At 45.3% G+C, this 72089-nt stretch overlaps 1 protein-coding gene across 2 annotated transcripts; it reads right to left on the reverse strand.

The window, feature by feature from the left end:
• Positions 1–931: 931 nt before the first annotated feature.
• MTPAP (mitochondrial poly(A) polymerase) lies at positions 932–50282 on the reverse strand. 2 transcript variants are annotated; one of them, XM_078786039.1, is made up of 9 exons: positions 50108–50282; positions 44843–45447; positions 25785–26015; positions 20298–20522; positions 12938–13152; positions 9004–9230; positions 5771–5863; positions 2639–2712; positions 932–1944 (listed from the first exon to the last, which is right to left on the reverse strand). In XM_078786039.1, the coding sequence occupies exons 3-9, from the start codon at positions 26007–26009 to the stop codon at positions 1555–1557; spliced, it is 1449 nt and encodes a 482-aa protein (XP_078642165.1). In that variant the 5' UTR covers positions 26010–26015; positions 44843–45447; positions 50108–50282; the 3' UTR covers positions 932–1554. The 2 variants fall into 2 exon arrangements, with proteins under 2 accessions (XP_078642165.1, XP_067957587.1); XM_068101486.2 differs by having other exon boundaries at positions 44843–45006; positions 50108–50278.
• Positions 50283–72089: the final 21807 nt, after the last annotated feature.

The following is a 72089-nucleotide window of genomic DNA, read 5'->3' on the forward strand; positions in this document are numbered from 1 at the left end:
ATGAAACAACAACAACAACAACTACAACAACAGCGCGCGGGGAGTGTGCGTCCTCACTCCGGCTCGGTTAGCCGCCATTGCCCATGTGCTCCAGGTTACCTCCAGGTAACGGGGTTACCACGAAGGGGCTGGCTGTCAGCTCCTCGTCAAGGGCGGAGCCCGGTAACCCCCAGCACCCAATAAGAAGCGGCGGGCCGATTCCATCTGGGGCGGAGCTAACGAGCCGAGGGCGTGTCACTCCCCGCCGGATATACGCAGCCACTTACCGGACGTGAGGTCAGATGCGCCCCGAGCTTGAAGTGAAGAGAACCAGTCGCCACCTCCGAGCGCTGAGAGACCTCCCGCATCTCTGGACCGGACCGGGTCGATTCTGTCCCTGAGCACAAGGTGCACCTTGTGCTGACCACCGACTACCTGCCCTTCCTTGCCATCAATCCCGGTGTGAGTCAGTCTTGTCCTGTTTATCTGTGGTCTGTCGGGGTTACTATAAGACCGTGATTAAGTGCCTACCTTCCTATGCTGTCCCTCTTGTCCTTGTAATCTCAACGTTCCGAAATATTATAACCTCCTCCGGAGGTCTTGAGAACTGTACCCCTGGTGTCATGTCATTTAACCCAGCCGTTGTGTCCTTTCCTCAATTGATTTAGCGTAGCGCGACTCGGCCAACGTTCGAGTATAATCGGGTAAACTGTGCAGACGCGGTCATACCAAACCGCTCGGTAAACCAACATCCACAACCGCGTCTGTAACAATATATATATATATATCTGTGCAGTGTCTGTGTTGTCACTGAACTACTCCCTCAATCTTTTGTGAAATTGTACCAAACTTCCGGTATGCACCTACATCTCCCGTGTGCATGTCCGAAGGGAGTTATTTTTGAAATCTTTGATTTATTTAATTTATTTAAAAAAAAAAATTTAAACAAATCTTCAACTTAAATTTTTATAAAATATGTAATGTCACATATATTACAAATACATTTAAAAGGACAGTTTTCTTCCTTCACAGCACGCGCAGAGCCATTTGAACAGGAAGGCTCAACCGCTTGGGCTCATACATCAATAACGGTGCAGGCGTGTCGCTTTATCGTAATCCAAGCACAATTTTGCTGTTTCTCTCCAAAAACACTTCTCTCCAAGTATGGAAAACTCAATTAACCTAGATTCGAAAAAAGGTTATTTGTAAGAGAAAATAAGATTTAAAAAAAATCAAAACAACTGCTATATGATCGGGCCCATTACACACAGTCTGTTCAACAACCTTTATGATGTACACAAAATGAAAAGGTTTATATCCAAGTGTCAACGGGTGATATATAACATCCAGCGTGTCATTACTGGAATGCACGTAGCATGTGCCGTTTGCATGCAGACATTCCTCCAAAGTCTGTAAAACCATATTTGTCCAAAAAAGCGTTCGGCATTCATAATAATGCGTCTTTTCTGCAACAACCTGACGGCATGAAGATCAATCTGCCCGTTCCAATCAACATGTATTGCTGGTGTCCAATACATTTGCTGCCACTCCACATCGAATTCAAGCCGACTCTACTTACTCCGTCTGTCCTTTCACCTGTCTGTCTCCGTCTGTCTGAGGTGAAGAGTTTCTGGTTTGCTGCATCTCCTCGGAATTTCCATTCTTTTCGCTCCACAAGGACTGATAAAGGTCATTAAATCGCTCTGCCTTTGGCCTGGGGTGCAGAGATGTACCATCCGTCACACTACCCTGCTGGTTAGACCAGTGCTGGAGCAGGGTCATCAACCCCCAGGACTGATTGGACGAGGATTGGTGATGCTTCTCCAGCTTCCACGATGCATTCTGGGAAAGCTCTACGAAGTGGACCAGTTGTCTCACGTTAACGTTTTTGCTCACATTTAAGTTTTCTTCAAATGGGTTGATTATTTCCATTGGAAAGTTGTCACTCCTCCTCTGCATCTGGCCCTGTAAAATTACGTTAAAATTAATACACGTTGTTTTCTCCAAAATGTGACCACACAACAGCCAAGTAATACGGAATGCTGAGCTCTTACATTAACCAGGCCGAGAATAAAATAGTGCAGTCACAGAGTTGCATTTGGTATTCCACAGTCATTCAATAAATGGGACAGTATTTAAACTACCCATTGGTGGAAATCGTAATCTCTACTAAAAGTTGAGAAAAACAGTAAACTCTCATTTAGCCAGGCACAGGTGTTTCCTGAATAGTAGACCAGACGGATTTATGGAAAAAGGCCATGTATAAGCTTCTAGGTGCATTTTGGGGTAAAAGTTGTAAAGTTAGAATAAAAGAGCTACATGTATATATACATGATATATAAATGCTTGTTCAAATAAATTGTCCAAAAATGGCAATTTAGCGACCATTTTGTTTATGCTAATTAGGTCAAAAACTCAAAATTCGGCTTGGGAACCGGGTTAATCGAATTCAGCATACCCTAATTGTGTTAAAACGTGAGGTTCCCAAATTTTACCCATAAATGCACCTAACATTCACATTTCTCAGAAATCCGTCTAGTCTATAGGTACGAGAACGCTTCAGTTTTAATGTGTCCATTGCATGATGACTTATGAAACACACCACCCAAGAGTTGCTTTAAGAAGTTCACGAAAGAAACAAAGTCACAAGTTTGCATACCGTCCGTAAGTTGATAGACTTCTTTTGAAAAGGAAAAGATCCGTAGAAGTCGAAGAATCCGTGGAGGAGATCCTCTGTAAAACAACGGGCAGAGAATAATCCCCATTAGTGAGCTCGTACAAGATTCATTCAAGGACAGGTGAATCATACCCCTGCACCCATTGTGTTCATGTTACTTTAACGTCGGTGGGATGAGCTGAAACTGAGTATTCATCGATGTTATATAAACCGCTTTTTCTTCAGATTTCCTCCTTCACAGAACATTCTCCAGATGCTCCGTGTGTCTCACCAAGTGTGGAATATCATGTTAAAAGTTATATTTTGCACATTATAACTTCTACTGTCTTTCTTACTGTTACGTGCTCCTCCCCGACCCCCTGGTCACAGTGTACCTCCGAGCCCCGAGAGGAGTCACGGCAGAAAAATGTGTTATTCTGTATGTCCAAGATCAATGGTGAAACCACCCCAATTATTACTCACAAACACATATTGTATTAAGATCACACAAGAATAACAGTACAACAATAATAGTAATCAAAAGTACAATCAATATGTCCTATGATGGTACCATCAGTTTCGTAATATATAACTCACTGTGCTCCAAGTGAGTGAACCAAGAACATTCCCCAATGTCTCTTATTCCCGGCTTCAAGCCAACGTTGATTTGCTCCAGCGATCGCCAGAACGACGTCCAACCGAGACCAGAATTCCGTGCGGATGGCAAGTACAGTCACACAGCCGAAGCTGCACAAAGGCGCCCTCAAGGCGACTGGGAAATCCAAAGGCGCCCTCCAGGCGACTGAGAGATCACACCCTCGGGTATGGACTTTCACGGCTCACAGTCGGCGAACCGCAAATTAATCTTCAAAAGCCCCGGTGCACACACGCACACCAGATACGTCTGAAAGCGGTGGAAACGGCTAACGAAGCAAAGAAACCTTGCTCGACGCACGAAGCGCGCGAGTCAAAATGGCCGACGACCCGTTCTTGAGACGTAACGGCCCGGCGATAATTCTCCTCGGAATCCACCGCCAAAAACCTGACACGCAGGTTGATCGGTCACAACTCTGTCGCAGGAATCCCTCTCCTGGGAACCCAAAAGTTCACTCGTGACTCTTGCTTGCCAACGTTCGCTCCAGACCGCAAGTAGCTCGGCTCTTTCTTGTCCGACCCACTCGCTCCGCCCTCTTTTTCTCCTCTTCCTCTTCGTCATCCTGTTTCCTGTTTCATTTAAAACATTAACTTTTAACTTTTGAAAATAGAAATATCTATTCCCTTTAAATGACAACAATAATAATACATGGAATCAGAAATGTTTACAGTGGATGAAAACCACCACAACGGAAGTGACGAATCCGTAACATTACCTAACCCTTCACTTCACTGCTCAAATATAAACCACAAACATTTGATTTTGGTACCAATTGTATTTTTACATCCCCCAGCAAAGGTGGATGGAGGTTATGTTTTCACCCCTGTCTGTCTTGTCTGTCTGTCTGTCCATTTGTGAACATGATATCTCAAAAGGTTGTGGACGGATTCGGATGACATTTGGCACAGAGGTAGCATGTGTGACAAGGACGAAATGATTAAATTTTGGTGAAGATCCGGATTCGGATCCGACTAGTAGAATTTTTAAAGTGATTCTTCACCATTGGGAGATAGGGCCCAAAACGATACATAGCAGGATATCTCAAAAGGTTGTGGACAGATTTAGACAACACTCAGTGGACCCATTGGGTGTCTGCAACAATAACAACAACAACAGGCATTTTAAGGCCATTTTCCCTGCTAGAGCGGGGGTTAGACTTGCGGGCCCCATGACAATCTTCTCCATTTTGCCCTATTTTCTGCATCTCTCCTTGTTGACCCCCTTGCCCGCATTTATTCTTCCACCACCTTTAGCCAAGTCTTTCTCGGTCTTCCCCGTCCTCTACTTCCTTCTACATTCATTTCCATCACGCTTCTCGACCAGTCACTTTCATCCTTCCTCAACACATGACCAAACCATCTCAACCTGTTTCTCTTCAGAGCATCCGTCACAGGCTCTATTCCCATCATCTTTCACAATTCATAATTTGTCTTCCTCTCTCTCAACGATACTCCACACATCCACCAAACCATTCGCATGTTTTGGATATGAAAGCATGTGATGCGAACCATTTGCATGGTTGGGTGTCTGGCAAGGACAAATAGATTCGATTTTGGTGAAGATGTGAATATGGATTCGGATATGAGAATTATTTAATTTTTTAAGTGATTATTCACCTCAAAATCCCTGTTGTGTCCATTCTGTTTATCCCGTGTACTGTGCCCCAGCCCTCTCTCTTCCACACATCTCCCTATGTCCCTGTTCTCCACTGTTGTTGTGCTTCCCTCTCTCTCCCCCCTTATCTCCCGCTCAATTTATTATACGTTATTTGTGTTAGCTCTTACACCAGCCTTGACTTGGTATAAAAAAAAAAATCTCATGGATGCCCTAGGACCTGGCAGACAGAATCGCACCTGCTCTCAGAGTCCACGAGAAGGTTCCAGGTTCCCAGTCTCGACACACCATTCCACGGCCAGTGGTGGAGCAAAACGGACCACTTTGTGTAACATTTTCGTGGGTTGCAGGAGATGCAAAAATCCAACTGGAAAACAGCCCCTCCCGCGGAAAACGGCCGGGGTTCACAAAAAGATCCCGAGGTCCCAGACAGCCTGTCCCCAGGATCAGGAAGACTCCACGCAACGGGTCCAGGTTCCCCGCCAGTCAGCATGTTGCATCGCCGAAGTCCCACAAAAAAAATCCCACGAAGTGGTCTGTTTTGCCCCAAACGCATTATTTTTTCACCGGCCTCTTCCCGCAAAAAGGTGGGAAATTTCGCTGTAACTTCAATTTCACAAGCATAAACTCATAATAATCACATCCAAGATTCTTTTATATAAAACCACCATCCCCTCAAAAATGGATCCTGGTGAGATTCTTGTAGTTCCAAAAGCAATGCCGCATTTGGATTTCCACACTCAGCTGAATGACCTGACAGAGTAATCTGAATTTATCAACACATTCAAAGCTATAAAGTTCAACGGAAAGGGTTGAGACCCACTCAATCAGGCCTTACGGTGGGAAGGAAATAATGCTGAGCTCACCCACAGACTGTTCATTATTTGAAGGCGCGATCTTGGAAAGGTCGCTGACAATAGTGCAGTTCATTCCGTCGAGGACACGATGATCTCTACGATCTGCAGACATCAGACAAACAGGTATGGGGTGCATAAATGTAAGAATGCAAATAGCAGAATAAAATGGGAAAGCAACGATAGAAGCATGTGTTTTATTCTATCAAATATAATTAAAATACAAATATTGCAATAACTTTTGCTCAGATGGCAAGTTTGGTGAATATTAATAGACTACTTTGGATTAAGCAAATAATAAAGAAATTTACAGCTGATGAATGTTGTAACGCTGTTGCTCAACGAGAAGCAGAATTGCTGAGTTGTAAAAGGAGATTATTTTATAAAATAAGAAAACAAGTCGCAATGTACAGTTGAGTACCAATAAACTGCTCACAAGAAAGGGCTGACAGTATGGCCGAGAGGTACGCACATTCGCCCATCAGTTGTCTAGCCTGGGTTTGAATCCCGACACAGCTATAAACTGTCATCCCGGTGTTTCACAGGCAGGGTGGTTCATCAATGCGTGTGGTGTCCCTGGAATGGACGTTAAACTGGGCGGGGCGCCTCGTCTGCTGGAATTAGTTGGTGGATGTTAAAGATCGCATGATGTCCTTCGTGAAGAGTAGGTGAGTATTTGCTGACAACATGGCCAATAAGTTCCTGCCCTAACCAGTAAGGTGTACTGCATTAGTGGCACAGTCGCACTCCCAGCAATGACACAATTTCTAGAGTGTTTAAAATTCCCCAGAGCACAGTGAGCTCCATCATTAGGAAATGGAAAGAATATGGAATGACCCAGACTCTTCCTAGAGCTGGCTATCCGACCAAACTGAGCAACCGAGCAAGAAGGACCTTGGTCAGGAAGGTGACGAAGAACCCAATCACCACTCTGACAGAACTACAAAGTTCCTTGGCTGAGATGGGAGAACCTGCCGGAAAGGCAACAGTCTCTGCAGCACTTCACAAATCTAGGCTTTATGGGAGAGTGGCCATACGGAAGCCACTCCTGAGAAAAAGGTACATGACAGTATGCTTGAAGTTTGCAAAAAGGCACGTGAAAATCTCTCAGAGCATGAGGCAAAATTTTCTAGGGTCTGATGAGATGAAAATTGAACTATTTGGCCTGAATGCAAAGGGCTACGTCTAGCAGAAACCGAGCACAGCTCAACCCATCTAACACCATCCCTACAGTGAAGCAGGGTGGTGGCAGCATCATGCTATGGGGATGCTTTTCAGCAGCAGGGACTGAGAGGCTTGTAAAGCTCGAGGGAACAATGAATGGAGCCAAATACAGGCAAATCCTTGAGGAGAACCTGCTTTAGAGTGCAAAAGACCCGAGACTGCAGTGATGATTTACATTCCAACAAGACAATAACCCCAAGCATACAGCCAAAGAAACACTGGCATGACTTCAGAACAAGAACATGAAAGTCCTTGAGTGGCCCAGCCAAAGCACAGACTTAAATCCCATTGAGAATCTGTGAAAAGAGTTGAAAATTGCTGTTCACTGATGCTCCCCATCCAACTTGACAGAACTTGAGTAAATCTGCAAGGAAGAATGGGAGAAACTCCCCAAATTCAGATGTGCAAAACTGATAGACATACCAAAGAAGAGTCAAAGGTGTAATTCCTGACAAAGGCGCTGGTATTGACTCAGGGGGTTCAATACTTATGCAAATTAGATATTTCTGCATTTCGTTTTTAATTATGTTGTAAGAAATTCAAAAAAAAAAATCCACTTTGTTATGTGTAAATCAGTGACAAAAAAAAATCTCAATTAATCCATGTTTTATTCAGGCTGTAACACAACAAAATGAAAAAGTCAAGGGGTGAAATACTTTCTGAAGGCACTGTACCTGCATACTTATCCAAACCACATGTATCCATTTATTCTGATCACCTCTGGGATGAATTACAATTAGTAACAGTACTAGTCACCTGACAACAGTACAAGTCACCTTCGGAGCCTCTATTCCATCTATATATATATTCCTCTATACCATCATCATCATCATTATAATAGCCTCTATTCCATCACCTGACAACAGTACGCTGTAGTTTGAGTGAGACAGAAAGTAAGACCAACAATCCTGACACGGAGAGTGTAAGATGGTTCCGGGCACCACTTTAACACTCCGAAGTCAGGATGGCAGTACTACCCTGGGCAGTTGCTGTCTACAACCTACTACCTTTACTTATCTATTTTATTGGCTTCCTCCACATGCAGTAGTACCCAGTTAAATCAGCTCTCAGTATTCATTCGTAGCACCAGTTGTCCCACAACTTTGTAAGAAGTTACAGCCATTAATAGGAAAGAATGTAATGGGATGGTGATGACATAACTGGTCTAGTTCAAGGCTGGATTTGCCCCATAGTCTCAAATTAGCAGGTGTTGTAAGTTGGTCATGGATGGCATTTGAATGAAACGAAAGAAACTCAGGGCTCCATACATACAGAAGCTTCTTCCAAGATGAATCGACCTGTGTGAAGGAGTCCACTTTCTTCAGGTACATCTATATAGGGAGACTAACATAGCTTCCTCATCCATATCCCTTATCAGGCAGGTCATGCACTGTGTTCATGTGGCTTTATATTTACTCTGCCACCAGATATTCTTCATATTTGTTATGTTTTCACCCCTGTTTGTCTGTTGTCTGTGAGCAGGATATCTAAAAAAGTTGTGGCCGGATACGGACGAAACTTGGTGGACAGGTTGGTTGTATGACAAGGATGAATTGATTTGATTTTTATGAAGATCTGGATCCTACAATTTTTGAAGTGATTCTTTACCATTGAGAGATAGGGCCAAAACGATATTTAGCACAATATTCCAAAACGTTTCGGACGAGTTATGCCAAAACTTGGTGGATAGGTTAGGCAAGTGACGAGAACAATCCCATCAGATTTTAGTTCAGGCCCGGATGCAGATCTGACCTGTCAGTGGGATACAAAATGTAAGCTGTTCATCCTGGCGGAGGGAGGTGTGCACTCCACCGTGCACCGTTTTAGTTGTAATTAGTTTTTGTTGGTTTCTGAATCCCAGGCCTTTCTGAAATGTGAGTAGCAGTTTATTCAATTATTTTGTTAACCAATCAACTGCACTTCCTGGCAAACAACTGCACATCAAGTATCCCAAATGAAAATAAAAATTCAACACATTAACACAAGCATAATTTTGTTGAGAATTCAGAACTTGGCTGCACCTGCATGCTTCCGCAGGTCGCTTATAGTGGGAATGACTGAAGGACTGCGCTGCTGCAGGAAGAACAGGACGAGTAGTGTGAGTGAAAAGTTGGTGATCCACGTTCCGGACACACTGCTCGTCAAATTCTGAGCACGTGCCCAGCAGCGAATAGCGAACACGAGAGGTCGAACACGAGCATCTATTTGAGCAAAAGCTTTGAGTGTCTCAGACATGTATAGTGCAATGCTGGAGGGGAGGGGGTTGAGACAGAGAGAGAGAGAGGTGAGTTCATTGTACAAAGATATGCTGTGAAAAACAAAACCAAACAAATAAAACAAATCGAGCAAATATATGCACGATGTCTTAAACTACGTGTGACTTAAATAAGTCAGGGAAATTTGGGACTTTGTGAGATCAGCGTTCCTCATACACCAATGTCCTATACGAAGTAAAGATGACATTCCTAACATCCCAAATTTCTGCAGAGTTTATGATGAGCTCGATATTCATCATGCATTTTAATGGGCATTCAAAATCCTGATCTCAAACAAATAACACCACAGAATTCATGAAACACCTTACCTCACACAGTCTTGAGAAACAAGGACATGGGCTTTTATTTTTTTTTTTGTGTACTGAATCGAGGCTCGTGAAAGAGCTCACATTTACTTCACAAACAAATCAACCAGACAAACAAAATATATAAAAAGAGGGAGCGGAAGACAAGAGAATGGGAAGCACAAAAACACTTGAGAGCAAACAACATTTAAGAGCAGGGAGATGTGTGGGAGGGAGAGGGCTTGGGGGGAGGAGGCGTGGAATGGAGCGACAGAGAGTAGAGTCATCAGCAAAGAGATAGAGAGGATTTTCAAGAGAGTCGGAGAGATCATTGATGAAGACCAGAAAAAGCACAGGGCCCAGAACACTGCCTTGGGGAACTCCAGCCTGAACAGGAAGAGGAGATGAGAGAAACCCATTCAGGGCCACACGTTGACTACGACTAGAGAGGAAGTCCGCCAGCCATGCGTGGAGATTTCCATGGATACCAACAGAGGAGAGTTTGGTGAGCAGAGCGGGGTGCCAGACCATATCGAAGGCACGTGATATGTCAAGGGAGACAGCTCTAATTTCCTGTTTGGCATTGAGGACCTCCATCCATTGCTGAGAAAGCAGTAGCAGCATGTCCAGAGTAGAGTGACCAGGTCTGAAACCAAATTGATGATCAGAGATCAAGCCATTGGAGAAGAGGAAAGATTTCATATCTGAAGCAATGATGGATTCCATGACTTTACTGATAATTGAGAGAAGGCTGATTGGTCTGTAGTTGCTGGGATCTGTTTTTGCACCTTTTATGTGCAAAGCGGTGATGTTGGCAGATTTCCAAGCAGATGGCAGATGACCTTGAGCAAAAGAGAGTGTGAAGAGAACAGAGAGAGGGAGTGAAAGAGCGGAAGAACAAGATTTTAGGACCCGTGGGCTGATGCCGTCAGGTCCAGTTGCAGAATCAGAGTCGAGGGTTGACAGAAACTTTTCCACCTTGTCAGGAGGAAAGGACACAGAGTCCAGGAGCAGCTGGGTACGACTGGGTACGGTGGGTACAGAGAGGGATGGGTTTGGGACACAAGATTTAGAGGCAAACACAGAGTTGAGGCATTCAGCTTTTTCACGTGCGGAGTCAACCGTGTGGCCATTTGAGGTGAGCGGGGGGATGGAGGGGGAACAAACACCAGAAACAGATTTGACCAGACGCCACCAGGATTTGGAAGAGGGAGACAGATAAGAGAGTTCTGTCCTGAGAACGGAGAGATATTGTTTCCTGGTTCTCCTGAGGGTGGACACACACTTGTTTCGGGCTTTGTGAAAGGAAATGAGATTTCCTTCCGTTGGATTTGCTTTCCAGGAGACGAAAGCAAGTTGTTTCTGGGCAATAGCCTCACCACAAGATTCCGTGTACCATGGACGGGAGGAAGGGTATGACAACTGAAGACGAGATGGGATAAATCTGTGCATGAGAGAGAGCAGTTTACTTTGGAAGAATTCCCAGGATGAGTTGATGTCAGAGGCGGTAGAGATGGGAGACCAGTCCAGATGATTGATGGCTGCTTGAAGACCATGCCAGTTGGCCTGAGTGAAATGCCAGACTCGTCGACGCTGAGGAGGCTCTCTGAGAATGGTCAAGAATGGGCTGGATTTGCCTGCGAGCGGAAAATTTGATTGGTCGACATGATACAAACATGCCATAATATTTTGTCAAAGTACCGCGAAACTAAAGGGTTTTGAAAGTGCCAAAAGGACGATTTGGGTTCTCCAGTGTTCAAGTTCAGGTATATCATACAATTGAAATAAAATAACGATTTTATAAGTTGTCGGAAAATAAATTCAGAAGTTTACCGCTGTGAATGCAGCGTATTTTACACCACCTCATTTAACACATTACATTCGTTATTTGTGCCTGTTGTTTGTGTCCTTTATGATGTCCTTAAAAACAGTACGTTTCCTGTTTGGAATGATTTTCCATCGTGTTAGACTGACAGCCATTGATAATATTGTTACGTTTATGGGGGTAGGTTAGAGAATACAGTAGGAAAGGTAGGATTGAATAGGAATAGTATGAACCGTTTGACGTGTCGGAGTATTTCGATGTAATAAGTAGGGAAAATGTAGCTTACGGTTGTGTTTAAATGTGCATCAAACGAGGGGTGATGCCATCTTAATTAGTAGTAGGGATTGAGGATAATTTCCCCTGTTCGTAATACTCTCTGAGGCGATTCCTAACATTTATATCAGCCGGCCAAGTTATTCACGCTCCATGGACACGATAAGGCAAAGACCCGCCTAGGAGAGGCGGAGCTACAATGGTTAGATGGGCAGGAGACGGGACCACCAGTCCATGTCGGCTGGAGTGACGCGGCCGGATGACGTGGGCGGGGCGAGCGCGAAGCAAAGAAGGCTGGGAGGGAGAAGATTCAAGAGAGACGAGAGCGTTTTAGAGTGTGCCCGTGTGGAGATTGGTGCTGCTGTGCTGGTGTGCTGCAGGACGTAGCCGTGCTTCCCTTTACCTAAACGGAGGATTTTTATTATCACACGGAAGGATTGTGAAGCAGTGGACGCAGGAGAAGAGAATGAGGGCCGTGTTCCCTGCTCCCTCGATCCCGGGCGCCCTCGGCTTTTGGCTTTGCCACCATTTTCCAGGCTCCTCGCCTGTGTGGCTTCGGGCTTCAAAAGCTTCTGACTTTCGACAGGATCGATTTGGTCCAGCTGAGTGCTGGAGCATGCCTTTTTTTTTTTTTTTTTACCCTGTGTGTGTCTTTGTGTCTGTATGAGAGAATCATCACCATAGCATTTTACCTCAGCACTTCTTTTATTTATTCTCATTCCACTCCTTGCTTTGTTGGAAATAATTATTCTTACATTTTTGTTGTGTTGTTATTGGTGGGTGGTGGGTTCGGAATAAACCTGTGTTCATGAGAATAAACGCTGTGTGGTTCTTCGGTCCTGCGTGCGTCAGAACCGCCATAATTGGATCACCTCGGGGGTTAAAGCTTGTTCGACTCATCCGTCCACGGACAGGACAATATTATCTCGCTCCTCTCTGCGGATGTGTGATCGGGACGCATTGAGAGCCAAAGTACTACTAAACTAGAAGTGTGTTGTCCGATTCATGTTCAAAATACAACATTGAATTGAAATTAAGTTGTTCCTCGATCATAAACTGATGTTTGTATACCGACAGAAAGAAGTGAACCAACTGCTTGACACCACTTTTCGCATTGTGCACGCAGAGTAAAAAATGAAGTCTGGTAGGTATGGTTTTTGCTTCCGTCCTCCCGCTGTATTCAGTGGAGTGAATAAAACAAATATAATGCAGTGGCATTTCGTGCAAGACAGTAATGTTATACCACAAGGGCACACAAAACCACAAGTTCCATCAAAATGTACATCAAGTTCCTCACCGATTGCTTGCTGTGAGGTCACAGTTCAGGTTAGACGGCGAGTGGCAGAACCGTAAAACAGGGCAGCGGGCTTTAAGCACTTCCTGAATACTGTCAAAACTCGGCGATATGTGCCGCAACAGCTTTCCCACGAGAGAGAGGATTGTCTGTGTTGCCTGTCGTTCAGACTTAAACATCTTCACCTGGAACTCGAGTGGAGAGTCTTGCTGAACTCTCTGCTTCCACGTGCGAGAACAATAATGAGAGCCATGGTGAAGAAATACAAGAGAAATGTGAGAGATAATCAAAGAAATACATTATTTGGTTTTCTTACCAAAATGGTACATGACACTGCAGCTTATGTCAAGAGGAACCATTTATAAAATATGTACTGAAAAAAATGAAGAAATGCATGCAAATGCTATAAGATTATTATTATTATTATCTTTTTTTTTTTGTATGCAGAGTCGAGGCTCGTGAAAGAGCTAACATTTATCAAACAAACAAATCAAACAAACAAGCAAACAAAGTATATAAAAAGGGGAGCGGTCGACAAGATGGGGAGAGAAGGGAAGGAAGCACACAAACACAACATTTGAGAGCAGAGACATCGGGAGATGTGTGGGAGGGAGAGGGCCCGGGGTGAGGCAGGATAGGTATAAAACGCAAGGACAACAAGGACTTCCAGGAAAGAAGTCAAAAGTCCCCTCAAAAAAGTGGATTTGGGGTGAAATTAGGGGGGGTAGAAAAGATCAAGGTTTTGGATTGGGGAAGATAAGAGATGGTGGTGAACAGCCGTTTTAAAGACCTGGAGGGAGGAGTGGGATTGAAGAGAGTGAGGGAGTTTGTTCCAGAGGCGGGAGAAAAGAGGAATGAAGGAGTGAAGGTGTGCAGAGAGTATTGATTTTGGCAGTTTAACCATAAGAGGGTTGCAGGCAGATCTTGTGTGACCTGTAGGAATATTTGGGGGACAGAGCTCAGAGAGAGCTGGGGGAGCAAGGCCGGAGAGGAGTCGGTAGAAGACGGAAAGACCACCAACCTGCCTGCGGTGAGTAAGTGAAAGGCCCTCGGAGATAGCGTCATCGCGGGAGATTCCAATGATTCTGAACGCTTTGGTTTCAACAGCGTGAAGACGAGCTAGGTGTGAGGCAGGAGCACCAGCCCAGAGGGGAGAACAGTACTCCATTGAGCTGCGGATGAAAGCCTTGTATGTGGTGAGGAGCTCAGGTGAGCCAAGGAAGGACTTCGCACGACGGAGGATGCCAAGTCGGCGACTGGCTTTGGAGGCCAGCTTGGAGATGTGGTTTTCCCAGGAAAGATCATGGGAGATAGTGAGACCCAAAAGCTTGAGTGACAGAACTTCTTAGAGGATTATTCAGAAAGTGGATGGGAGGATTGTCCAGTCGGTCTTTTCGGAGAGACATCGTAAGAGTGAGGGATTTGTCAGGATTGAAAGACATGTTCCACTTGTTTGCCCAGTCTGTGATTTTGTCCAGGTCTGCAGAGAGTGAGGAGGCTGCAGACTGCCGATCTGAGGGATGAGGAATGGAGCGGCAGAGAGTGGAGTCATCAGCAAAGAGATAGAGAGGATTTTCAAGAGAGTCAGAGAGATCATTGATGAAGACCAGAAAAAGCACAGGGCCCAGAACACTGCCTTGGGGAACTCCAGCCTGAACAGGAAGAGGAGATGAGAGAAACCCAATCAGGGCCACACGTTGACTAGGACTGGAGAGGACGTCCGCCAACCATGCATGGAGATTTCCATGGATACCAAAGGAGGATAGTTTGGTGAGCAGAGCGGGGTGCCAGACCGTATCGAAGGCACGTGATATGTCGAGGGAGACAGCTCTAATTTCCTGTTTGGCATTGAGGACCTCCATCCATTGTTGAGACAGCAGAAGCAGCATGTCCAGAGTAGAGTGACCTGGTCTGAAACCAAATTGATGATCAGAGATCAAGCCATTGGAGAAGAGGAAAGGTTTCATATCCGAAGCGATGATGGATTCCATGACTTTGCTGATAATTGGGAGAAGGCTGATTGGTCTGTAGTTGCTAGGATCTGTTTTTGCACCTTTTTTGTGCAAAGCGGTGATGTTGGCCGATTTCCAAGCAGATGGCAGTTAACCTTGAGCAAAAGAGAGGGTGAAGAGAACAGAGAGAGGGAGTGAAAGAGCGGAAGAACAGGATTTTAGGACCCGTGGGCTGATGCCGTCAGGTCCAGTTGCAGAATCAGAGTCGAGGGTTGACAGAAACTTTTCCACCTTGTCAGGAGGAAAGGACACGAAGTCCAGGAGCAGCTGGGTACGACAGGGTATGGTGGGTACAGAGAGGGATGGGTTTGGGACATAAGATTTAGAGGCAAATACAGAGTTGAGGCATTCAGCTTTTTCACGTGCGGAGTCAGCTGTGTAGCCGTTTGAGGTAAGGGAGGGGATGGAGGGGGAACAAACACCAGAAACAGATTTGACCAGACGCCACCAGGATTTGGAAGAGGGAGACAGATAAGAGAGTCCGGTCTTGAGAACGGAGAGATATTGTTTCCTGGCTCTCCTGAGGGTGGACACACACTTGTTTCGGGCTTTGTGAAAGGAAATGAGATTTCATTCCGTTGGATTTGCTTTCCAGGAGACGAAGGCAGGTTGTTTCTGGGCAACAGCCTCACCACAAGATTCCATGTACCATGGACGGGAGGAAGGGTATGACAACTGAAGACGAGATGGGATAAATCTGTGCATGAGAGCTGATGATGGATGAAGATGATGAGATGCTGAAGATGAGGAAGAAAAGGAAAATTCTTTGGAAATAGATAGAAGGGAATGAAATAAAGATGCAAGGAGGAAACTGCTGGAAGCAGGGGATAACATTTTGTGCATTTGCGCATATCATATCATATATGTATATTATGTACCCAAAGGATTTGCCTTCTCCTCCAAGAAGTCAAACCCAATCGAAGGCAATCTCAGATAATTCCAAAAAGTCCGCAATAAGTGTGTGTTTGCTTCCAAATGTGACAACACTAACCCTTTGCTCTCGATACCCACTCTACCCAATCACACCCACCTGCTCCTGGACTCTGTCTTTTGCACTTGAGAAGGTGGACAAGGTTCTTCAACCCTCGACTCGGACAGTGCAACTGGACCGGACGGCATCAACTCACGTGTCCTAAAAGCCTGGTCTGCTGCTCTTGCACTTCCTCTCTTTTCACCCGGTCATTTACCCAAGGTCATCTTCCATCTGCTTGGAAATCTCCTAACATCACAGCATTACATAATCAAGGTGACAAAATAGATCCCCTTAACTACAGATATCCACCATCACAATTGATATGAAATACTTCCTCTTCTCCAACAATCTCATCTCAGATCAACAATTTGGTTTCAGAACAGGTCACTCCGCCTTTGACATACTGCTTCAACACACCTAACAATGGAGGCCCCCAATATCAGACATGAGTTCAGGGCCGTCTCTCTGGGTATATCTCATGCTTTTGATACAGTCTTGAATCCCGCCTTACTCTCCAAACTCTCTGCCGATGGCATCCAATGCCAACTTCCCACATGACTAACTGACCTCCTCTACCCTTGTAGTCAATGTGTATCTCTATGGATTCCCCTCATCTCTTCTCCTCTCCCTGTTAAGACTGATGTGCCCCAAAGCAGTGTTCTGGACCCAGTCCTATTTCTACTCTTCATCAATGATCTCTTTGGCTCTCTGGCAATCTGGAAAATCCCCTTCATCAATTTGTTGATGACTCCACCATGCAGCCTCTTCCCTCTCCACAGACCTTGACAAAAATCGCAAGTTGGTCAAACATTTCGAGTACGCCTTTCGATCATGACAAATCTCTGAAACTCACTATTTCTTGCCCTGAAAGGCAAACATTAAGGTCTGGCAAACCCTCCCATCTACTTTCTTAACAATCCTCTTCAAGAAGTTCATTCAAACTCCTCAGTCTCACTATCAGCCGTGATCTTTCTTGGGCAAAACACATTTCAACGTTGGCCTCCAAAGCCAGCCGCTGACTGGGCATTCTCCATCGTACAAAGTCCTTTCTTGGCACACGTGAGCTTTTATCTACCTACAAGGCCTTCATCCACAGCTTGATGGAGCACTGTTCTCCTCTCTGGACGTCGCTGACTTCCCTGCTTCAGAACCTTACTCAGCTTGACACCACGAAAACCAAGGCCTTGAAAATTATTGGAATCTCCCACGATGAAGCTGAGTCTATGGGGCGATCACTTCATCATCATAGACAGGTTGTTGTTGTCTGTCTTCTACCACCTCCTTTCTGGTCTTGCAACCTCTTCTTTTTCTGTGCTTTGTATCTCCCAGGTTTTTGCAGGGCACACGCGGTCCACAATCAACCCCCTTCTTGTGAAACTACCTAAATCCAGGATCACTGCTCACCTCCACTCATTTGTTCCTCTTTTGTTTCACCGTATGTGGAACCAATTCCACATTCTTTTCAATCTCATTGATCCCTCCAGGTATTCAAGACAGCTGTTAACCACCATCTTGGACCATACCCCATCCAAAACCAAGATCTTTTCAACCCCTGTCAAACTCCCTTCCCACAAAACCCATCTCTTTCCAAATTTCCATTTTTTCCTTCCTGAGAGTTTGCTTCTCCATCCATGTCATCCACCCCATGCATCCTCCCCTTTCTTCCCCACATCCCTCATTTGTCCAAGTCTCCCTCTATTTTGTTCCTCAATGTTGCTGATGGTGTGTTTCCCCTCTCTCTATCTGCTCTTCCTTTTGTTCTGTTACGTCATAATCCGTTCTATATTCCAGCTCTTCCATGAGCCCAGACTCTCATTCCAAAAATAAATAAACTCGAGCATGTCATTTTGGTGCCAGATACTATATATGCTTCTCTGGGTTGAAAGTGGGTAGTGGAAGAGGTGGGTTATTTTGTTGAGCAGATTTGGGATTTTTGCCATACCTTTTTGTGTCAGAAGGCATAAATTTGTCATTGGCATTAATATTATTTCATATGCAGCCTGTGGCTGCTGGTGGCATCATTACTGGGAGCGCAGCTGGGCCACTGATGTAGTCTCCCCCCCCCTTGTTTCCAGTAAGCTGGTACTCATTTTGCCGACCTCAGAAGGATGACAGGCTGAGTCATCCCACCTGGTGGTATTAGACGGCACAACAGTGGGTCAAACTCAAGACCTAAAGATCTTAAGCCAGCCACCTTAACCGTTTAGCCAACACCAAGCCAGTGATTGGTATTGAAGCCTGATCATCCACTTACATTTGTAATCTCTTTGCCATTTGCATTGTCAACTTGAACAATACATTTCAGATGAAGTTGGTTATGAAATCAAAAAGTACTGGAAATACGACAAGAGGTTCAAGAGGCCTGATGTTACCTGAGCCTTCAGGTAAGTATATCATCCTAACAAAGTAATGCACAGGTGTGCAGCCATTCAGTAGCTTGAAGGACTTTCCCGTACCCTAATCATATCCTGGATGCGCGACTCATGTTTGGCGGCAGTCTTCCCTTTCATAAAGACATTCTCCACTGTTGATATGGGGGTGCCTAGATTTGTTTAGATTGTTCCAATGGAAGTGCCCTCTCTCGACAACTGATTTATCATTCCTTGTTGAAACTCCATCAACTCCTTCATATACAGTGAGTGGCTTGCAAAAGTATTCACCCCCTACCAATAACACCACATTTAGATGATTTACGAATTAGATAGAAACAATTTTTCCAAATGAACTTTTTATTCATAACTGCAGAGATCAAACTAAACACTGTTATAGTTGGAGGTGGTTACATATCAGGAATACCTGTTGAAAAACATGTACAATTCAAAATTCACTGGTTGCAAAAGTATTCAGCCCCTTAGGTCAGTACTTGGTGGAAGCACCTTTTGCAACAATGACTACTGCTATGAGTACTTTTGGGTAGTATAAGTCTCCATCAGCTTTGAACAGTGAGATGGTGAAATCTTTGTCCATTCTTCACATGAAAATTGCTCTTGTTCTGCGAAGTTTGATGGGGATTGTCGATGGACTGCAATCTTCAAGTCTCGCAATAAATGTTCAATTGGGTTCAAGTCAGGACTTTGACCAGGCCACTCAAGAACATTTATGTTATTCTTATTCAGCCACTACAGTGTGGCTTTAGCTTTGTGCTTCGGATCATTCTCCTGCTGAAATATGAATTTCCTACCAGTTTCAGATTCATGGCCGACTCAAGCAGGTTTTCATCAATAATTCTCCCGTACTTTGCACCGTCCATTGTCCCTTCTATCTTGACAAGCTTGCCTGTCCCTGCTGATGAAAAGCAGCCCCATAACATGATGCTGCCACCACCATACTTGACAGTAGGGATGGTGTTGACCGAGTAATGTGTGGTGTTAGGCTTGTGCCAGACATAACGTTTAGATCAAAAAGTTCCATTTTTGTCTCGTCTGACCAAAACACTTTTCTCCAAATGCCTGCGGTATCATTAAGATGCTTTTTCGTAAACTCCATGTGAGCTTTTAGATGCATCTTTTTCAGCAACGGCTTCTTTCTTGCCACCTGTTCAGAGAGGCCTGCTTTGTGAAGGGACAGGATATTGTTGATTGATGAACACTGACCTCCATCTTGGGCATAGAGCTTTGCAGATCTTTCAAAATCATTGTTGGATTTACATTTGCATCCCAAACCAGTTTCCTGCTTGTCCGGCTGCTGAGTTTGATGGGCAACCTGATCTTGGTAGAGTATGGGTGGTATTGGTGCGATACGTCTTCCACTTCTTAATGATGGATTTCACCGTACCCAAAGGGATAATGAGCGACTTGACCAAGGTTGTTGGTTGACCTCATGAGTTGCATCTTAAAACTCCTTTGATAAGTGAGGGAACTTATCTTTTTTAAGTGAAACCACTGATTTTATAAACAGGTGAAACCTATTACACTTATTTTATAAGCTTTCAAACAAGCAATTTGCTTCTGAAGTGATTTAGGGTGAATTAGGTAAAGGGTTTGAATACTTGTGCAACTGAGAATCATCTGATTTTCTCTGTTAATCTAACGTATCCATATTTTATCTGCATTTTTCATCTTTATCACTTTAGAGTACTTTGTGAAGACTCTATATATTAAGTTTGATTCGAAAGAATCATGAAATAAGCTCAGGTGGCATCAAAATGTGAAAACTTTGGAGGGGCTGAATACATTTGCAGGCCACTGTATCTGGTGTTTGATCCTCTGAAGCTGGGCAATGAGAATGTTCCCTATTTATACAGGACTGGGATTTTTACAAACACACTTTATCGTGTTTACCCTGACATTTGACATTCCTGAGAATATTATTTTAAGAACAATCATGTAAAAAAATTTTTTTTATATTCAACCTATTATTGTGATGTGCATGGTCTCACCTTACTGTTTCTCTCAAAATTCAGGCTACCAATGTCCAGGAACATGTCGAGGTCACAGCCAACACGGCCAAACAGGTTTACCGAGGAGCCAAAGGGTTGTATCTGGATACTTGGCAGAATAGCAGTGCACAGGTCCTGTAGCAATGAACTCACAAGGAAGCGCAGTCGAATGTCTTCCTCTGTGAGCTGCATGTGTTGTACCAGCTCTTCGAGTTGGCCGTTTATCTGTAGGTGTGACACAGGCTTGGATGAACTTCAGCCAAAAAAAAAAAAACAAGAGCAAGAATTGCTTTGCAATACATGTCCCCAACGAGTGCAAATGAATGATTTTTAAAATTTTTAGCAAGTATTAAAAATTGATGAAACGCCCTGAAACTCAAACTTCCTCTGTAACTTATAATAAAGCCATGTACAAAGTTTCAATTGAATTTTTTTAAGGGTATGAAAAACATGCAGAAAACCACAGGTGGGACGGACAGATGGACAGAAAGCAAACCGATAGTCCTCTCCGTGTAGCACAAAAATGTTTATGTGTAATAATACCCCATTTATGTGTGGAACGGTAACAAAAAAAATCTCAATTAAAGCATTTTAAATTCAGGCTGGAACACAACAAAATGTGAAAAAGTCAAGGGGTATGAATACTTTCTGAAGGCACAAGTACAGAAAATTTTAAAATGCGGCTGTTCAGCCATGGAGCAAGGAAAGGATTGTTTGTAATCAATATGTTTGAATTTGTAGCGTATGGAAAGAATGTTAGATGACTTCATTCATTACAAGAACATTTACATTAATTATAAGGAAATACAGGATGTAGACAATCGTCAAATGAACATAATATTGCAGGAATCTTGTGAAAATGAACAGTCTTCGAGATTAACATGAAAAAGTCTTCAACACAAAAGTTTATTAAAATACAGTATCGATAAAATAAAAAATTAAGAATTAGTTTAACGAGTTTACATAAGGAGATAATATAAACTCTCAATTGGGATTTTAAAATATATACTCACAGAAGAATCCGATAAGAAAGGGGAAAAAGGTAACATACTGACTGTGGGGTCACAGGTAGTCACAAGAAGCAAGGGAATGAATAAAGAGATGAGGAGGGGAGGAAACACAGTAACCTGCAAGTAAGATGGTACGATCAAGTATGGCTAATGAGAGTGGGTCACATGCGATGCTGTGCCTCATCTGTTTGAAACCCTGGAGTGAAGAGTGCGATTGAACCAACTACCGAAGGCTGTAGTGTGCCAAGAACGGGAGAAAAGAGGCCCAAAAGAGCAGAAAGCCTAGATTTTGGGAGTTGAACCCAGAGAGGATTACACAGGGAATGTGAGTTCACTCGAGAAACTGGGGTGGGTTAAAGGGGTGACAGAGTAAAGAGTACAAGACCAGTGGAGGGGTTAGAAAAATAGAAGCCACCAACCTATCTGTGATGTGGGAGTAATGTGTGGGGCTTTGTGCTTTTGCCTCATCTTAGGAGATACCAATGATGGTGTCGGCTTTACATCACAGGCAGTGTGTGAGCTTGTCAAGCAGAGCCTAATGTCAAACAGCGTTGAATTACTGATATATATATATATAGACATACAGTATATGTATATATACAGTCATGTGAAAAAGTAAGTACACCCCATGTAAAGTTTTGACTTTTTCAACATATTTCAACATACAGCTATTTCATCTTCATTTCAACAATATTGAAAGATAAAGGTGATATAATATAACAAATATCATGAAACATTTACATTTTGTAGTCCATTGTATAATTCAAATAACATAAATGCAAATTTCACGTGTGGAAAAAGTAAGTACACCCCTACATTTATCACCACTTCAAATACCTAAAATTAGAATCAGGTGCACCAGCTCAGGTGCAAATGATTAGAACATCGTTAGAGAGGATCTTGGAGGAACCTGTCTTATTTAAACCTCAGACATTTAGTTTGATTTGCTCTTTGTTGTTGAAGTGTGTGGCGTCACCATGCCGAAATCAAAATAGCTCTCTGAGGCCTTCAGAAAGAAGGTTATAGATGCCTACGAGTCTGGGAAGGGATTTAAAAAGATCTCCAAACAATTTGAAATCAATCATTCGACTGTCTGGAAGATCATCTACAAGTGCAGAAGATTCCAAACAACTGCCAACTTGTTCAGGTGAGGCCGCCCCAGCAAGTTCAGCCCGAGAGCAGACCGCAAGCTGCTGAAAGAAGTCTCTAAGAACCCCAGAATGTCATCACGGGACCTACAGGTAGCTCTTGCCACTGTTGATGTCAAAGTGCACGAGTCTACCATTAGAAAGAGGCTGCACAAATTTGATCTACATGGGAGGTGTGCCAGGAGGAAACCTTTGCTGTCCAGAAAGAACATCGGAGCAAGATTAAAGTTTGCCAATGAACACCTAACCAAAGACCAGCACTTCTGGAACAATGTGCTCTGGACAGATGAGTCAAAGCTAGAGCTATTTGGCCACAGTACCAGAAGACATGTTTGGCGAAAACCAAAGACAGCATTTGACCACAAGAACCTGATACCAACAGAAAAGCATGGTGGTGGAAATATTATGGTTTGGGGCAGCTTTGCTGCATCAGGGCCTGGGCAGCTCACCATCATAGAATCCACTATGAATTCTTCATTGTACCAGAGGGTGCTTGAGGATAATTTGAGGCCATCTGTCGGAAAGGGGAAGCTCAACCGAAGGTGGACCTTGCAACATGACAATGACCCTAAACAAACCAGTAAATCCACCAAGGAATGGCTGAAAAGAAAGAAATGGAGGGTTCTGGAATGGCCAAGTCAAAGCCCGGATCCAAATCCCATCGAGATGTTGTGGGGGGGTTTGAAACGAGCTGTGCATGCAAGAAACCCCTCAAACATCGCAAGCTGAAAGAATTCTGCATGGAGGAGTGGGCAAAAATTTCTCCCAGTCGATGTCAGAGACTGGTAGACAGTTATAAGAAACGCCTACTTGAGGTTGTTTCTGCCAAAGGGGGCAATACCACCTATTAGAGCCAAGGGTGTACTTACTTTTTCCACATGCGAAATTTGCATTTATGTTTTGGAAACATGGACATGTTATGGAAATTTATTTAAATTATACAATGGACTACAAAATGTAAATGTTTCATGATATTTGTTATATTATATCACCTTCATCTATCAATATTGTTGAAATGAAGATCAATTAGCTGTATGTTGAAATATGTTGAAATATGTTGAAAAAGTCAAAACTTTACATGGGGTGTACTTACTTTTGTCAGAGTATATATATTTGTCAGAGTATATATATATGTCAGAGTATATATATATATGTCAGACTGTGAACTCCTCTTGTATGAGATTTTGGACTTCTAACAATTGTTGACAGAGAAGGAGCAGCACAGCACATCCAAAGTTGAGTGACTGAGATTGAATATAAACTGATGGTCGGGTATCAGCATGTGCATAAAGAGGAAATGGAACCAATGGTTTTCCTTGTATTTGGAAGTAAGCTTGCTGGGCTATCGTGAAAATGGACACTTTTTTCCACCCTTGTTGTGAATGAGAGTGATGCTGGCAGACTTCCATGGTCACCTCCACTCATTCTTTCCTCTTTTTCCCCACATGTGAAACCAACCTCCAAATTCTCTTCAATCTCATTCTTCCCTCCAGGTATTCAAGACAGCTCATGACCATCTCAGATAACCACCCCCATCCAAAACTATAATTGTTTTTTTCTACCCCATCAACTCTCCCCAAGCCTACCTCTGTCCAGGTTTCCAGTATTTACTTCCTGAAAGTTCGCTTCTGTATCCATCTTGTCCACCCAGTGCATTCTCCCCTACCCCTCATTCTTGCCCACATCCCATATTTATGCAAGTATCCCTCTATTTTGTCCCTAAACCCTGCTGTTGGTGTCTTGCCCCCTTTCTTTCTCATGTACCTTTTGTTATAGAATGTCCCGATTCCTCCACGAGGCTCGACTTTGTATAAAAAGGGAGGCAGCTAAAGGAGAAGGACAGGCAGAAGAGCACAGACAGAGAAGAAGCAAGAGCAGCAGAGCCGGATTTGAGAACACAGCAGTTATGCTGATGCAAGGCCAAGGCTGGACAGAACATTACATACCTTTTCCGGTGAGAAAGACACACACTGCATTAGATCGTGGATACGAGGGGGTTAATATGGCGACAAAGTAGATCAGGTTGGAAACACAAGACTTGGAGGCAAACAATGAGTTGCAACAGTCTGCCATACTTTCAGCATAATCCGTGGTGACGTCGTTTGAGGAAAGTGAGAGGATGGAGAGGAGAGCATACACCAGCGATGGACTTAACAAGGTGCCACCATGACTTTCAGGAAGGAGACTGGGTAATAATTTCAGCTTTGAGATTTGCAAAATGATGCTTTCCAGCTTGCGTAAAGATAGACAAGCCCTTGTTAGGAGCTTTACAGAGTGAACGTAATTTGCCCTCAGTTGGATTAGCCTTCAATGTTGAGGAAGCATGCTGCTTGACTGCAACTACCTTGTTACAGGATTCAGAGTACCAAGGCCAAAAGCATGGATAGAATAGCTGCAGACAGAGTGGGATCAACAGGTGCATGAGAGATAGTATGTAGTTGAGACAATATTGTCAGGATGAGTCAATGTAAGATGTTGTGGAGATGACAACCCAAACCTTTTGTGAGTGGGCAGATTGAAGGCCCAGACAGTTGGCCTGCACAAACGGTCATATTTTGTGGCATTGAGGTTGCTCTCTAGTAATAACCAGAGATATGGGCCTCAACAAAAACCTGATCAGAGGAGCCAAGATGAGCAGAGGAGGAACACGGGAAGTTGGATGGAAAGGTTGTCATTAATAGGTCTAAAAGGGAGGCAATGCCATTACCAGAGAAGCAGGTTGGGGAGTTAACACATTGGGAAGTTAACACATTGGGTCAGACTGACATATTTGCAAAAAGCTAAAACTGCAATACCATAGTTACCATAGACCCACCGCCACCGATTAAGAACAACGAGTTGGAATCCATGGTTACGAGTTGATCCATATTAGCGGAAAGAGGCATATTCGGCAGACAATACACCACACAAACATTAAATGGGTGTGGAGAGGAATGTGCAGCCAGAGGCATTCCAGTGGGCTAGGAACACGGACAATGGATTGGAGATATCGCCACAGACAGCAACAGCACCTCCAGGATGGGTAAGGGCCCCGTTTGAACCTGGGACCGCAGCATCACAAGTTGTGTTCACAAGAGAATTCCAAACAGACCAGTTACCTATTACAATATATGGTTTTGGTTTAAATTATACCGACATTTTAAAACATCCGGGATAAACAAACAATGGATCACAACTCATTCAGACAAGCACCTATTTGGGCCGAGACAAGCATATTTGTAGCTATACTTTATTCCTGGAGCATGTTTTTATTTTCCATCAAAGATGCTTTCATCTGATTCCTTCAGGAGAAAGAATTGCTCAGGAAGATTCTACGAGGGTGAACTCACATTGGAGTGGTGCCTCAGCATCTCTAACAGGTCCTGGAACCTCTCGTTCTCAGGTGATCTCCTATCTGGAAGGTCAGCCTTGCCCACTGTGGGTTCATTGTGCCTGGTCATCAAAATCACCCGGGACCTGGCAGGGAAAGGGAACGCCTTTCCTGGTCTTGGCATGCTGCAGCTTTGTTTCACAGAGAGGATTCCATCCCGCCTTTCAAACTGCAGCAGCAGCATTGTTTCCTACAGAAGGAACACGCATAATATCACTGACTACTGTCACATGTAGGATATCTATGTATGATGGAGCAGATGCGTACATGGCTATACACTACAGTATACTGCATTAAAAAGCGTTTTGAAGAAATTATTAGCAGTTCATGATATGTGTATATACAATCACGTGAAAAAGTAAGTACACCCCATGTAAAGTTTTGACTTTTTCAACATATTTCAACATACAGCTATTTGATCTTCATTTCAACAATATTGATAGATAAAGGTGATATAATATAACAAACATCATGAAACAATTACATTTTGTAGTCCATTGTATAATTTAAAAAAACACAAATGCAAATTTCACGTGTGGAAAAAGTAAGTACACCCCTACATTTATCACTACTTCAAATACCTAAAATTAGAATCAGGTGCACCAGCTCAGGTGCAAATGATTAGAACATCGTTAGAGAGGATCTTGGAGGAATCTGTCTTATTTAAACCTCAGACATTTCGTTTGGTTTGCTCGTTGTTGTTGAAGTGTGCAGCGTCACCATGCCTAGATCAAAAGAGCTCTCTGAGGCCTTCAGAAAGAAGGTTATAGATGCCTACGAGTCTGGAAAGGGATTTAAAAAGATCTCCAAACAATTTGAAATCAATCATTCGACTGTGCGGAAGATCATCTACAAGTGGAGAAGATTCCAAACAACTGCCAACTTGTTCAGGCCAGGCCGCCCCAGCAAGTTCAGCCCGAGAGCAGACCGCAAGATACTGAAAGAAGTCTCTAAGAACCCCAGAATGTCATCACAGGACCTACAGGTAGCTCTTGCCACTGTTGATGTCAAAGTGCACGAGTCTACCATTAGAAAGAGGCTGCACAAATTTGATCTACATGGGAGGTGTGCCAGGAGGAAACCTTTGCTGTCCAGAAAGAACATCAGGGCAAGACGAAAGTTTGCCAATGAACACCTAGGCAAAGACCAGCACTTCTGGAACAATGTGCTCTGGACAGATGAGTCAAAGGTAGAGCTATTTGGCCACAGTACCAGAAGACATGTTTGGCGAAAACCAAAGACAGCATTTGACCACAAGAACCTGATACCAACTGTAAAGCATGGTGGTGGAAATATTATGGTTTGGGGCAGCTTTGCTGCATCAGGGCCTGGACAGCTCACCATCATAGAATCCATTATGAATTCTTCATTGTACCAGAGGGTGCTTGAGGATAATGTGAGGCCATCTGTCGGAAAGTTGAAGCTCAACCGAAGGTGGACCTTGCAACATGACAATGACCCTAAACACACCAGTAAATCCACCAAGGAATGGCTGAAAAGAAAGAAATGGAGGGTTCTGGAATGGAAAAGTCAAAGCCCGGATCTAAATCCCATCGAGATGTTGTGGGGGGATTTGAAAAGAGCTGTGCATGCAAGAAACCCCTCAAACATCGCACAGCTGAAAGAATTCTGCATGGAGGAGTGGGCAAAAATTTCTCCCAGTCGATGTCAGAGACTGGTAGACAGTTATAATAAACGCCTACTTGAGGTTGTTTCTGCCAAGGGAGCAATACCACCTATGAGAGCCAAGGGTGTACTTACTTTTTCCACATGAGAAATTTGCATTTATGTTTATTTAAATTATACAATGGACTACAAAATGTAAATGTTTCATGATATTTGTTATATTATATCACCTTTATCTATCAATATTGTTGAAATGAAGATCAAATAGCTGTACGTTGAAATATGTTGAAAAAGTCCAAACTTTACATGGGGTGTACTTACTTTTTCACGTGAATATATATATATATATATATAATCTTGGTTGGAAATCCAGTGTAGACAAACATTGGTTAGTTGGACGTGGAGGCCACATGACCATTTGCGTGTTTTATTTGAAACCAACCAATCAGATTGCTCAGTTTCATCCTGGGGCAACACTACCCAGCTTGACTAGTCTGGGCCCATACATGTTACAATATTCCAAAACTAAATTATTTAGTAAGTTTATTCAATTTTACTCATTTACATTTTAAATATTTACATAATTGATTTACGAAAAAATATTCCATCCTTAATGATTTTGAAGGTATTACTGTATTTCAATTCCATGTCGTTTCACTTACTAGTTCAAGGAATATTTTAATCCACTCATTGTAGCTCCTTGCCTTAGCATTAAGACTACAACAAACACAACAGGCATTTTAAGGCCATTTTCCCTGCTAGAGCGGGGATGAGCCTTGCGGTCCCCATGACGATCTTCTCCATTTTGCCCTATTTTCTGCATCTCCCCTTGTTAACCCCCTTGCCCGCATTTCTTCTTCGACCATCTTTAGCCAAGTCTTTCTCGGTCTTCCCCGTCTTCTACTTCCTTATACATTCATTTCCATCACTCTTCTCAACCAGTCACTTTCATCCTTCCTCAACACATGAGCAAACCATCTCAACCTGTTCCTCTTCACAGCATCAATCACAGGCTCTATTCCCATCATCTTTCGCAATTCATCATTTGTCTTCCTCTCTCTCAACGACACTCCACACATACACCGAACCATTCACATTTCCACCCTTTCCAGCCTTCATTGCTGCTCTACGTTCATTACCCATGTCTCGCTCCCATAAATCATAACACTTCTCACACATGCAGCATACACCTTTCCCTTCAGCTTCAACGACACTCCCCTCCTCGTCAGCACGCCACTCAATTCCCGAAACTTCTTCCATGCACATCTCACTCTCGCAACCGTTACCGAGTCTGATCCACCTTCTCCATTCAGCATGTCTCCGAGGTAACAAAATGTTTTCACACCTTCCAGCTTCACGCCGTCTCTAAGATCCAACTCAACATTTCCTCCATCTGCAGCTCCCTCTGTGCACACCTTACACTTGAATGTAGCTGCCACACTGGTTAATGACCCTCTCAAACCACTACATTTTTGATGAACCCACTCAGCGCACATAGTACATTGAATGGAATTCACTCCGACACACTTCCTGCACACAGCACACGCCCACTTCCCAGTTCTTTCCACCTCACCACATGCTTTACCACTTGCCATCACCTTCGTTTTTCTGATATTCGCCTTCAGACCTTTTGTCTCCATACATTCCTTCCACTTGTTCATCTTCTCCTTCAGTCCATCCATACTTTCTGCAATCAACACCAGATCATCTGCATTCAACAACTCCCACGGTAAACCCTCCTTTACGTTCCGAGCCAACACCTCCATCACAGCTACAAATAGTAGTGGACTTAGTACCGACCCCCGATGCACTCCCACCTTCACCTCAAACTCACCACTGTTCCCGTCCTTCGTCCTTACAGCTGTGTGCGCTCTTTTGTACATTGCCATCACTACTCTGATCAACCATTCCTCCACTCCTAACTTCCTCAATGCCCATGTCACTACTTCACGTGGAACCCTATCGAATGCTTTCTCCAGATCAACAAACCCAAGAAACAACTTCTTCCTCTTCTCCATGTACTTCTCCTGCAACTGCCTTAGAATAAAAAGTGCGTCTGTCGTTCCTCTTCCTGGCATAAATCCAAACTGCATTTCGTCAATCTTCACTTTCTTCCTTATCCTCCTCTCCAACACCCTTTCCAATACCTTCATTCCATGCTCCAATAACTTCATCGCTCGATACGAGCCACAGTCCAGAGGGTCACCTTTCCCCTTGTATAGAGGGACGAGGGTACTCAGTTCCCAATCCACTGGAATGTGGCCTTCTATCACTACCAGATGGCAGATCTCTGTCATTCTCTTCACACCCCAATTTCCCGCTGCCTTAAACATATCTCCCACAACTCCCGTCGGCTCTCCCGCTTTTCTCCTCTTCATGGCTTTTATCGCTTCCTCAACTTCCTTCTCGGTTATTTTCTCTGCCGGTCCTAAAACTGGGTTACTCTCTATGTTGCCATCCCATTCATTCTCTGCATTCAACAGTATTTCCATATATCTCTTCCATCTTCCTTTAATTCCATCTGGGTCCATAACAATTTGTCCCACTTCATCCTTCAAGCAACTCACCCCCATCACATCACACCTCTCTTTCGCTATCTGCTTTGCAATCCTGAATACCGCTCTCTGACCCTCTTCCAAATCCAAGCGTTCTCCGAACATTTTCCTACATGCCTCCTGCGCCTTTGCTACCTCTTTCTTTGCAGCCTTCTTGGCTGCCTTATAACTTTCATGCTCTGCCTTTTCTGCCCCCATACCCTTCGCCTTCTGCCACTCCTTGAACTTCTTCCTCTTCTCGTCAATCTTCTTTCCAACTTCATCATCTCACCACCATGTTTCCGAGTGCCTCGGTGATCATTTTGTCCATCCACATACCTCACCAACGGCTCCCAACAGACTATCTTTCATTGACATCCAACCACTTTCAAGCTCAACCACATCATCCTCTACCACACTCAGCCTCTCTTTTAATGCCTCCCTCACTGTCACCTCTTTCAACCTCCACACCTTCATTCTCGGTTGGTACTTCATCCGCTGAGCTCTCCTCGCACCTTTCACCCTTATGTCACAGACAACCAAGTGGTGCTGTGAAACAGCCTCCTCCCCCGGGATCAGCTTTGTGTCCTGGAGGTGCCCCCTATCTCGCCTATGCACCAGCAGGTAGTCAACGGTTGTCGTCAACCCACCTGACGTGTATGTAACAAGCTTATTATCCTCTTTCTGGAACTGAGAATTACAAATCAACAAATCAGCTCCATCAGCAAACTCCAAAATCCTTTCACCTTCACCATTTCTCACACCATATCCATAACCCCCATGAACTCCCTCAAAACCGTCCATACTCCTTCCCACATGTCCATTTAGGTCTCCTCCGACCACAACAACTTCCTCATCTTTCACATTTTCCATCAGCTTCTCTATCGCACACCAGAACTTGTCCTTCTCTTCATCGCTCCGACCAACCTGCGGAGCATATCCCGAGATGACGTTCACCAAGAGCTTTCCAATCATCATTTTCATCATAATCAACTTTTCACTAACTCTAGTCACACTCACCACACTGTCGACAAACTCCTCAGAAAACAAGACACTAACAACATTCACGCCTTCCGGGCACCCTTGCCACACAAACTTGTATTTCTGTCCCTGCCTACCCTTCACCATTCTCACACCACTTCCCTTCCATCTTGTCTCCTGCACACAACATATGTCCACTCTTCTTCTGACCAATACTTCCACCACTTCTCCTGATCTCCCTGTCATTGTCCCTACATTCCATGTCCCAAACCTCAGAAAACGATCTCCACGTCGGGTATCAGACGTTTCGTCGTCATAAATGGAGTGATTTCCACCCTTGCTTCGATTGGGTTCCTCACCTTGAGTTTTGACGAGAGGGAGTGGGGTCCCCCACGGGGTACTTCGGGCTGTACCCTGCCCATATGTAGTTGTAATTGTCATGGTTCTCTTTTTGAGGGAATGTTTTTATGGCCGGATGCCCTTCCTGACGCCAACCCTTTTAGTCGCCTCTTACGACACGCAGGGATACGGTGTACCTATTCTAAACCGGGGTACACACCGGGTTATTAGACTATCTTACTATTATTCACCAAATGTCCATCTGTCTGTCCGTTCGTAGGTACCGTAAAAACTGCTGAACCGATCACAAAGATATTTTCGGTGGATAATCCTGGGATCCCCAGGAGTAAAATAGGCTATTTCGTTTTCCCAATTTCAGCTTTAGTCTCCAGCATTCTCAGGTTTGGACTCCCGCATAACATTCGCGTTCGCATGACGTTCATTGTTCTCATTGTGACGACGCACAAATGGCTGCACCCGGGAAAGCAACATGTCTCCATCGATCGCTAACAGATCGCTGTCTCCATCGATCTTGCCAAGGCCGTAACAGCTGTCGGCTCAAAATCCTTTTCACTGTTGATTTGGTAGAGTTACACGTATCCGGAATTTGGTACACGTATCGGGAGTACATACGATGTAATGATTGTGAACATGATTCTCGATCACAATTCACGATCACGATCATCACGATCATAGTGTATCGATCACGATTTGAAACACGATGGAACAATATTTACCGATATGAACAGTGATATGGCTTTTATTGAAATTCTAAAGATACTGTTTAGATTTTGATGATTTGCGTGTGATATGATTCAACCGATGTTTATATTAATCGTTTAAAATAAAAAAAACCTTCAATTTCTCAGATTTTGCCATCGCCATATGCAGATTCGCCACTGTCCCATGATCGATGTTTCTATACGTGAACGTACCCGTTTGTTTGCGAACGGGTACGTTTTTCATGGAAGTCCTTCACGAACTTGCTGTCCATGTCTGATGTGCGACTGAAGGTGCCACAGGAATGTGGGATTTATTGGTTTCATGCTTTAGCATTCGCCGTGTCTGCATTGCCTGTTTGCTGCTGGCCTCCCACCCGTGCGTAGCACGGGTATTTCTCTCGTCAGTTTAATTCCACTGATAAACGCCGTTGTGTGTGTGTGTGTGTGTGTGTGTGTGTGTGTGTGTGTGTGTGTGTGTGTGTGTGTGTGTGTGTGTGTGTGTGTGCGTGCGCACATGCATTTGACGAATATGCACTTGTAAACTGCTGGCCGGAATGAGTTGAAGTTCGGTGGTTGTACTTGGGGTATACCCGGGAGGGCTTTAGGCATTAACAAGTAAATGAAAAAACATGTTTTAGGGTTCCACACTTTTATTTTATTTTTTGAGTTTAAAAATTTTTTTTTTAAATTTAATTAAATTTTGATAGATGAAATTGCACCAGAAAAGAGGGCCGTGGGCCAAATTTCAGCTCTCTAGGACGTATGGAACCTAGAAAACGAACGGCTCAAATATTTGAAATGGGACAAACAAACAAAGTTCAGATGAAGTTAAATAAAAGGGTGTAATAATAATAAAAATCAGAGTCATGAGTGTTCAGGAGTGGGGTGAAGGGAGGGATGCACATACTCTATGTAAATATTTTATCGTGTAGCTCCACTCCCAGTGAAAGTGTATTGCAATTCTCAGTGGTTTACCGTATTATAATAATAGTATCTCTGTATGATGTATGTATGATGTATGTGTGATGTATGTATGATGCTGTATGATGCTGTATGATGTATGCTGCATGTGTGAGAAATGTTATGATTTATGGGAGCGAGACATGGGTATTGGGTAATGAACGTAGAGCAGCAACGAAGGTTGGAAAGGGTGGAAATGCGAATGGTTCGACGGATGTGCGGAGTATTGTTGAGAGAGAGGAAGACAAATGATGAATTGCGAAAGATGATGGGAATAGAGCCTGTGATTGATGCTGTGAAGAGGAACAGGTTGAGATGGTTTGGTCATGTGTTGAGGAAGGATGAAAGTGACCATTCACGCCTTCCGGGCACCCTTGCCACACAAACTCGTATTTCTGTCCCTGCCTACCCTTCACCATTCTCACACCACTTCCCTTCCATCTCGTCTCTTGCACACAACATATGTCCACTCTTCTTCTGACCAATACTTCCACCACTTCTCCTGATCTCCCTGTCATTGACCCTACATTCCATGTCCCAAACCTCAGAAACCGATCTCCACTTCGGGCTGTACCCTGCCCATCTGTAGTTGTAATTGTCATGGTTCTCTTTTTGAGGCAATGTTTTTTTTTTATGGCCGGATGCCCTTCCTGACGCCAACCCTCTTAGTCGCCTCTTACGACACGCAGGGATACGGCGTACCTATTCTTATCCAGGGTACACACCGGGCCAGGGTACACACCGGGCCAGGGTACACACTGGGATACACACCGGGCCAGGGTACACACCGGGATTGAATAACAATCATTCATTGCTAGCAAATGAACAATGAATCTTACACCCCCTCAGTCATCACAGATATGTTCTTACTCATGATCTGGGCCAAAGCAATCTCGTACAAGTCCAAGATCAAATTTACACAGAAAGGAACCAGATATGAACCAATTATATGTATTCCTAGTGTCTGCCAGAGAGAGTATCCTGTTGACTAATGTAAAGTCGGCATTGTTACCCCACGCATGTGAAGTGAAAAGCAGGGGTTGGTTAAGCAATTGGTTCACTTTGTCTGTCTGTCTGTCTGTCTACCTGTCTACAAACATTACTTTATGATCGAGGAACAATTTAATTAAAATTTAATGTTAGATTTTGAACATGAATCGGAAGTCAAACCTGTAGTTTAACAGTACTTTGGCTCTGAATTCGTCCCGATCGCACATGCGCAGAGGACTGAGAATTTTTTATTTTTACTCTGTCTGCATGTCTGGCAGTCAAACAAAATTGAAAATTATTCCAAACAGAAAACTTACTGTTTTTAAGGACGTTATGAAAGACACAATCAACAGGCTTGACTAACTAATGCAACGTGTTAGGGGTAAGGTGTTCTATGAACTCTAGTTTAATAAATAGCACCGAAAAACGGGCGTAACCCCTCAGCCCATGCATGGTGGAAACCAATTTCAAGATGGCTGCCGTGGCGGCCATATTGAAAATCGCAGCATGCCCATTTTCGAAAGAAATCTTCCTCTACTCAACCCCAACACACACTGCAAAAATGGATTTAATCGGACAAGCCGTTCTGCTTGAAATTGATGGAAACCAATTTCAAGATGGCTGCCGTGGCGGCCATATTGAAAATCGCAGCGCGCCCATGAACCTTCCTCTACTCAACTCAACCCCAAAACACACTGCAACTAGAGCTTCCAGGGAAGCAGAACTCAACTGAACTGACTGGACAACTTTAAAGTAGGTCAGTTGTCTGTACTAGATTTGACTTGAATGAAAAGCCAACAACCTTGTGTAATAATTTTAAGGTCCTTGTATCCTTATACTTGGCCTTGTTTTACAATTGATACAATGTTACACTTTGCAACAATGTTGCAGAAATATAGTTGTGTAGATAAAAGGAAACGGGTGTACCGGTGTAATTCGCTTTCAGAGTCACCCACCCCAACATCTTGTCCCAGTGAACATGCCCATAAAACGTCGCAAGTGCATATTTAAGTGACGTCAGAAGAAATTGTGGGGAATCCTCGTCATGAAAGTTATAGGGAAAATGTATATGGACATTTCATATACATGCTAATCATTGAGAAAAATGTTACCTGACTGCCAGAAACTACGGCTGCAAACGTGACGATGCATCTTTAAGCTTTGCAACAACATTGCAGAAATAGAATTGAGTAGGAGTAAATGTTTCATGATATTTATATACTAGCGGGGTCACCCGTGGGAATCCCACGGGCATGGATGTGTGTGACATTTCGACATATTGAGTTCGATGCTGCACCTGCACATTCAGTTATATAAAATGGTTTAAAAAACTTTCTTCTGATATTTGTGATTTATTTCAAACAAACTGTATTTCCCATCTACACGGGCATGTATTCCTATTAACGTTATGTAAAGTACATAAATTGTGTGGATTACATCATTTGTGGATGTGATCAATTGCCAGTAACCATCTTATATAACTGAATGTGCAGGCGCAGCATGTAACTCAATATGTCGAAATGTCACACACATCCATGCCCGTGGGATTCCCGCATGGATGTGTATGGCGAATTTTAAATATATGTCGACTGTTATTTTAGGCGGTGTATTTTCGTTTATCATCATGGCGCGATTTAAAAATATATATCTCTGCATTTTCCTCTCCAATACCTCCTCACACTTTACACACACACCGGCCCATGTTTACATATACACACACACACACATATACAACCACACACATATACACATACACACACACGTACATCGACACACATGCACACACACACACACACACACACACACACACGTACAGACACATATACACATATGCACATATGCAAATATGTATACACATATGTATCCACATATACACATATATACACATATATACATCTCCATACATCTCCACACACACACACACACACACACACACACACACACACACACACACACACACACACACACACACACACACACACACACACACACACACACACACACGTACACACAAACACACACACACAGACATGTATATACACATACAACAACATGCATTTTAAGGCCATTTTCCCTGCTAGAGCGGGGGTTAGCCTACATACACATACACACACATATATACACACACACACATATTCACGCGCACACACACACACACACACGTACACATGTCCCACATGTATATATCCCACATCCCACATGTATATACATGTTTAAAGTGTACGTGCCCTTCCCCCCTCCCCCGCCCGGCAACGCTGGGTACTTCTGCTGGTAACGAATAAAATAAAAACGAAGAAATAGGTGGAATTGGCTGAAATTCGCTCGGTGAATTCACGCGGTGTATTCGGTTCGGCTCGGTTCACTCGGTTTAAAGAAAAAGCGATAATGTCGACATGTTGCTGTCTGTGTCATGTTGGGCGGTGTATGATACTCGTTGGCTGTTGGGCGGTGTATGATACTTGTTGGCTGTTGGGCGGTGTTGTGCGGTGATATGGTGTATTTTAAAAAATATATCTCTGCATTTTCCCGCGTTGGTGACACCGAGTCGTTCTTCATCGATCGTCTCATTCATTTTGGAAATGGAAGTTTCCACGCAACGCATGAATTGTCACGATCCTCAAGAGGAATTTGTCTCGTAATCATCAAATGATAAATGGCAAGTAAATTATATTGTGGAAAATTAAAGATTTCAAATAAACCTATTTAAAGTGTATGCGCACATAACTAATAAAAAAAACGAAGAAATATCTCTCGGTAATTTCCTGAAACATATTTTACTTCCGGCTAATATGTTGAATGAAATAAAAACGAAGAAATATATGTCGGCATCATTGTTGACGTTTTTGTGACGACTATCATCAAACGAAATAGTAATATATCATAACGGAAAAGCAAAAGCGAATTTTTAATATATATCGACACATTGCCGGCGGTGTCATGTTGGGCGGTGTATGATACACCATGACGCGATTTTAAAAAATATATCTCTGCATTTTCCCGCGTGTGTGGATTGTTCTCAATTATTGCTGACACCGAGTCTAAAAGTAAAACCATCGATAAAAATGAAATCATATGGTGAGTTAGATTGGAGATAAAGGCGTGAGAGAGACTCAATGGCCTTGAAGTTACAGGCCTTTGAGAATTCATTTCGTTCTATAAACGGCAACTTTCATCGGATTTTCTTCCCGTTTTTTTTCAACCGAGTCTAAAACTATGTTAGCGACTGTGAAAAATGAAATGATTTATCGAATTTGATTTGAAATAAAACTGGGGGAGAGCAAGACACCACGGGCCTACAAAACAGGACTCAAAGCTATGCGAGTTAATAAAATGGTGGATATTTGTTTATAGCCACTCCCAGAATGGGTGGAGCTATGGGTGGAGCTACTCTGCAAACCGAGTAAGCCACACCCCGGACAGACACCCAACAGATAGACAGACAGACAGACAGACAGAATCATCTACGGCTATTATAATATAGATGTCAAATGAATACAAAATATATAACGTCGTTTCGGAGCTGAAAACAATATGGAGGCCGATGGCGGCCATTTTGTGACGGATCGGGTTGGAATGCAATAGCAACCTACCTTGTGTGGTAAGGGTTAAACATTCTAGGTTTGATCAAAATCTGTTAATATTTGTGGACGCCAGAGTGTTAACATCGTTTTCATGACCAAAAACAAAATGGTCGCCTAAGTCCGCCATTTTTCAACGGATCGGGCTGAAATGTAATACCAACCTGGTCCTTGGGGTAAGGATGCTGCATGTCAAGTTTGATCAGAATCAGTCGATATTTGTGGACGCCTTTTTTTTTCTTTTTCTTTTTTGTATACAAGATCGAGGCTCGTGAAAGAGCGAACATTAATCACACATAAAGACAAACCGACACATAAAACATATAACATCGGGAGCGGTAGACAAGATGGGGAGAGAGGGGGAAGGACACAAACACAACATTTAAGAGCAGGGACCGAGAGACATGGAGACATCGAGAGATCTGAGAGAGGGCGAGGGCTTTGGGGGGGGGGCGCATGGGAAGGGGGCGGTGGGAGAGGTATAAAACATATGGACACTGCCAGGACTTCCAGGAAAGAAGTTGGAATTTCAAACAAGGTGGATCTGGGGTGAATTAGCGGGGGTAGAAAAGATCAAGGTTTTGGATGGGGGAAGATAAGAGATGGTGGTGAACAGCTGTTTTAAAGACCTGGAGGGAGGAGTGGGATTGAAGGGAGTGAGGGAGTTTGTTCCAGAGGCGGGAGAAAAGAGGATTGAAAGAGTGAAGGTGAGCAGAGAGCCGAGATTTCGGCAGTTTAACCATCAGAGGGTTGCTGGCAGATCTTGTGCGACCTGTAGGAATATTTGGGGGACAGAGCACAGAGAGAGCTGTGGGTGCAAGGCCGGAGAGGAGTCGGTAGAAGACAGAAAGACCACCTACCTGCCTGCGGTGAGTGAGTGAAAGGCCCTCAGAGATAGCTTCATCGCGGGAGATTCCAATAATTCTGAAAGCTTTGGTTTCAACAGCGTGAAGCCGAGCTAGGTGTGAGGCAGGAGCACCGGCCCATAGGGGAGAACAGTATTCCATTGAGCTGCGGATGAAAGCCTTGTATGTGGTGAGGAGCTCAGGTGTGCCAAGGAAGGACTTCGCACGACGGAGGATGCCCAGTCGGCGACTGGCTTTGGAGGCCAGCTTGGAAATGTGGTTTTCCCAAGAAAGATCATGGCAGATAGTGAGACCCAAAAGCTTGAGCGACAGAACTTCTTGGAGAGGATTGTTGAGAAAGTAGATGGGAGGGTTGTCCAGTCGATCTTTTCGGAGAGACATAGTAAGAGTGTGAGATTTGTCAGGATTGAAAGACATGTTCCACTTGTTTGACCAGTCTGTGATTTTGTCCAAGTCTTCAGAGAGTGAGGAGGCTGCAGACTGCCGATCTGAGGGAAGAGGAATGGAGCGGCAGAGTGGAGTCATCAGCAAAGAGATAGAGAGGATTTTCAAGAGAGTCAGAGAGATCATTGATGAAGACCAGAAAAAGCACGGGGCCCAGAACACTGCCTTGCGGAACTCCAGCCTGAACAGGAAGAGGAGATGAGAGAAACCCATTCAGGGCCACACGTTGACGACGACTAGAGAGGAAGTCCACCAGCCATGCGTGGAGATTTCCATGGATACCAAAGGAGGAGAGTTTGGTGAGCAGAGCGGGGTGCCAGACCGTGTCGAAGGCACGTGATATGTCGAGGGAGACAGCTCTAATTTCCTGTTTGGCATTGAGGACCTCCATCCGTTGTTGAGACAGCAGAAGCAGCATGTCCAGAGTAGAGTGACCTGGTCTGAAACCAAATTGATGATCAGAGATCAAGCCATTGGAGAAGAGGAAAGATTTCATATCCGAAGCAATGATGGATTCCATGACTTTGCTGATAATTGGGAGAAGGCTGATTGGTCTGTAGTTGCTAGGATCTGTTTTTGCACCTTTTTTGTGCAAAGCGGTGATGTTGGCTGATTTCCAAGCAGATGGCAGTTGACCTTGAGCAAAAGAGAGGGTGAAGAGAACAGAGAGAGGGTGAGATAGAGCGGCAGAGCAGGATTTTAGGACCCGTGGGCTGATGCCGTCGGGTCCAGTTGTAGAATCAGAGTCGAGGGTTGACAGAAACTTTTCCACCTTGTCAGGAGGAAAGGACACGGAGTCCAGGAGCAGCAGGGTACGACTGGGTATGGTGGGTACAGAGAGGGATGGGTTTGGGACACAAGATTTAGAGGCAAACACAGAGTTGAGGCATTCAGCTTTTTCACGTGCGGAGTCAGCTGTGTAGCCGTTTGAGGTAAGGGAGGGGATGGAAGGGGAACAAACACCAGAAACGGATTTGACCAGACGCCACCAGGATTTGGAAGAGGGAGACAGATAAGAGAGTTCGGTCTTGAGAACGGAGAGATATTGTTTCCTGGCTCTCCTGAGGGTGGACACACACTTGTTTCGGGCTTTGTGAAAGGAAATGAGATTTCCTTCCGTTGGATTTGCTTTCCAGGAGACGAAGGCAAGTTGTTTCTGGGCAACAGCCTCACCACAAGATTCCGTGTACCATGGACGGGAGGAAGGGTATGACAACTGAAGACGAGATGGGATAAATCTGTGCATGAGAGAGAGCAATTTACTTTGGAAGAATTCCCAGGATGAGTTGATGTCAGAGGTGGTAGAGATGGGAGACCAGTCCAGATGATTGATGGCTGCTTGAAGACCGTGCCAGTTGGCCTGAGTGAAATGCCAGACTCGTCGACGCTGAGCAGGCTCCCTGAGGATGGTCAGAGAGATGTCCACTTTAACAAGGACATGATCAGATGATCCGATTGGAGCAGAAGAAGAGCAGCAGACATTTTCAGGGAAGTTAGTCATAACCAAGTCCAGAAGAGAAGATGTTCCGTTGACTGAGATCCGGGTCGGGAAATTGACAGATTGTGTCAGTCCCAGTGAGTCGCAGAAGTCCTTTGCTGAGGAGCCATGGCTGGTGAGAGAGGTACCCACACCCAGCCAACTGGCATGATGACAGTTGAAATCACCACATATGAGGAAGAGAGAGTTGGGATGAGTCGATAGAAGTTGGTCCATATTATCAGACAGCGAGATGTAGATGGAGTCATCACTGTTTGGTGGACGGTACAACACACATATGAACAAGAGGTGGGAGCGAAGGGGAAGCCGTAGCCAGAGGTATTCCTGGGGGTGAGGTGGAGAGAGTGCAGTGCAGGGCGAGTGACGAAGAGAGTTTTTGATAAAGATAGCAACCCCGCCTCCAGGACGAGGCTCAGGTCTATCATACCGGAGGAGGGAGTAGCCCGGGAGAGATACTAAGGAATCAGAGACATCATAAAGGAGGAAAGTTTCTGTTAAGCAGATCACGTATGGTTTGACAGAAGCAACCTGTATGGAGAGATCAGTTAAGTTTGAACGAAGGCCCCGGATGTTTGAGGTCCATACCGTTAATGAAGAGGAAGGGGGAGCATCAGATACAGAACAGGGGGGAGGAGGGGTAGGGTAAGATGTGGAAGAGGTGGAAGAGGTAGGGAGAGCTGTTGAAGGTGCGTCAGAGATTTCAGAATAGCTCGGAGAAAGGGAAGGATGGGCCGGACAAAAGGTTTGATGGTGATTGGGTGAGGCACAATGAGGTGTTATTTGAGGAGGGGGAAGAGCGAGGCAGAAGGTTGGGGGAGATGGAGGTGAGAGTTGGAAGGGGGAAGAAGCGGGGAGGACGCTTTGAGGAGGGGGAGTGAGAGGAGGGAAATTGAGAAGCAATGAGGGTGGGGAGATTTGAAGGGGAGGGGTGAGGGGGGAGTTTGGGAGGGAAGGGACAAGGGGAGGGATTTGAAAGGGATGGGATATGGGGGAGATTTGGAGGGGAGGGGTGAGGGAGGAGTCTAGGAGGGGAGGAGCGAGGGGGCGTCTTGGCGGGGAGGGGTGAGGGGGTAGTTTAGGAGGGAGGGGGCAAGGGGGGAGATTTGAAAGGGATGGGTGATGGGGAAGATTTGGAGGGGAGGGGTGATGGGGAAGATTTGGAGGGGAGGGGTTATGGGGAAGATTTGGAGGGGAGGGGTTATGGGGAAGATTTGGAGGGGAGGGGTGAGATTGGATTTTAGAAAGTGTACGATTTATGGGAAACGAACATTTATTGCAAAATGAGTTTCTTGTGACCTTCGAGTTAAAAATACGTTTAAGGACGCTGGATGGAGGATGGAGTGCAGGAGAGTTTAGGGAATGTAGAAAAAAGGCACTATAGGAGATGGATATTTTTTTTGGGATGAATTGATTTGGTGAGCAAGTCGAAAGCAGCCTTTTAAAGAAGAAGAAGAAAAAGGTGTTATAAAATATGACGGAATACATAACTTGAGGGGAAAGTGTAAACATTGAAGGTTAATAACAGTGAAAACTATCTGGGGAAATGGGGGAGAAACACGTGGTCGAAGAACGAACGAACGAATAAGAATGAATAAACGAATGAGAACAGAGAAGGAAATGTTGTTTTTTTTGTTTTTTTTTTAGTTGAGATTTACACAAGGAAGTAGGCTATGGGTGAAAAGACTGGGAATACAGAGAACGAAAGTTATTGGATCACAAACGACGGACCGCTGAGAGAAAAACAAAGCCTCAAGGTTGTACAGTGTACACTGTACAAGGCCTCAAGACACGACACGAATTAACACGATTTTCAATACAGGTATGAAAGATTTGCACCGAAAAATCTTCGTCGGGACACAATATACGTACAACACCATAAATAAATACAGTTTTAACGAAAATACAAATGGGAACAATCACTTAACTTCGATTTCAAATCGTTCGCGACGCGGCAAAGGCCTTGCTCGCGACACGGCAAACAGACGATCAATTTATGAAAGATAAACACCGAGAAACAACCAAGGTTGCACACAATAAAAGTTGCACACACCGAAGGATAAATACAGTTTCGACAAAATACAATTGTGAACAGACTTAACTTCGAAAAACGTGGAGACCGTGTGGAGCTTCGAAAATCCCTCCCACCGTCTCCGAGATCTCGCGAGACTGAGATTTGGAGGGGAGGGGAGTGTTAACGTCGAAAAGTTAACAGACGACGACAGACGACGGACGCCGGAGGGTGCAGTATGTGATGAACTCAACTGGACTGTAGTCCAGTTGAGTTAAAAGTGGATTTAATCGGACAAGCCGTTCTGCTCGAAATTGACGGAAACCAATTTCAAGATGGCTACTGTGGCGGCCATATTGAAAATCTCAGCATGCCCATTTTCGAAAGGAAGTGTGCTGGGCCCTGTGCTTTTTCTGGTCTTTATCAATGATCTCTCTGACTCTCTGGAAAATCCTCTCTATCTCTTTGCTGATGACTCCACTCTCTGCCGCTCCATTCCTCTTCCCTCAGATCGGCAGTCTGCAGCCTCCTCACTCTCTGAAGACCTGGACAAAATCACAGACTGGTCAAACAAGTGGAACATGTCTTTCAATCCTGCCAAATCTCACTCTCTTACTATGTCTCTCCGAAAAGATCGACTGGACAACCCTCCCATCTACTTTCTCAACAATCCTCTCCAAGAAGTTCTGTCACTCAAGCTTTTGGGTCTCACTATCTGCCATGATCTTTCTTGGGAAAACCACATTTCCAAGCTGGCCTCCAAAGCCAGTCGCCGACTGGGCATCCTCCGTCGTGCGAAGTCCTTCCTCGGCACACCTGAGCTCCTCACCACTTACAAGGCTTTCATCCGCAGCTCAATGGAATACTGTTCTCCCCTATGGGCTGGTGCTCCTGCCTCACACCTGGCTCGGCTTCACGCTGTTGAATCCAAAGCTTTCAAAATCATTGGAATCTCCCGCGATGAAGCTATCTCTGAGGGCCTTTCACTCACTCACCGCAGGCAGGTAGGTGGTCTTTCTGTCTTCTACCGACTCCTCTCCGGCCTTGCTCCCCCAGCTCTCTCTGTGCTCTGTCCCCCAAATATTCCTACAGGTCGCACAAGATCTGCCAGCAACCCTCTGATGGTTAAACTGCCGAAATCTCGGCTCTCTGCTCACCTTCACTCTTTCATTCCTCTTTTCTCCCGCCTGTGGAACAAACTCCCACACTCCCTTCAATCCCTCTCCTCCCTCCAGGTCTTTAAAACAGCTGTTCACCACCATCTCTTATCTTCCCCCATCCATAACCTTGATCTTTTCTACCCCCACTAATTCACCCCAGATCCACCTTGTTTGAAATTCCAACTTATTTCCTGGAAATCCTGGCAGTGTCCATATGTTTATACCTCTCCCACCCCCCCCCCCCCCCTTCACATGCCTCCCCCCCTTCACATGCCTCCCCCCCAAAGCCCTCTCCCTCCCACAGATCTCTCGATGTCTCCATGTCTCTCGGTCCCTGCTCTCAAATGTTGTGTTTGTGTCCTTCCCGCTCTCTCCCCATCTTGTCTACCGCTCCCGATGTTATTTGTTTTATGTGTCTGTTTGTCTTTCTGTGTGATTAATGTTCGCTCTTTCACGAGCCTCGATCTTGTATACAAAAAAAAAAAAAAAAAAAAAAAAAAAAAAAAAAAAAACCTTCCTCTACTCAACCCCAACACACACTGCAAAAATGAATTTCATCGGACAAGCCATTCTGCTCGAAATTGACGGAAACCAATTTCAAGATGGCTGCCGTGGCGGCCATATTGAAAATCGCAGCGCGCCCATTTTCGAAAGGAACCTTCCGCTACTCAACCCCAACAAACACTGCAAAAATGGATTTAATCGGACAAGCCATTCTCACTGAAATTGACGGAAACCAAAAGTTGACGGATGCCCGGACGCCCGGACGATGCCCGTGACGACAATACCCCTTAGCCCAATTTGGGCTGAGGGGTGAAAAGGAATCAGATCCTTTCTTTAAGTTTATCTTTTGACAAACTCCATGAAGATTGATTTTCCTTTACAGACATGTGTGCTCTTTTTTTTGTTCATCTGTAATGTAAACTTCAGTATGTACGTGGCTACGTGTTTGTGACGTGGATTGTTAGTGCACAACGGGTAAGAATCATAGGTTGACAGATATTTAGTTTTACCTATGTTGTGAATGTTGTTGATATTTTCGAATGAAGGCTTGCGATCATGTGTACAATCCAGAGGATGATTACAATCAAAAAAATTGAGGCAAAGAAGCAGAAATCAAACGGCTGAAGGAAGTCTGACACATCTGTAAAACAGCTACAGGGGGCAATTCAACACGATCTTATGAAAGTAACTGAAAAAAGAAACAATAGTCGTGACAACAAACATCAGTTCCACACAGATGTGCTTCAGGGTGGCAGAATAAGTAAATAAAAAGCAACACTTTCAAAACGTTGTGCCTTCTATACTCACATAAGACCCAAAGAAGTGGTGGTGGGCAATGTTGCCATGCTTTGCTAATGACTTGAGCAGCTGGGGCTTGTTGACCTTTTGAGGGCACTTTATGAGGATACTCCTGTGAGCTTGTTCCAGGCGATCTGCTTGTTCCTGAGCAAACGTCTTCCTTCGGCAGGTCTCTGTCAAGCACACACATGAAGAGGGGAGTGGGGGGAAGAGCCAAGAGCGCTTACCTTCACGGGTCCACCGGCAGTCTTCGAACCTGCAACAATCAACTCAAACCGACACGGAATTAAAATGTACAAAAATACCGGTTTTATTGAAGAAAGGCCGGTAACAAAATAAAACACGGCAAAATAAGATTCCTAAACGGTACATCTTCATACAGACTCAAATACACACAAAGGGAAAAATAAAGGTGAAAATAAATGCGTGTCATTTTTGTGGGCACTTAGCTCCGAGCTGCTCTTGAACCTCATCAGGAATCATCGGGGACCCGAGCGGGCAATCCGGACGCGGCACCAGCCCTGGCGGGAAAAAGGCCTTGGCGTGCCCTCATTCACTCAGCCGCACTCGTCCTCCCGATCGTCTTGACTTCCAATGTCCCCGGTGCAAGAGCGCTACAAAATGTTCACGTGCTCGTCAATGAATTCTCCTCGCGCAGGAGCGCTATGAACTCCGACCGCTCACCGTGAAATCCCAAAGCAGAGAGATATGAAATCTTAACCGTTCACCACCAAAGCCAGAAGATGAGAGAATGTCAGGGAGAGCGTTCTTTCATACTCAAGGCTCTGACGTCATCTGTGCCTGCTCCACCGATAGTCCCATCTTAGCAGTCCTTGCTCCAATCAATCTCGGACAAATCACTCTTCTTTGGGGCATGGCCTTACGGCCCTGCCTGCCTGATGTGGCGATGTCGCGGCTAGCAGTGCCAGCGGTATTGTTCAATGTCCTGGTTCCGGTCACTTTTATTTAGTGTTATAAATGTGCGATTGCCTGGCTTTGTATGTGTGCTGCTGGTGTCATAAGGAACAGAGGAAAAATAACAGAGGCCATTACATACAGGGGATTAATTACCCATAATCCCTAACTAATTAACATAACCCCGAACTAATTAAAATAACCCCACCCCTCGTGATGGGAACAAAGATACGCGCTTACATGACATCCAGTCTAAACAAATTTCTGACGTATGTACATGGGGGTTCTTCTTCTTCACGACAATCGGAGCACACCACCGATGCAATTCTACCTGGACTAAGGTATTGCCTACCCCCCACAAACGTAACAATATTATGTGCAAGTAATAATTATGGAGGCTGACAGGATGGCCGAGACCATGGGTTCCCAATCAGTGGGCCATGGCCCACAGCACGTTTTCTAGGTGGGCCACAGAGACTGCCCAATATTTGCCAATTAACATAACCCCACCCCTCGTGATGGGACCAAAGATACGCGCTTACACGACATCCAGTCTAAACAAATTTCCGACGTATGTACATGGGGATTCTTCTTCTTCAAGACAATCGGAACACACCACCTATGCAATTCTACCTGGACTAAGGTATTGCCTACCCCCCACAAACGTAACAATATTATGTGCAAGTAATAATTATGGAGGCTGACAGGATGGCCCAGACCATGGGTTCCCAATAAGTGGGCCATGGCCCACAGCACGTTTTCGAGGTGGGCTACAGAGACTACCCAATATTTGCCCAAATAATATAATCTTTTCACGCACAAGGCCTAAAACAAGAGTTCAATTCTGTGTGTGTTGCTGGTGGTGGCCAGTGGTAGCCACCCACTATTCCCTGCATATTTTTTTAGTCTTGTTTTTTAAATATTTTTCCTTCTTTTTTTTCTCCAGAACCCCTTCTGAAATGACAAAACGAGGATATGATGAGCAATATATAAAGTTTGGATTCACATCCTTACATGAGCGTGGAGAATTAAAGGGACAATGTGTCCTGTGCCAGAAAGTTCTCGGAAATCAATCTTTGCGGGCATCGAAGTTGAAGCTCCATTTGGAGAAGATTCATCCACATCATCAACATAAGGATGTGACTTCTTCAAGCAAATGGAAGAGAACGTGAAGCGCCAGCACTTGGATTTGGAAACTGGTGCAGAAAATTCATGAGAACATCTCTCATTAAAGTAGCTTTATGTCAAACTTTTTTGAGTTTTTTTTCAATTGGCAGATACTGCAATGTTTTGTGTTACAGCCCACAAGCAAAGCACCCTGGAGATGAGTTTTCAAATATTTTTTCTTTTCCTGGTTATTATTGCAATGTGTTAATAGAGTTTCATTTCTTAATTTAAAATAAATATTTGTTTTTTTATGGAAAAGCCTTGAAGTGTGAATTGTTCATTTGCCTTTTCAATTGATTTTCTTGATGTTCTGTTCTAAAAATTTCTCGCAAGACCCTTTGTCACAAATAAATTTGCTTTACTTCACTCACATTAATGCATTTCACAAACAAATTGTTCAAATGAGAAATATTGTTCCATTAAATACTCTAAAAGTCTAAATTGAATTAAGTTGTGGTTCTTATTGACAATTCTTTGGTTTCAAAAAATTGCTATGATCCCCACTGGGCCATGACATGTCAGGTCAAAAGCCAGTTGGGCCACTTAGCGAAAAAAGTTGGGAAACACTGGCCGAGACGTATGCACACTCATCTCTAAGCTGTTTAGCCTAAATCCCATTCGTTACTCTTTTTCCCACCTCAGATCCATCAGTGTTGTCACCAAGGGTGGTTTGAGGAAGACAAGAATGAAGTTACACATCTTCCATGGGCCTCCCAAACAACGCACCTCAATCCCACAGAACATTTGTGGAATTGCCAGGAGAAGTGCCCAAAGACAGCGGTTTCCACCTACATCAAATCGACGTGAACTGGAGGACTTCCTTCTGGGAGAATTGTACCAATTTCCTGCAGAACTGTTCCTGACCCTTATTGACTCCATTGCCACGTCGTATCCATGCCATCCTGGATGCACATAGTGGGCCACACCCTACTAAGAGACATTCTGTGGGTGTTTCCATTATTGTTGTCCATGACCTGTATGATATCCCAACTCCTTTTTCTTGTTTTAGTATTATACTAGCCGAAACCCGTGGAACATCCACGGAAGGGAGGATGTGGTGTATGGATAGAGTGTACCATTATGGATGGCATAGGGGATTTGCTTGTCCGAGTAAGAGTTAGGAAGAAAGATGAGAATGAAGAGTGCGTATATGAACAACGATCGCCGACACCGGCACAAATGCATGCTCTGGATTGTCCACTCAGTGGACGGCTTGCTTTCGCCTTCGCCTGTCCAATCAGTGGACGGCTCGCTTCGCCTTCGCCCAGCAGACGCCAATACGATGGCGTCGTAAGATGGCGTCGTATCGGCAGTTAATCGGATGCTTTTGGGCCCCAACGTCGGCTAATTCAGATTTTTCGAGTATGGCTGTACGTGATAAACAAAGAGCACGGTTCGTAGATTGTAAATCCATTAGTGCCGTGGGCATCGGGTCACTGGGTGCGGCGTAAAAGGGATAACAAAGTCGAGTTCTTACGCTATTATTATATAGATTAGGCACCATATATTTATTACATAAGTATACATGGTGGGTTTTTACCCCCAACCCCCTCCCTTTTTCCTACTCCTCAGCCATCCTCTTTTCAACTCATAATACCCTTTCACACCCCACCCCACCCCCCCTCCCACACCCTTCCCATTATCCATCTACCACCCACTCCCATAGCCATCTCCCATCCCCTTCTTTTTTCAACATATACAACACACCTTAATTACTCTCCAACCAATCTCCCATATCCATCCGCAACCCCCTCCCCTAATGATTCCTCCACCCCTCCCCTAATCTGTCTCCCCTTCCCTCCACAAATCATTCCTCCATCCCGTCCTATAATCCGTCTCCCCTCCCCTCCCCTAATGATTTCTCCACCCCCGCCCCTCCCATAATGATTCCTCCACCCCTCCCCTAATGATTCCTCCACCCCTCCCCTAATGATTCCTCCACCCCTCCCCTAATGATTCCTCCACCCCTCCCATAATGATTCCTCCACCCACGCCCCTCCCCATAATGATTCCTCCACCCCCCTCCCATAATGATTCCTCCACCCCTCTCATAATGATTCCTCCACCCAAGCCCCTCCCCATAATGATTCCTCCACCCCCTCCCCTAATGATTCCTCCACCCTCTCCCCTAATGATTACTCCACCCTCTCCCCTAATGATTACTCCACCCTCTCCCCAAATAATTTCCTCCACCCCAGCACCTCCCCTAATGATTCCTCCACCCTCTCCCCTAATGATTCCTCCACCCTCTCCCCTAATAATTCCTCCACCCCAGCACCTCCCTAATGATTCCGCCACCCTCTCCCCTAATAATTCCTCCACCCCAGCACCTCCCTAATGATTCCTCCAACCCCGCCCCTCCCCTAATGATTCCTCCACCCCCACTCCTCCTCTAATGATTCCTCCACACCATCACCAAGTGATTCCTCCACCTCCTCTCCTAGTGATTCCTTCACCATCTCCCCTCCACTAATGATTCCTCCACCATCACCCCTCCCCTAATGATTCCTCCACCCCCACTCCTCCTCTAATGATTCCTCCACCCTCTCCCCTAATAATTCCTCCACCCCTGCACCTCCCCTAATGATTCCTCCAACCCCACCCCTCCCCTAATGATTCCTCCACCCCCACTCCTCCTCTAATGATTCCTCCACCATCACCCCTCCCTAATGATTCCTCCACCCCCGCCCCTCCTCTAATGATTCCTCCACCCCCACCCCTCCTCTAATGATTCCTCCACACCTTCACCTAGTGATTCCTCCATCATCACCCCTCCACTAATGATTCCTCCACCATCACCCCTCCCCGAGTGATTCCTCCACCACCGATTCGGCCACCATCTCCACTAATGATTCCTTCACCACCTCCCCTTATGATACCTTCACCACCTCCCCTTATGATACCTTCACCACCTCCCTTATGATACCTTCACCACCTCCACTAATGCTTCATCCACCACCTCCACTAATCAATCTCCCAACCTCTCTACTAATAATTATTTTAAAAATTGTCGTTTGTAGTGAAACGTTGGAAATGATGAAACATGGGAGTTTAACTCCAGTATAAGGAACCAATGACAGTGGGTTTGAATAAGTTTGATAAACGCTTATTACGACGTTCAACAGACAACACGTCACATGACATGTATGTACCAACGATGGTTCAAGTTACAGTGGACTTGTTAAACTCTACCTTGCAGTTTTCTCTCCATCAGCACATCTGGTTGTGTGACCGCCTTGGATGTGAAACAGCGCTTTCCATCCGAGAAAACCCGAAATCTTAACCCACAGGCTCCACAGCGGAGCCGGCCCAAATACCGCATGTACATCGCCATGTTAACCGTGACCTCTCACACCGGAGGACAGCCCATTGAGGGTTGTTGTTGTTTTACGGTTAGTCTAAATCGCCCGAAATCCTAAAATCCACTCCAAATTAGTGGCATGTCGCACTTATCCTTTAGTTTTCTCTTGATCCCCTACTACCAATACCCTAAATATGATGTTAGCTCGTTCACCTCAGAGGTTTCGACTGTTTTCTTTTTTTCCCCACCTTTGACACTTCCGCTAATAAAACTACAACTACTCCCCGGAGTTTCTCTCAGGACTTCATGAAAATTTCATGCAATTAATCATTTTCTGCAAACTTTCCTCAAAAGATGGACGTCCTCCCACCAATAACGTTTTCCTTCGTTTATTCTGGATGAATGTATTTAATACGTACGCAAATATGGCGCAAGCCCCTCCCAAACCATTCACGAACCCTTCCCCCTCCATATAATTTTTTCACTATTACCCTCTCAAATCTCTCAATTTCGCCTTCCCTGCTTAAATAATAAATATACGAAGTAATTATATTTACATGGAATGACGGTTTTATATAGCAAATAAAATGTTTAAATCACCCAAGTGGAGTAGTTATAATTATTCCAGTTTTTATCCCATCCTGTCGTATTCCCATTTATCCCTCCCAAATTCCTTTACAATTCCGATTATTGAACAACAAGAATGACCGCGCTATGGTCACAACTAGAGTCCCTGTATAAAGAGAGTTGCGCCATGCGCTGACCCGAGATTTCTGGTCACGTGATTTCGTGGCGCCATTTTGTGTCTAACTTCACCGTGCGTGAACGTCAGCTTGGTACGGGAATGTTGTTTATTGCCAAACAAAATGACTGTTGTTCTGCTTTTGGTTGTTCAAACCAATCTGGGAAATATAAGATGTATAGATTTCCAAGTGATAAAGTCAGAAATATGGAAAAGAATATGTCAGAATAATAATAAAAATAATAAAGTCAGAAATATATATATATATAAATATATAAATATATATAAATATATATAAATATAAATATAAATATATAAATATAAATATATATTATATAAAATAATATATTATAAAATATATTATATTTATATTATATATATTATATATATTATTATAATATATATAATATATATATTATATATATTATATATATTATTATATATATATTATTATATATATAATAATATATATATTATTATTATATAATATATATATATATATAATATATAATATAATAATATATATATAATATTAATATATATATATATATATAATATATAATTATATAATAATATATAATATATATATATATATATAATATATATTATTATATATATATATATATATAATATATATTATTATATATATATATTATATATATATATTATATATATTATATATATTATTATATATATTATATATATATATATATTATATATATATTATATATATTAAAATAATAATATATTATATAAAAAATATATAAAATATTATATAATTTTATAAAATATATAAAAAATATAAATATATATAAAAATATATATAAATATATAAATATAAAAATATATAAAAATAATAAAATAAAAAATTATAAATAATAAAAAAATAACAAAATAATAAAAAGTCAGAAATATGGCAATACCACGTACAGAATTTGTTTAAGTGTGTTAGACTATATGTCGGCTGGAAGTCCTCACCGGAATTGCTCTCGGCACCCTTTAAAAAATATTGGATATGCCCACACTCCTTTCTAAAAGTTATTAAAATTCAGAGAACGACAGCATTGGTTTGTCTTACTTATAATGTTAGCTCTTATATGCAGTGTTGGCTTGTAATATGCATTGCCATACCACTTTTAATATCACCACACAGCTCTTTTTCACAGCAATAGCTGAGTTTTTGACAAAACAAATATCACCTGTATGTAATAATAAGACTAAATATGTGTAGCAAATTTTTTTTTAGCAGGTTTAGAATATATCACCCCATATCGCGAATGTACATGTATATCTAATCCAACACACTTAGACACAAAATGGCGTCCAAATTTGAGTTGACACAACTCTCTATATACAGGGACTCTAGTCACAACCTACGACAAAATGTATATTTTTCGCCGCTTCTGTCCGCTAAACTTCCTCTTCCTCACTGTTGAAGGTATTTATATAATTCATCTTCGAGGGTCTTCACGGTTCGGTTCAATATCAATTACTTACGAATCTGACAGAAAGCTTGGTCTGGTTTCAGGCAACTGGTGTCCCCACTCCGAACAGGAGCGGCAGGAAGCGTTATATTATTACCCTCTGTGGGGTATATATAGATTACAGTAGATCTAGGCTCGGGCGTCAAGAACATCAGAGGTGTACTCTGCAGTTTGCAAGTTTCCGCGCTCTCTGTGGTAATAAACCTTTTGTTCATAAAAACCTGTACGTGGTCATTCGAAGTAAGTGACTGTCATTAAGCGAGGTGGAATTGGCTTTAAAAATCTGACAACTGGCTGCATATGGCACCGCTCAAAAATTACGTTGTGGCGGACACGATGGCGCTGGCGCGGTGACATCATTCCGCGCACCAAGAGGGTGTCGGCCACGCCCGAGGGGTAGGCATGGCATCGGGATATACATGGGGCGCGCAGCCCCGAGCACCTCAGTGCTATAGTTCAGCTTTGTAATAAAGACTCTTTTTTGGTTACCTGCGTTGTTGCTTCTCTTCTTGGCTAACAAGTCGTGCGCATAGCACCGCACTTCACTGGTGACCTCGACGCTGGTTCAGCCGCCGCTGACCAACAGAACGTGCCATGGCCAACAACGCGGTAGCGGTGAAGCTCCCCGAGTTTTGGGAAGCTCAGGCCGAAGTATGGTTCGTGCAGGCCGAGGCACAGTTCCGACTTCGAGGCATAACGGCAGATGAGACGCGGTATTACCACGTCATCACCGCCCTCGGGCCCGGCACAGCCGCCCGAGTCGTGTCTGTCCTGCGGAACCCACCGGCCGACCACAGGTACGAGGCGCTCAAGCGCCTCCTCATCGCCACGTTCGGCCTCACGGAGTGCGAGCGGGCCGACCGCCTCCTGGACCTTCCCGAACTCGGCGACACACGACCATCGGTCCGGATGGACCACATGCTTTCACTACTGGGTGACAAAGCCCCGGATTTTTTATTCCGGGCGCTCTTTCTACGCCAGCTGCCGGCACAGATACGCCTCGCGTTGGCCGGTTCCAAAATAAAGGAACCCCGCGCGCTGGCCGTTGAGGCCGACAAGTTTTTCGCGGCTTGTGAGACGCGGGCGAGCTTCGGTGCGGCCGTCGCGGATCTCGAGGCTGATGCGCATGCACACCTCGTGGTTCCCGAGGCTGATGCCGATGCACACCGCGTGGCCGCCGCCCCGCCCACCACCACTGCTAAAACCGCGGCCTTCGCCGCAAACCTGGTGCCGTTTCCACACCAGGTTTGGCCACAAGGCTAGGAATTGTTGCCCGCCGTGCTCGTTTGGCAAGTCGGGAAACTACCAAGCTGGCGCTCAGTAGCGGCCCTGAGCGTCGGCCATTCCGGCAGCCTCCTTTTTGTCACGGACACCTTGTCCGGGCGTCGCTTCCTCTGCGACATAGGCGCACAGGTGAGCATTATCCCGCCTCCACGTCCGACAAGCGAACCGCGGGCCAGGGCCCCGCGTTGCTTGCAGCCAACGGTACACCCATACGCACATTCGGGAAGCGCTGCCTCTCCCTGCGGTTCGGAGGGCAACGCTTTCAATGGACGTTCGTCACCGCCAACGTGCCCAAGGCATTGTTCGGCACGGATTTCCTATGTGCAAATGGGCTGTTTGTGGATGTGAAGAACAGACGCCTCGTCCAGGCGGAAAGGTTCAGCTCGCTTGCTTGCACGATGAGCAGTTCGTTGGGCAGCTCCCTGAGCGGCTTGCTGAGCGGTTCGTTCCCGGCGAGGTTGTTCTGTACGCTTCCGGCAGCGGACGAGTTCACCCGCCTCCTCGGCAGCTTCCCGGCCCTCACGCGGCCCACCTTCTCGGCGGTGGCCATCAAGCACGTGGTGGAACATCACATCCCCACCGTCGGGCCACCGGTCTACGCCCGGGCACGCCGCCTCGAGCCGACGAAGCTCGCAGTGGCAAAGGCGGAGTTCGCTACGCTGGAGCGGCTGGGCATCATACGGCGCTCCAAGAGCGCTTGGGTGTTGCCACTGCACATCGTGCCGAAGCCCAGAGGGGGATGGCGGCCGTGCGGGGACTACCGCTGCCTCAACGATGCCACCACCCCCGACCGCTACCTGGTCCCTCACATTCAGGACTTTTCCGCCCGGTTGGCAAAAATGTCCTTCTTTTCTAAGGTGGACCTCATCCGCGGGTACCACCAGGTCCCCATCAGGCCGGAGGACGTACTGAAGATGGCCATCATTACACCATTCGGCCTCTTCGAGTTTCTTCAGATGCCCTTCGGTTTGAAGAATGCGGCTCAGGCGTTCCAACGATTGATGGACAGCGTCTTGCGTGATTTGGATTGCATGTACGTCTACCTGGACGACATCCTCGTTGCAAGCGCGTCCCGCGAAGAGCACCTCCGCCACCTCCGCACGCTCTTTGAACGCCTGGGCCAGCATGGCCTGATCGTAAACCCCGCCAAGTGCTGGTTCGGCGTCGCCGAAATCGACTTTTTGGGGCACCGCGTCACCAGGCACGGGGCCACCCCCTTTCCGGCAAAGGTGGAGGCGGTCAAGGGGTTTCCACGCCCCCGCACGATCAGGGGGCTCCAGGAGTTCCTGCGCATGGTAAACTTTTACCACCGTTTCCTGCCCCGTGTCGCCCAGCTTCTGCGCCCCCTGCACGAGGCCCTCCGGGGGAAGCCGGGCAAAGGTGACGTTGTTTGGACCGAGCAGATGGACGCGGCATTCGCGGGCGCGAAGCTCGCCTTGGCTAACGCCACCATGCTCGCGCACCCGGCGCTCGATGCACCGATCGCCCTCACCACCGACGCGTCGGACTACGCGGTGGTCACGGTGCACGAGCAATGGGTACGTGGTGCTTGGCAACCGCTGGCGTTTTTCAGCCGGCAGCTTCGCTCGCACGAACGCCGGTACAGCACCTTTGACCGCGAGTTGCTCGGGCTCCACCTGGCGGTCCGGCACTTCCGCCATCTGCTCGAGGGCCGTTCGTTCACGGCCTTCGTCGACCACAAGCCCCTGGTCTTCGCGATGGCCAATGTCGCCGAGCCATGGTCGGCCCGGCAGCAGCGTCACCTCTCGGCCGTGTCCGAGTACACGACGCACATCCGGCACGTCGCGGGAAAGGACAACCCGGTGGCGGATTGCCTTTCCCGGTCCGTCGCCCACGCGGTCCACCTCGGGATCGACTATGCCCGTATGGCGGCGGACCAGACCGCCGACCCCGACGTCCAGGCCTTGTGGACCGCCGTCACGGGCCTCCGCGTCACCGAGGTGCCGTTCGACGGCACGGGCATGGCCCTCTTGTGCGACGTCTCCCTCGGGCGGCCTCGCCCCATCGTGCCCGCGGGCTGGCAGCGCCGGGTTTTTGATGCCATCCACGGCCTGTCCCACATGGGCACGAAGGCCTCCCAGAGGTTGGTCGCCGACAAGTTTGTCTGGCATGGCCTCCGGAAGGCCGTCCGCGATTGGACCAGGACGTGCCTCGCGTGCCAGCGTGCGAAGGTGCACCGCCACACCCAGGCCCCGTTGGCCCCGTTCACGGTGCCCGAACGTCAGTTCGACCACGTTCATGTGGACTTGGTGGGACCTCTGCCCCCCTTGCGGGGTTTCACCCACGTCCTCACCATGGTGGACCGCACCACCCGGTGGCCGGAGGTTGTGCCTTTGGCGGCGACGATGGCGGCGGATGTCGCGCAGGCGTTCATCGCCACCTGGGTTGCCCGGTTCGGCGCCCCCTCGGACATCTCGTCTGACCGCGGCCCCCAGTTCACCTCGGAGCTCTGGGGGCGGTCGCGTGGGGGCTCGGCATCCAGCTGCACCGCACCACGGCCTACCACCCCCAGGCCAACGGCCTGTGCGAGCGCTTCCACCACTCCTTGAAGGCCACGCTCCGGGCCACCCTCCGCGACGGCGGCTGGGTCGACAGGCTCCCCTGGGTCTTGCTGGGCCTCCGGACGGCACCCAAGGACGACCTGCGCGCATCCACGGCGGAGTTGGTCTTCGGACAACCGCTGCGGGTGCCGGGCGAGTTCCTCCCCGACTCCACGGCACCATGGTCCGCGGCGCAGCAGCACTCCGCACTGCAGGAGACCGCCCGGAGGTTCGCCCCGGTGCGGACGGCGCACCACGGGTGCCCGCCAACGCACATCGCCCCGGAGCTTCGCACGGCGGAGTAAGTGTTCGTCCGCCACGACGCCCATCGGACACCGCTGCGGCCCCCGTACGACGGGCCCTTCCGCGTGCTGGAGACCGGGGCGAAACACTTCACCCTCGACCTCGGCGGTACTCCTGACCACGTTTCCGCGGACCGCCTAAAGCCGGCCCACCTCGACGTGGACCACCCCCCGCCAGTGGCTCGGCCCCCGCGGCGGGCGGACCGCTGGAACCGCCCGGCCCCCCCCCCCCCTGGTCTTGCACCCATCCCAGGTGCTGCCGGAGGCATCCCAGATGACATCCCGGCATACCAGCCGCCGCCAGCCGCTAGAGGGCGCTTCGGCCAGGTCATCCGTTTGCCCCGCAAACTGACCCTTCAGGTGCGCGGGAATTCTGGGGGGGCGCGTGTGGCGGACACGATGGCGCTGGCGCGGTGACATCATTCCGCGCACCAAGAGGGTGTCGGCCACGCCCGAGGGGTAGGCGTGGCCTCGGGATATACACGGGGTGCGCAGCCCCGAGCACCTCAGTGCTATAGTTGAGCTTTGTAATAAAGACTCTTTTTTTGGTTACCTGCGTTGTTGCTTCTCTTCTTGGCTAACAAGTCGTGCGCATAGCACCGCACTTCAACGTAACTCTTTTTTTTAAGGAGGTACGTACAAACTTGATTAAATCATATTAATATAATTGAACACGTGACCCAAAAAAGCCAATGGAAATCTGACGCAACAAAGCCGGGCAGTGTATTATAATCAGCAGAGGTCTGCATGGGCCTAATGTGCAAGACGCGGAAACATTATGGCAGCCATCTCATTTTGTCTGGGTGCAATAGTGGGTGGAGGCAAGCGACAGATGTGGGTGCGGTCCGGCAGCTGTCCGACCAATGGGTGCACATTTCAAAAATCTACCCACAACAAGAACCCCAACAACAGCAACAATTAATGTATGTTTACCCTCATACTATATTAATTAAGTACAGATGACGTAGACGTTAAAACAAAACTGAGGACTATTACAACCACTACCACCACTACTACCACAAACTCCACCACCATCATTACGCCAGTAAGAGGTATCGATCAGGAAGAGGTTGTTGCAGCTCTTGGGGGAAACTCAAGATAGGGAAAGCTATTGGACCAGGTCATTTAAATGATTAAAGGATTCATTAAAGGTGTAAATATGTGTTTCAAGTTTCATCACCTGAGGCCAAACTATATTTTGGGTTTGTCCTTCTTGAGGAAGCATAATGCTAGGGGTTGCTTAAGGTGGTTTATTGATGTGACTCAAAGACAGGATACGATAGTTGAAGTGATGCATGAGAGCCTGAGCGGTTTATAAGAAGTGATGAATAAATATGCATTCCGACTCAATTCCAATCTTCTATCGATATATAAATGCAAGTTTCCCGAGTGCATCTGAACGCGGTAAACGTCATAACCACAGCATGTATAATGCTGGATGACACCTCAATTAAAAGCTCTTGGGTCCAGACAGTGCATGTGGAGGTCTAGAAATATTGATATCCACACAATTCTGAGTTATGTGGATTTTTGTTGTGCACACTGGTGGTGTATAAGCACCGAGTCGTCGGGTCGCACAACTACCAGAAATTTAAAAAAACAATATAAGCACAAATTATTCGGTCAATTCCATCCAACAAATAATTACCTATTCGTTGATTTGCTTCACCTGGAAACCTTAGCAGTCTTAACAGATAGTGACGATTATGCTGAAAAAGGACATTCATAGCAATCTGGGGACATATCTATGGACAAATCTATGGACAAAAGGACATAGCATAAGAAACAGACATTCATAGCAATCTCCGTAAAGATTCCATACTCCATTGGGAACTAATTCCCTTAAAAATAGAACCTGGGACTCCTTACTAATGCTCCCACTAACTTGTCATGTACATGTGAGGCGGACAAAAGAACACTCTGACAATGCCTTGTGTGAGCAGATGTACGAAGTTTCACATGTGGTGTATAGGCTCAGAGTTGCTGGTTTGCACACCAACCAGAAGTAAAATAAATATATTATATGTAACCACAAATTATTCAGTTAATTCCGTCCAACTTGGAAATTTCCTTGTCATCAATTTACCCCATCGATTTACTACTTTGTCAGTTTTAACAGTAAGTGACTATTATACGGACTTGGGGTTGGGAGACGTTGGGGAGTGGAGTTGAGGACTTGAAGTCACATTTTCATTTCGCGAGATTTCTGCCGGTTGCTGGCATTATGCTGTGAGAACATTGCAATTGCAAAGAAACCAGCAATTGCGAGCAAACTCCCTAAATATTCCACGCTCTATTAGGGACAAATTCCCTTAGAACCGCCCGGTGGAACCAGGTTATCTGCTAGTTTCTCAATAAAAGGCTTCTAAAGCCGATGTGGGCTGACTGATGTTGCAATCAGCGATGCAACATTAGTTTATTCAGTGAGCGGTATGTAAACTTAGTGTGTAAACTCAGCCAGAATGTGTATTTAATTCTGATATACATCTTCACAGCTACATTTAAAAAAAATTAATAACCAGCACGTAATAGGTTGGATGATGTAGACGTTTCAGAATCAAATCGCCACCATTCCGTGTCGGTTCTCAGGCCTCGCAGGCCTCTGGTGTACATGAACATGAACCACAGCATTGATTATTTAGTACTTTAATAGGATGAATGTGTGGCAGGCATCCTCTGTCGGTCAAAACCCTAGTAGCAGCATTTGCTGATGTGGCACACGACAGGGAATCCTCGTTACCATTCCAGATAAAAGGGTGTTACTTTTATTTCTGAGAGAGAGAGAGAGAGAGAGACTTTTTTCTTTTCTTTTTTTGACTTTTGTGTCCTTTTATTATAACAAATGTAAAGCCATTTCACAAAGCAGTTGTAAAAAACACAGCAACCAGTTTAAAGAAATTGCATAAGGATCATGAATACACCACAAAAAGAGCAAAGGGTATTTAAAAGAAACCAGCAAATATACAAAAAATATATATTTTACAAACCAAAGGTGAAGACACAAACAAAGCCACAACCAATTTTAAAGGAAATGCTCATGCAAGAGCTATAAATACATCAAGAGCAAATTAAGCGAAAAACTAAGCGAGAGAGAGAGAGAAATGTATTCAAGGACACAGGAAGAAACATATATGCAATGCAATCAGTTCCAAAGAAAAAAAGTCAAATCAATCAGGAATTATAAAGTAATTACCACTTTTGAATCATCGACTGAGCACAGAACATTGCCAATACACCACTTTCTCTCAAAAAGCTGGACGTTTCCATTACTGACAAAGAAATCAAATTCTAGCTTGAGTCGTGTTGAGACAAACCCTTTAAAAATAGAAATAGCATCAGAGCCATAGCCGTTATCTATTTTAATTTTCCGAGATTTATATATCGCATATTTTGCGACAGCAACCAAAAAATTGAGAAGAACACCCACGTCTCTACATGTGGGCCGGAAAGACACACCAAATATAAACATATGCATATTGAAGGGGAAGGACAGTTGGTGAAAAAGATATTCAAGGAACAAGAAAAGCGATGTCAGTCTACGACACTGTACATAAGCATGAAACATATCCTCCTTCTGATCACAGAAAGGACAAGTTTCCGGCAGTGAGCTGTTAATACGGTGAACAAAAATATTGGAGGGAAGCGCCCAGTGTGCTAACCTCCATTGTATGTCCGCTAACACACCATGTATTGGTAAGGTGTACATGTGAGGCCAAAGGGGAGTAGACGGAGACCCCGACCCTAACCGCTCTGACCACAAAGCTACTCGTGTTCTCCCAAAGAGGGGTACATTCTTATTTTGTCGAGAGAGATCACGGATTCCAATCTTAGTTACAAGATGAAAAGGGGGGGTATGTTCAATCTCCGGCTGAAGAGAAGAAGAAATGAGCACTTTGATTTCAGGGAAACCTAACCGAAAGTCCTCAATGTTACCAACACCTTCCCAGCCGATGTTTAGCTGTCTAAATTTTCTAATGACTATACGTACAACTTGGTCTACAAGTCGGACAGACCGAGATCCAACTGAGGTTGCCACCAGACCAGCAGGTTTCCACTTAACTCCAGATGAATCTCTCAGATCACATACTTTGTTAATCCCTCCTTGGATAAATTTTTTAATCAGGGCATGGCTATGAGGGATACCAGGAAAAAAGTTATTGAAGAAAAGGGGTTCTTGAAGGAACATTCGATAATTATAGCCCTCAAGGAAGCGGTGGACGTCAAACCTTTTCCAAGTGTCCAATAAACTCTGATAGAATCTCGGAAGAGAGGCAAAATTTATATGCTCGAGGTCTATCAAAAGAAGCTGCCGATCATATCTCAGTCTACCAGCCTGTTGTAACAGAAAAAATGCAAAGGGCCGCCAGGGCAGCTGTTCAGCGAACAGTAGTCTCTGCAGAGACTGCAGCCGAAAGGCCACAACCCGGCCAGAGATATCAACAATGCCCTGGCCACCTTCCTTCCGGGGGTAGTACAATATCTCAGGCCTCAGCCAATGGTAGCCACTCCAAAAGAAGTTTACCAGCATTCGCTGAGTAGCCATAATTCGTTGGTTTGATGGCTGTAAAGCAATAATTCTGTGCCATAATTTTGTTGCAACCACATTGTTTATGACAAGGGTACGGCCTCGATAGGAGATGGACCTCAGCAGTCCTTCCCATGCTTTCAATCTGTGCATAATTTGTTCCAGCACTCCTTCCCAATTTTTCATTTCTGTTTCATGATTACCAATATGCACTCCAAGATATTTAACCCCATCCGTTCTCCAAACCAGGTTGTGTGGGAGTGAGGGTGGTGATACACAAGAGAGATTGCCTTTGCCACACCATAATGCTGTACTTTTATTCCAATTGATCCCACCGGAAGAGGCTGCAGAGAAATCTCGCATACAACGTTGTAAAGCAGAGACATCATTGGAGCTTCTAATCAAAACACAGACATCATCAGCATAAGCCGTCTGCACAAATTCTGCTCCTTCTATACTTCTCATTCCCCGAGGTATTTGCTGTCTAATAGACCGAAGGAGTGGTTCAAGGGCGACTATATATAAAAGCCCAGAGAGGGGGCACCCTTGGCGAATACCCCGTTGGAAAGGAAAGGGAGAGCATAACCTATTGTTGATCTTTATCATACATTGAGTATTAGTATACAGGAGTTTCACATAAGAGGTGAAAGTTTCACCAAACCCCATTCCTTTCAGGACAGAAAAAAGGTACTTGTGGTCAACACGATCGAAGGCCTTAGTTTGATCAAGAAACAGCAATCCAAAATCGTCACGCAGGAAATTATTGCATGAAATAACATCTCTTACCAAAAAAATATTATCATAAATAGATTTCCCAGGCACACAGTAGGTCTGGTCCGGGTGTATAACTGAACTGATCACAGTCTTCATACGATTAGCAAGTACTTTAGAGAGAATCTTGTAATCAACACACAATAAGGAGACAGGTCGCCTAAATCAATGAAAAAAAAAACAACAATAACTGGGAAATAAATAAATAAATCCCGTTAACCACCTAAAGTGGATAACTCTAACCGCGCTGTCTCTCCCTCTCTCGCTCAGTAGACAAGACGATAGAAAGGGACACCGACACTCGGACAGCAGAAAGGACCAAAAGGTAGGAAGAAAGGAAAAAGCAACCAGAGACACAGCATGTACCGCCAGTTACTGACTGAGCAACAGACCTGGTGCTCGCACGTGCATGCTAAGCGAGCGGCAGCTGTGCAAAGTGGGAGGAGAGAGAGAGAGAGAGAGAGACTTTTGACTTTTGACGTCCTTTTATTCCAAAAATTATAAAGTGCATGGATGTACAGTGTATAAAATCAACAAAGCCAAAAACAAGAGAAAACGATGAAGCGAGGAAACAATACAGATATATGCGTTGATCAGTTCAACTTTTACCGAAAACAAATGCAATCTTCTGCAGCACTATTATGAATTGCAGAAATTATGAACAATCATGAGAAAAATAATACCAACTCGTTTTGGCGGACTTCACAGACACTTTTCAAACACCATTTTTCCACAAATCCATCAATTTCGCCCATGCTCTTGGAAAACTCAAACTCATGTTTTAGCCTTGCAGCACACAGTGCGTTGAAAAACGTCATGACCTTGCACTGATGAATGGGCTTACCATTCCGCTTCTCCTTTCTGGACAGGTAAGTGGCAAGCTTTGCTGTAGCTACAAAAAAGCACAACAGTTCATAGTCCTTGTTGTGTTGCCGTCTCTTTTTGAGCCCAAAAATAAAGGATCGAAAAGTAAATCTGAAATTCATTTTGAACGACACAAAGTCTAACCATTCAAATAAAGGAAAAAGTCTTTCACAGCCAATGAAAAAATGAAAAACATCCTCATTTACAGAACAAAAGGGGCAACATGCAGATATTGGGGCAAAATTCCATACATATGTATTACATGGGATGATCCCGTGGGCAAGGCGCCACTGAAGATCACCTGTTCTTTTGTTGATCAGCTTACTATACATTGATTCCCATACAGGTTCATTGGGGGGCCCGGCAGGGAGTAGCCTCTTCCATCGTGCTACTCCATTTAGCGGAGGAATACCAAGAACTTGAGATAACCACCACCTATACAGGCTCTTGCTGCTCTCAGCATGCAATACACTTACTTGTCCCTGTGCTTACAGGTGGAAGTTCGTTGGGAAAGCAGGCAAAAATCAGTTTCGGAAACGGGGACTCGTTGGGGTGTCCAAAAGTATTCCAAGTGCAAAGTTTCTGTAGCTGATGACGTTTTTGAACAACTTTCCTCAACATCGTTCCAATTGTCCTCTTGGACCGAATCGCCATCAAGGTTGAAATTTCCTCCACATTCCTCCACCCGACACCGGAGTTTGGCCGAAGGTGCCATACTTTGTTTATGCCTGCCTCAATAAAGCGTTGGCACAAATGGCGACTCTTGAGAACATCAGGGAAGAGAGGGTTGAAGAACAGGGGTTCAACCTCGAACATCCCTGGGGAGTAGGTGTCCGCTTTACGGCTCACGGAAAGTCTTTCCCAGGCACTGAGAAGGCTCTGGTAAAATATGGGGAGCGTTGATGTATTCACGTACTTGAGGTGAGTCAGGAATACTTCGAGACCATAGCCGAGTCTACCCGCCTGCTGTAAAATATGGCAAGCCAAGGCATGGTTTGGCAGGTTTTCACCAAATAGGAGGCGTTGAATGGAGCACAGGCGAAAAGCCATGAGACGGGATCTCACGTGAACAAGGCTCTGACCACCTTCCGATGAAGTAAGGCATATTACACTTGGCCGCAGCCAATGATGGCCTCCCCAAAAAAAGTCCACAAGTTTGGCCTGTATCCTGTCCAGCAACACTTCTGGTGGTTGCAGGCAAATAAAGCGATGCCACAACGTTGCAGCAACCAAGTTGTTTGCCACTAAGACTCGGCCCTTAAATGAGAGGTGTGGTAGGGCTCTTTTCCACAGGTTCAGCCTCCTGTCTATTTCTCCGGTCACACCTTCCCAATTCCTTTTCTCAAATTGTGTAGAGCCCAGGGACACACCAAGGTAATCAACACCATCTGTTTTCCACTCCAAGTTTTCTGGAAGAGCAGGCAGATGTGTTGAGACAGGTAGGCAGCTATTAAGGTATGGCACCCAAAGAGCTTTGCTTTTCGTCCAATTAACCTTCAGAGATGAAGCCATGAAAAAGGTTCTTAAGGACTTTACAAGAGCAACAATGTCTTGGTGGTTTTTTATAATGACGCAAACATCGTCTGCATAGGCCGATATAGTCATTGGTGGGCTTCCAGGAAAACAGGTCAGGCCAGAGATATTCTTTCTCAGTGTGCAAAGAAATGGCTCCATTGCTAGCGCAAAAAGCAAACCTGAAACTGGGCAACCCTGCCGTACCCCCCTCTGAACCTTTATGGGGGGAACCAGTTCATTGTTCACCTTAATTACACTGGAGATGTCAGTGTACAATAAAGTTATAAAGGCCCTGAAAATTACCCCAAACCCACATGCTTCAAGAACATGGCACAAGAAAACATGGTCAATGCTGTCAAAGGCTTTTTCAAAGTCTAGAAAACATATTCCAAAATCATTTTGGTCATGGCGAGCATACATTAAATCCCGCACGAAAAAAATGTTGTCGTAAATCGAACGACTGGGGATGCAGAATGTCTGATCAGGTAAAACCAGATCACCAATGACTTTTTTTAAGCGATTTGCCATTGCTTTCGAAAACAGTTTATAGTCGGTACACATTATTGAAACCGGTCTCCAATTCTCCATCCGCCGGAGGTCTCCTGACTTTGGGAGAAGACTCACCACTGCTCTCCTTAGGCTTAGTGGCATTACACCTTTTCGCAAGGATTCTTGGATTACAATCAATAGTTCTGGGCCCAAAATGTCCCAAAATTCCATGTAAAACTCAGCTGGCAGGCCATCAATTCCAGGAGCCTTTCCAGATTCCATTCCAACCAGGGCACGCTGTAATTCATCAAGGCTTAAAGGCACATCCAGCTCCAGGCGTTGAGTCTCAGTTAGGGTTGGGAGATGGGAGGTAAAACATTTTATTTTATCCTCATATATATCTTTTTTAGCAAATAGTTCAGAATAATACTTTCTAATAGTGATTTTTACCCCATCAGAACTTGTAATTTCATTCCCACTGGGGTCCTTAACTGATGAAATAAGCTGGGGAGGCTTCGTTTCAGCTTCTAAGTGGAAGAAGGCTTTGCTAGGACTATCCGATACTTTGATGCTTTTTACTCTCAGTCTAACTAGCAGTCCTGCAGCCTTCTCCTGTAATAGTTCCCGGAGTTGGGTCCTTTTTTCAAGGAGCAATTTATAATTTGCCTCATTTTCCTGCTCTGCCATTTTGTTTTGCAGTTTTAGAATTTCGGTTTCCAACCGTGCCAATGTGATTTGATTTTCATGGGTGATGTGGGAATTAAACTGTTGACAAAAAAGTCGTATATGAGTTTTCATATTATCCCACCAAAGGTTAGTGGAAGCAAAGAGGGGCTTTTTTCCAACTATTGCTATCCATAGGATGCGAAAGGCTTCCTTAAACAGGGTATCATCCAAAAGGCTTGTATTGAATTTCCAATAGGCGCTCCTCCGTTTGAATTGTGGGAAAGATAGGCCCATCGTGACCATGTGGTGGTCAGAGAAGATGGAAGGGGTAATAGTTGAGGAGGTTGCAATATTCCTTAATCGTGGGGTGATGTACCAGCGGTCAAGCCTCGCTAAGGATACTTGGCCATTGGAGCATCGACACCATGTAAACTGCCGGTCATTTGGGTGCATCAATCGCCATACATCCAAAAAAGCCCCACCTGAAAGGAACTGGGAGAGGTTACCGTGGGACTCGGGATGTGGTTCCGGTGAATTTCTGTCTATTTTGGGCTCTAGCGTACAGTTGAAATCTCCCCCCATGCATATGCACTGATTTGGGTCAAACAAATTTAAATGGTTTATCACTTCAGTAAAGAAGGCTTTACGGTCAGTACTCTCACTTGGTGCATATACATTTAAAATAATAAGCTTCAGGCTATTGATCACCAATTCTAGGGAGGCAAAACGTCCCCGAATCACCTCCTGAAAGAGGCAAGATTCAGGTACAAGTCCTGGTTTTAGCAAAAACCCCACTCCAGCAGATACAGATGACATATTACTGAAGAAACATTTACCTTTGAACATGCTGCTCCAGTCATGTTCAACCTTCTCAGTAATATGAGTTTCTTGCAGTAATATTACATCGACTTGTTTCCTTTTGAATAAACTATTCACTTGGATCTGGCGGACGTGACTGGCCGCACCGCCATTTATATTGAGTGTTGCAAGATTAAGCGTCTTCATCACTCATTAGTAAATTTTGTCTGACACTGTGAGTACTCAGTCTTTGCCTTTGTTATGATTTTCTTTAGTCGATGAAACTGCGATTTTGTTAGGTTTAGTTCCTCAGATTTTTTTATGACTAGTTTTGCAGCCTGAATAAAGGGAGCCAAATCAGGGAAATGATCCCCAATGATGACATTTCGCTGTCTATACGTTTCATTGAGGAATGAGAGAACAATATGGGGAGGGGTTGGGGGTTGATCTGGCATTAATTGTGATAATGCTGTTACCTCCACCTCCTCTTCCGATTCTGATAAATCAGAAAGTGGTCCAATGGGGTCTGGGTCAATACTGTTTTCTTCTCCTGCTATGCAACCTAGCCTTCCCTTGTCTGGGGGGTCCACGCAGTGCTGTGTTTGGGAAACATCAGCACATTGATTACTGATTTCCTCAATTGGCATGAAATCATTATTCCCACATTCCTGTGGATTTATGTTTCCGCCCTTTTCTGCTATATTGGCAGATTTATTATGGATGTCAGCCTGTTCGGCGACATTCGCTTGGATCAATGATGCGCCATTCACGGTATCGTGGCCTGAATTTTTTACATCATTAACGTCGTCTGTGTGAGTAATGGAAGCGCGTTGTTTTAGCGGCTGAACCCTGATGCTCTTTTCTGGGTTTTCTTCTTTATTTATTTGGTCCGCGCTTTGCAGAGAGATTCCAGGTGCATCCTGAAGAGTTTTTTCACTAACAGCCTGCAAATCGAGCACAACCTTTTTACCTGCTCCAGATGAGTCACTATCATCCGGAGCCCTTCGTTTACTCGTCCCCACCTTGCTATCAGTGTCCATTTCAACATTTTGCTGAGGAAGAATAAATACGTTCACGCTTGGAACACTGGATTCACCCTCATTAGGAATTTTAGGCGGTGGCAATGCGATAACCTCCCCCCCACTGGGAATCTCAATTAGTGGAGCAACGTTAACCTCCCTCCCACTGGGAGTATTCATTAGTGGAGCAGCGTTTACCTCCCTCCCCCTGGGCGTATTCATTAGCAGAGCAACCTCCACCTTACAAACTATGGCAGTGTGACCCGTCTTGCCACACCTGACACACGAGGCTTTGGGACAAGAACGTTTTAAATGTCCATACGCTCCACACTGAAAGCATGTTAAGGTGGTGGACGATGCGTATAGCTGGAAATTTGCCTCTTCAAAATTAATTTTGAAAGTGATATTGAGGCCTGTGTCGTCCCCACGGTCTGGAAGGACCATATATACCTGTCTGCGGAAGCTCATTACGTGCTTAACACGTTCATTCCGACACCCAAGAGGGATTGTTGAAATCCTCGATACCATTTTACCGTACCGTGATAGCACGGTCATTAACTTGTCATTTGGGATAAATGGTGGTACGTTGGAAATAACCACTCTCGTCGCGGGAGTTAATAGCGGCGATGCCATCATAAAGTGACCGCTTTCCGTGGTTATTCCCGCGCTTACCACGTCATGGACGAGTTCCTCGTCCGAAACGAACACCACCACTTTCTGGTTCATACGCGAAGCTGCACGTATATTTTCATCTCCAACAATGCTCCCCACAGCGAGGATGATGTCCTCGACAGGGACTCCATCCGGAGGCACGCACACAAACGCGTGCTTCCTGGTTAAGCCTTCAAAGTCATCGCGACGAGAGCGTGCATTCGCCATTCCGGCGAAAATACCCCCCCCCCCCCTCTCCCCGCTTGTCCGAGCCGGACAAGAGGGTATCAAACCTAAAAAAACGAACTAAAGTAAAAAATAAACGTGCATTATAAGCACAGAAATGGCTTACAACGCGCCGTCAACGCCAGTAGGCCGCGCCCAGAATGGGCCCGCTCTCAATCCTCTCTCTCTCGAAGGCAAAGGTGTAGAACAGATGGGAACAAATGCCAAAGCACACAGGATGGAAAAGGAGAGGGAGGGGGGGCAGGGGAGGGCAGGAGAGGGGGGAAAACTCACGACGAACTCACCAAAACACAGAGCAGTTGCTCACAGCCGCCATGACGCTACACCCAACGTACCGACGGCCGATAGGTGGCGACAGAGAGAGAGAGAGAGAGAGAGAGAGAGAGAGTGAGACAGAGAGAGAGAGAGAGAGAGAGAGAGAGAGAGAGAGAGAGAGAAAGAGAAAGAGAAAGAGAGAGAGAGAGAGAGAGAGAGAGAGAGAGAGAGAGAGAGAGAAAGAGAAAGAGAAAGAGAAAGAGAAAGAGAAAGAGAAAAAGAAATATATAATACTGTATAATTATATGGAAGGCAAGGACAATATATTGTAACGAATTTGGAAAGTGTAAAGAATGTGAGAACTGGTTTGCTGTGTTTTAACTGGCCCTCGTAGAGTAAATAAGATCGAAAGACGTCCCCCTAGTTAATTCCATGTACCTACAGACAGGCCACGATATATCTTTTTAAATAGCTTATTTCCTTATTCTATGTAGGCTAAATATGTGTTTCCCACTAGATTGACTCTGCATTGCATCAAACGAAATAAGCGTAGGCCCCTCCGATGATCCATGGCAGCTCAAGTGCCAGGGATTCCCCCACTTGAGCTTTGACAGCAACCGTTTATTGCAGTACTGAACTGCTGTGCAACGTGACGGCGCATTACCTGCAGCTGCTGACTGGTTTTCGACATTTGCGGCCATTACGAACAAGGGGAGTGGCTAGAGAAGACGGGTCGCCCCCCTCGTCATAGGGGGGAGGAGTAAGTCGGCCCCATTCATCCAACCCAGAACAAGGGGTTTGGCTAAGAGAGGGCGGAGCGGGAACCCCCGAGAAAGTGCGCGAAGGTTCGGTGAGAAACCAATATAAACCGCCGCGGGACGCACTCCGTCCTCTTGCTCTGACCCCGTCCTCTTGCTCTTACCCCGTCCTCTTGCTCTGACCCCGTCCTCTTGCTCTTACCCCGTCCTCTTGCTTGCTGTCGCTCGTTGTTGCTGGGGAGAAGGAAGACGCCTGAACGAGCAGGTGTGACCGAGCCTGCGAGCCATCGTGCGACCAGCTGCGCTGCAGCTAAGGGGACGCAGGCCATGAAAAGGGCGCGCCAGGCAGCAATCCACGCTGGACCCTCCATTGCCTCCCAAAACAACCATCCATCCTCAAGCCATACCTGCCTGCAATTTCCCCCGTGTAAGTGTGAACGTCGTCTGTCTTGAATGTTGTCCTGGGGTTTATAAGTAAACTGCATAGTATAAGCTAATGATTTCCCTGTGTCACCTGCTTCTTCCATCCATTGCTTGTAAATAACTTGATTGCTCCTTTTTGCTTGTGTGTGTATAATAAATCTGTTCTTCCTCTGTACTCTGTCTTCCTCCTCTCTTCCTTCTCTTTCGGTCGCTTTAGAGGTTTCCAAATTGAATACCTGTGGCACGATTTGGTCAACGTTTGGGGGAGTCGGGCCAATCGGGGATCCTGTAACGGTCGCGGTTGACCATCCGCTTGGCCCAAAGTAACATCTTGTCCGCGACCCGAAACAATTGGTGTCTAGGAGTGGGATACGAGGCCCGAACCAAATTTTTAAAACGTGTAGAAAAAATTTGGTCAAAATTACGAGCTGCCGAAATTTTGTTGTTTTATAAAACCCGAATTTTGAAATCGCGCCATGGCTGGTCAAGGCGATCGGATGCCGGTGGGTGAACTAGGAGAGGGGTTAGGAATAACCCAGGATCAAATGGAGGGGAGCAATGAGGAGGCGGTTGAGGGGGTATCAGACGCACAAAATGGCGTCCTCACGCACGAGGCTTCAGGCGCGCAAAATGGCACCTCGCACATGGCTACGGGGGCCGCACCCGCTGCACAAGTGGGAGGGATGGCCCAAATGCAGGCCCTCATGGAGCAATTTATGGCGCAAATGCAGGCGTTCCTCAAACTGCAGGGTGAGCAAATGGGGGCAATGAGGGACGAAGCAAGGGCTGATAGTGAGCAATTGGGGAGCGAAATGGGGAACCAGATGGAGGCTCAGAGTGAGCAAATGGGGGCAATGGGGGGCAAAATGGGCGAAATGGGGGGCAAAATGGGAGAAATGGGGGAACGGCTAGAAGCTAAATTTGAGGGGTTAGACAACGGGATAAAAGAGGTAAAGAATGGGTTAACGGGGGTGGAAAATAGAATGGCTGCCCAAGAGAATCAGTTAGAGGGGGTGAAAAATGGGTTAATGGGGTTAGAAAATAGGATGGAAGACAAATTGCGGGAAATAGGGGAGCAATCCGCCCGGGAAATCGAACAGATGGGGAACCAGATGGAGGAGATGAAGGAGGAGATACGACGAGGTGTAAGTGAGGAGGTCTCGGGGGTACGCGAGGAGGTAAAGCGAGGCGAAAAGCGTATAGAGAAAGAGGTGAGAAATGGGACGGCAAAGTTACAAGGGGGAATAGAAGATCTGACGGAGGAGGTGGAACAGCTGACAGAGGGACAGACGGAGTTAGTGGAGCAGGTTCAAAGGAACACTGCGGTACTAGGAGGGTTAAAGGCGACACAAAAAGAAATTAAAAATGACTTAATAGCGACACAGAGGCAATGTCAGATGGTACGTGAGGGACTGACAATGAGGTTGGACGAGGTGACGGAGGTAATGGAGACGAAGGACCGAGAGGTGAGGACGCACATAGAAACGGTCAAGGTAGCCTTAGAGGACGAACTTGAGGAGACGCACCGGGAAATAAAAGAGGTGAAGCAAAAATTAGAGGAAGTGGAAGAAGAGGTGAGTGAAATTAAGAAGAGACGGACAGAAACTAAGAGAGAAATACAGGAAGTAGTAAGGGCATTTTATGAGATATTTCACAAATCTGTTAACTAAATTGTTACCCAAAAATTTCTTCACCAATATGTTTGTAAAGGTGTGTAATAACACGTGTTAAAATGTTGAAGTTCAACTCCCGTGGGAAACCCAGAAAAAAAGCTGTTGAATTCGGGTACCGAAAAATTATTTTCGAGAATTTTTATTTTTTTTAATCGGCCCTTAAGTAACTTATGAGGGGTCAAATAAGGGTTTTTCATGATTCTGAGTTGATTGTTAACATTTATATTTTCACTTTTACATTTACACACAAAGTAGCTTTTATTTCACATACATATATAATACTCAAGAGTTATTTCTCATTCACAATGTCAGAAGTTTCAACAGTCATTGTCTATGTCTTCTTCAGACTCAACAACATCATGACTGCAGTTTCTGCATGTAATGCCATTACAGACTCCACAGGCCGAGATGCACGTGACCCCATTCTTCTTGCAGCTGCATCGCCGGTTGCTGCAATCTCCATGACAATTACAGCTCGTGAACTGCAATAGCTCCTCAGGAGCCGTGGGGTCCAGTGTTGGAACTGGCTCATACCCATGCACACCTATTGTCCATCCATAGTCACTGGGGTTCAGAGACATGCTCTGTAGAAGGATCCAGTCCCGGGTCTGCAGGTAGGCACGGAGTGAATGTTGTGCAGCTGCACCCTCTGTTGGAGGTAGAGTCTCTGGTTTGATCACCCACCCCGCTGCCCAGATTGTGTCACCTGGAGTGAGGAGTGGCTGATCATGAGCCAGGGAGGAGGAAAGCTCAGCGAGGGGGAGAAACATGATCGCGTTCGTTCCTATCTGTTTCCTGTTCGTAAATGGAATAATCTTTACTTCAGTTCCTCTCAGGATCTTAGCTT

This window comes from Myxine glutinosa, chromosome 10 (genome assembly GCF_964187855.1).
Source record: "Myxine glutinosa chromosome 10, kmMyxGlut1.1, whole genome shotgun sequence".
NCBI classification, from domain to species: Eukaryota; Metazoa; Chordata; class Myxini; order Myxiniformes; family Myxinidae; genus Myxine; species Myxine glutinosa.

Excerpts from the sequence above, each read along its gene's own strand:
- MTPAP (XM_068101486.2), bottom strand. The coding sequence starts at position 50,249 with ATGGCGATGTACATGCGGTATTTGGGCCGGCTCCGCTGTGGAGCCTGT. Across the intron at positions 2,713-5,770 it reads AAATAATGAACAGTCTGTGG|AGGATCTCCTCCACGGATTC; the intron begins GTGAGCTCAGCA and ends GTTGTTTTACAG. Across the intron at positions 1,945-2,638 it reads AGTCTATCAACTTACGGACG|GGCCAGATGCAGAGGAGGAG; the intron begins GTATGCAAACTT and ends GTAATTTTACAG.